The 71929-nt window shown below is 46.8% G+C and overlaps 1 protein-coding gene across 3 annotated transcripts; it reads right to left on the reverse strand.

Annotated features, from left to right (window-relative positions):
- Positions 1-22785: 22785 nt before the first annotated feature.
- TBXT (T-box transcription factor T) lies at positions 22786-31207 on the reverse strand. Of its 3 annotated transcripts, none has more exons than XM_008688550.2 (8): positions 31002-31207; positions 30403-30667; positions 29518-29652; positions 28703-28764; positions 28522-28583; positions 26744-26917; positions 24880-25009; positions 22786-23059 (listed from the first exon to the last, which is right to left on the reverse strand). In XM_008688550.2, exons 1-8 carry the CDS (start codon positions 31205-31207, stop codon positions 22786-22788), a joined length of 1308 nt encoding a protein of 435 aa, XP_008686772.2. The 3 variants fall into 3 exon arrangements, with proteins under 3 accessions (XP_008686772.2, XP_040483449.1, XP_040483450.1); XM_040627515.1 differs by having other exon boundaries at positions 26744-26920; XM_040627516.1 differs by lacking the exon at positions 26744-26917.
- Positions 31208-71929: the final 40722 nt, after the last annotated feature.

Consider the following 71929-nt stretch of genomic DNA (forward strand, 5'->3'; position numbering starts at 1 on the left):
GAATAACAGCAGCCATGGGGGCGGGGAACCTACCTGGAAAAGGCACTTGAATTCAAACTACTTTTAAAACATGCTGTGACCAAGCGCAATATTTCAGCAGGTCAGATACACAGGACAAAAGTGTCTGATCCTGATGTTTTTCTTAAAAAAAGAAAGTGTTTGCATAGAAGGTAAAGTAAGGGAGTAAGAGGCTGTCACTGCATTCAGAACGCTGAATGAGGCCCGGAGCAGAGGGGAGGACAGTGAGTGAACGGACAGCAGGCCGGGGCTCGCAGTGCTGGGCCGTACAGAGGGTGGTGACCAAAGCAGCTTTGAGTTCCAGTCATTGAAGTTCAGTGCGTATCCATCCTACTCTACTGTGAGCTTCATGTTAGTAATTCTCCATCTGCCTCTGTGCATCATGCTTCTAAGAGAGTCAGCCTAGAGTCACAGAAAATCACCAGCTTTGGAATCAGATGAGCACAGATTCAATCCCACCCAATTACCGTTACATGTTCGTAACCGTTATGCTATTTAGTTTCTTCCAAAGACACAAAGATGCATGAGATATTGAGGGCAACACATACATATCCCAATGTTTCTCTTTGGGACTTTATATTTATCATTGATGCTTGCCAGTACGACCAAATCAGGTGGGAGTGAAGGCCCCCTTCCCCAGCCGTGGGCGGCTGTCCTCTCTCCGGGCCCCATCGCTCAGCTCTCCCCCCACCTACATCTCCACCACCACTTCCCAGCAGCTCAGAACTGTAAGGGTTTCCTTCAACCTGGTAAAACACCCATGATGAGTGGCAGAACAAGAGAACCACTATTAAGTCGTGCACAGTTGCCTTTGCAAACCACTAAACCCACTGTTTGCCCTCGGAGCCCTGAGGTCAGACCTGTTTACCTTCATGAATAACCAAGCACTCAGGAAAACACATAGATTCTGTTTGCCTCATCTGGAGAGAATGTTCTCACAGTCAGGACTGCAATAAGTGCGAGTCATAGATCACCCTCCTCTTGACATTTCTGATCCATGGCCGCCTGACCCAGCCCCCAGAGAAAGATGCTGGACCGCCAGCCACATCTCATTTAAAGTTATGAGACCTAACAGTGCTTTGGAAACAAATGAAAAACCCACTTAGAGAACTCCAACCACATTTTCTTTCTAAAAATTCCATTGGCAACTTTCTACGAATTGTCCCCATGACATGGGACAAAATATCCACCCAGTGCCACTGGTCAGGTCTGATGGGAGAATTTCAAGCCCACCTGACTTTGAATTAGTTGGGCAGGAGGCAGCAAGGGAACATCATTACCAACAGAATGTGACTCAGCCACCAGCTCTGTGCTGTGAGGTTACCCCACTGCGCTGATCACCTTGGCTGAGAAGACATGGAAACCAGAGTTCAAAATCCCTGTAGCTTCACCTGTAGGATGTTGGAAAAGCATCTCTGTAAATAGAGTTTCATCACATCTCCGGAATATTTAAAATCTTTTCTGTGAAGTTCCGTGTTATCTGCTGGAAATTGTTTCCAATGGGTTATGTGTTTTGGCATTAATTTACCAAGATAAAGAATTAAGCAATGGTTTCTTTTCAGAATACTTTTAATTTAGATATGAGTGCAATTGTGAGCAACTGAGCCAGGTGCCATCCTGTTTGAAACATACGCTGTCATGCTTGAAAGAGTTAATGGTGTTTAAAAATAATCTAGAATGACTTTAAAATAATCCAGACTAACCCAACGATTTAATTTTAATTTAGTCATGCTGGCGGAGAGGGAGCACGTACATGTAACTCTCCTGGCCCTGTAAACATCCAGGGCATGACGTACTGGAAAGACCATGGACTTTAGAGACAGACACAGACCTTGGTTTTACTCTGAACATCCCGTTAATTATGTAAGCTTGGACACATGTCTGAAAACTCCAAACGATGGTATGATTATAAAAGTGAATTATTTGACACCTACCTCATCTAGGTTACCATGGAGACAAACAGCTACAAGAGAGCATTTCATTGGCATAAACCCAGCCTGTTGGTCTCCATTTTCCCTCGTCTGGTTTTTCCGACATTTACATCTGGAATTTTGGAACCTGCGGTATCCCACAGGCCCCACTGTGTCTGTTGTATGGAGTGCACATAGGAACAGCACCTGTCTCAATGGGTCAGTGTGCAGACAAAAGAAGAACACATTATTAGGCATAATTCCTGGCACAGAGTAAGTGGGTCTGTAGACGTTAGCTGTAATGACCATGTTTTTTCACGATTTTCTGCAGGATCAGTATATACAATAGAAACAGGAGTGACACCGTGAGACATGCCCCAAAAAAGCAGGAAATTAGAAGCTCACGAGGGAAGAACAGAAGGGAGAACTCTCCATATTATGGAAAGAAACTGCATTTGACCAAGGTAGAAGTTATGAGGGGCATACTTATTTAAAAAAGAAAATGCATAAGAGCACACAGCGTACTTACTTCTAATGGTGGGAATGTCGAAATGAAACAAAGTACTTGAAACTTTTCATAAAGATTCAGGCCATGATGCTGATATATTTCTGGAAAGACTTATACATAGTGGACACACTTCCAAAACCGAAAATTGGGCCATAGAATTAAGTAATACAACAAAGTATTTTGCTTCTAGTAAACTAAAAATTGCAACAAATAATTCAAATTTAATGACTGTTTATAATGTTTCTAATGCAAGATTTTTATTTTTTTATTTTTTATTTATTTTATTTTTATTTTTTTAGATTTTATTTATTTGACAGAGAGAGAGGGAACACAAGCAGGGGAAGGGGAGAGGAAGAAGCAGGCTCCCAGCATAGGCGCCTGATGTGGGGCTCGATCCCAGAACACCAGGATCACGCCCTGAGCCGAAGGCAGACGCTTAATGACTGAGCCACCCAGGCGCCCCGACTAATGCAAGATTTTTAAAATGCAATTCCTTCTTGCTTTAGAATGCTCCTAATACAGAAGGAGTCTTCTGGAAAAGACATAACCAGGTTGTTTCTAATTCCAAAGTAATTGAAGTGTGCTCTTTCTGTAATCTCACTGCAATAGACTGAAGAACAACATAAAACCATCTTAGAAACAGTCTCAGTTCACAAAATACTGTTCCTTGGCTGTGTTCTTGAGAATACGCAAGATCCCGGAAATGTCTGCGCTCACGCGAGAGTAACTGCGACAAACGAGTCACGTGAACAGCAGCTGTGCTTGTTGAAGAAACAGTGTATGAAGAAGTCAAATACAAATCATGGTTCAACCACAGTTAATTAGCCATGTCAAAAATAAATCATGTAGCGACTGTTCAGATGAGCCTCTTTCTTCAAAAACATGTGCCATTTAATTAGAACACACACTGCCTCCTGTTTTCAGTCCATCTTCCATCAGTCACTCAGCCCCAAGGAATTTTCCTCAATGCTGTCTCAACTATGTGTTTTTCCTGATGAGAAGATTCTCCTACATAGGTGAGGAATGGCATTCATTTCCCACACTTGGCCTCTAAGAACAGAGCACACAGACAGAGACGCGGACCGAGACGCTGCCAGCAGCCGACCGAGGCGCTGCACCCCCACCCCCACCCCCACCCCCACCCCAGCCTCCACCACCCGCCTCCATCACTCATCCCCACCTCCACCTCACCACCGCTCCCCGCCCTGTCCTCTGCTCCCCCACCGGCCCCCCCCCCGGAAAACTAGGTATAACTTTAAAGCAGTGAGAAGGGATGAGGATAGACCACAATACATGGTACACTGAGGAGCAGCATGGGTCCAAGGTTATACTGATGCTGGTGTTCTTCAATGAGGAGCCCAGAAACACACTCCCTTGCCTACCTACCCACTTTTCAACATTTTAGCATCCCTGAGATTGGAAGTTGCGTTACCTAGAGAAACTCCTGTCATCTGCGTGGCACATATGGGTAGCTTACCCAGCCCTCCTTCCCCTCGCCTGCTCCCACAGCAGAGGCTCTGGAAGCTGTTGGGGTGGCGTTCTCCCCCCACCCCAGCTGCAAGCAGCCACATGACATAGTTCTGGCCAACGGAATGGACCCTCCTGGTGGCTGCTGCCTTTCCTTTCTCTTTCTTCTGCTGGGAACACAGACTGGAAGCCTGAAAACAGAGGCTGTGTGACAAGAGGATACAAAAGGATTAACTCCAACATGGTCAAGACTGTGGAGCAAAGACCCCTGATAACAAGCCCAAGCCTCATCGTAAGTCCTGGACTGCCTCTCACCCTCTCTCACCGTGGAATGCAAAGAAAGTCCAATTTACCCAGGACCATTTGGAGTCCTGTGGCTTCTGCAAAACTCATACCTCTCCTGAGTATAAATAAAGATGATTCTGAGCAGAGCTCCAGATCCCATGTAGGTTAAGTTGGAGGCATTAAGTCAAATATAGATATAGATATTTCAGCAGTGTGTACTTCGAATCATGATGGGCTTCGTGGAAGTATCCAGAGGGAAGGTGCTCGGGCCGTGCTCCCTGTGCAGCCTGCGTTCCCAGGTTTCAGAGACCATGCTGCGGCAAGCACCGGATCGGTGCACTAACCGATGCCCACCTGACTTCGCACATACCTGGGCCCGTCAAAGCAGGTTTCTGTGAAGGCTGAATAGCCACGTGTGGTGGGTTTGACCTACGAACAAGGTGTTGATCGTCTTGTCTGTGTTGTGTGGCTGCTTCTCCCCACACCCACTTCTTCTCAATGTCTGTACCTTGGGGGAGAAAACAACTGTAAGGGTTTTTCAAATTAGAAAACAGCTATTTCAGTATCAACTCTACTAATCCCTGAGGAACAAACAAAAATACTTGGGAGCTCGTCTTGCAGGGTGAGAAGGCATGCTTTCCCCCAAAGATGCCAGTCCTCTTTCGTCCTTGGCGCAGTGGCGAGGGGCAGCGGGGCAGCTCTCGTGAAAGCCATTGGCATTCAGTCAGAGATGTGATGCTTGTCTAACGGCAGCTCCCCCAGAGTTCTGTGACCGAAAGCACAGGAATGCCCAGGCGAGGTAAGTGCTTCTCTCCTGGTGCAGGGGCTGCCTGCTCGAGTGTACCCAGCAGGGGAGCAGGTGGGGCTGAAACCCTGTTGTACCCTGTGTGCCCATCCAGCATGGCTGACCAGCCCAGAAAAGTTTCTCATTCTGATAGGACAGAGATTCCGTGTGGGCTAAAGCCAGCCCTGGAAATGCCTTCCAGGGGAGAAAGAGCGCTGTCCTGACCACTCACAAAATTAGGACAGAGACATTGGGAGGGATCTGGAGCCCTGCCTCGGTGTCTGGGAATGAGAGTCTATGGTATCTGGGTTCTTACTCGGATGAGGCCCCAGAAACTCAGACCATATGGTCAACATAGCAGATGGAAGGAAGACAGTCATACAAACCACTGTGCATTTAATTACAGGTTAAATTCTTTATTTCAGAAAGAAGAGCTAGAGAAACTCAGAATTAAATTATGATCATTAGGACTTTAAAAATCAAGTTCCGTTGGAAATGAGCACATGCACAGACAGGCTACACTGGGGAACAGTTGTGTCATAGAGACAGGAGAGTGTCACGTCATGAGCAGCTCGACACGTGCCTGCCTGGTTGGAAATGCACGCACACACGCACGCACACATGGGAAACACGGGGGATTGCTGCTTATGTAAAGCATGGCCTTATCTCTTCTTTCAACAGCTGGCCAGGAAGAAGTCATGAAAACAGAACCAGCCCAGTATCTAGACATTTAAACTACAAGGAAAGAAAAGAACCAGTGAAAGAAAACAGAAAACGTTTGGTAGATGAATAACACATCAGGGAGTCTTCGCTTCCGGTTTCTGTAAAAACAAATTCCTGAGACCACTGATTTCAACTCAATATGAAAAAAGAAGGAGGTAAGCTGCAAAATAACAGCATTTGTTCCGATTTCTGAGGACACAAAGATACATAAATGGACTACACTCTAGAAAGTGACAAGCCATCGGTGGGAGGGAAGACACCCAAGAATGCCTGCATCCATATCAGAATGGCCAGAACAGGAGGAATCTGCGAGGGATGGAGGTAAGGAGAAACCAGGGGAACGTTCTGCATCTTATTGGCTGGAGCCCTGAGTAGCCTGAGCACAAACCAGTCCTATACCAACTTCCAGCCATCCTCCCCTGGCTTCCACTGCATGCCTCACTGGGTGCTGAGGGGAAAAGCTGGGATCGGGGGAGGAGGGCTGCAAGGTGAGGTGTGCAGGGTCTCACCCAAGCACAGGGAGCCACTCAGATGACAAGAGGTGAGCGAGACTTCAGAGATCAACCTGTCCTAGGCGTTCTAGGCCTTCAGAAATTGCAGCTTGGATAGGAAGCAGCTCAGACAGGCCCTGGAATCTTGCCAGTGTTCAAATCCCAGGCTCTGCTGATCCACCTCTCAAAGCAGGCAAGCCAGTCGAGCTGAACTTAAGCTACAGCAAAACCCAGACTACCCGCTACGACAGATTAGAGCAACCTATCCACCGGTCAGCCCAACAGAATAAGAGGCAACATTGTTCACTTCAACTGCTACTCTTCTTTTCTACAAAAAAAGCAGAAAATTGAAATTACAAGATATATGAAAAAGTGACCCATGGTTTAAAAAAAAAAAAAAGGAAATTGTCAGGGCACCTGGGTGGCTCAGTCAGTTGAATGTCCGACTCTTGATTTCTGCTCAGGTCATGAAATCAGGGTCCTGCAATCGAGCCCCATGTCAGGCTCCATGCTAAGCATGAAGAAGCCTTCTTGAGATTCTTTCTCTCCCTCTGCCTCTGCCTCTCCCCTCTTCCCCTCAAAAAAAAAGAAAAGAAAAGAAAAGGAAAGAAAGAAAGAAAGAAAGAAAGAAAGAAAGAAAGAAAGAAAGAAAGAAGAAAGAAAGAAAGAAAGCAAGCAAGCAACTGTCAAGACTCAGAAATTGTGAAGAATCAGAGACTTTACAAAGTCTATGCTGAAAATGCTGAGATACCCAGTGGGGAAAAACTAGACGCCATATGTAAAGAGATGGCAGAATTTAGCAGATACAGGAACACTAGAAATTAGAAGCACTATACATGCCAGAGATAAAAAAATATATCAGCAGTGAAGAATTCATTAGGTGGGTTTAGTAGCAGTTTGGATGCTACAAAGGAAAGAATCAGTGAATTGAATTCAGGTCAATCAAATGAATCTAAACTGAATAAAAAAGAAAAAACGGAGGAAAAACCATACTGGAAGAACCAGAATATATGGGACAACATCAAACAGTCTAACATGCAAGTAACTGGAGTCTGAGAGGAAGAGGAAAGATATAACACACCAGAGCAAACAAATTAAGGGGTAATGGCTAAGAACTTTCCGAAGTTGGTGAAAAACACTACCTACAGATACTCGGCAAATCCTAAGCAGGATAAATGTAAAGAAAAGTCATCTTTACAGCAGCGAAGTAAAATAGGTGAAAATCAAAAGATAAATAACAGATCTTTAAAACATGGGGGAGGGATGTATTGTATGTAGTACACGGTCATTTCCGGTGATGTGAGTGACACCTGGCCTCTCACTGTAAGCAATGGAAGCCAGAAGAGAAGGGAATGACCCACAAAACCCACAAACCAAAACAGAAATGACTAGAATTCTATACTCAGTGAAAATATAATTCAAAATTGAAAGTGAAATAAAGATAATCACTGACAAAAACAAAGAATTCATCTCTAGCAAACCCATCCTACTAAAAATGCTAAAAATAATTCCCAGTTTGAACCTCAGATCTGAAGGAAAAGATGAAGATTACCAGAAAGGGTTAATATTACATCATACATTGATTGTTTAAACCAAAAAATAATAACAATTTTGTAGAGTTATATATTTATATGTAAACATAAAATATGAGACAAAAAGACAGGAGCAGGTATAACGAGAGTAAACCGAATTATGCTGTTATTAGTTTCATAGGCTGTGAAGTAATATAATTTTACATGAAGTTAGACCAGAATGACCTAAAGATGAATATCATAATCGCAGAAAACCAATAGGTAATAGCACGAAAAGTTAAACTTTGCATAACAAAAAATATTTGATGTGTCCAGAAAAAAACAAAAAAGGACAGGAAAGGAAGGGAAGTGGGAAACTAAGACAAATACAAGTAGGTTAAATGAAATAAAATCCCCACATGGAAGACATCAGCCAAACTATGTCAATACCAACATGAAATGTAAATGAGCTCAACACTTCTATCAAAGGCAATTGTTGTCATATAAGATAGTAAGACCTGACTCTAAGCAACAGATAAGAAACATGTTTTAATTATAAAGACGTGGGTTGAAAGCAAAGGATGAAAAATGATATACACTCCAAATTCTGCATAAGGAAGCTGGTTATATTAATATCAAGGTAAAAACTCCAGGACAAAGAATATGACTAGAGATTTAGCAGCACAATTCATAATGTTAAAAGGATCAATTTACCAAGAAGACAAATATGCAAGGTGTATGCACCTAACAACTGAGCTTCAAAACACATAAGACAAAATAAGAACAAAACTAAAAAGAGAAATAGACAAACCATTTATTATAGTTATGGATTGCCATACTCCTCTTTCTGTAGTTGATTAAAGAGATACACATAAGATCAGTATGGCTATAGAACATTTATGCTTTCAACCAACGTAAAGAAATTAACATGTAAAACACCACTTACAATTGCTGCAAAGTAGACACCCTTTGAATGTGTACGCGAAATTTTCATGAAGATCAAGTACATGATAAGTCATAAGAAGAGTCTCTATACATATCGAATAATGGAAGTCAGACTATATTCTCTGATAACAACTGCAATAAATTTTAAAAGTGATAAAATAAACATAGAATATCCTCAAATACTTCAATCTAATTAACACTTCTGAATAGCTTGTGCGTTAAAAAAAGAAATCAGAGAAAAAACTTTAAATATTTTGTACTAAATGATAAAAACACACATAGCAAAATTTGGGGCATGCAGCTGAAACTGTGTTTAGGGGAAAATATACAGCATTCAATGTTTGCATTAGGAGAGAAGAGAGTTCGAAAGTCAATGACTTGAGCTTCCAACTTAATAATCTAGAAAAAGAACAACACATTAATTCCAGGTGACTAGGAGAAAGGAAGTGATAAAGAGAAAAGCAAAGAATCAATGAAATAGGAAAGGTAAAACGGAGCACACTAATGAAAACCAAGCCTCGTTCTTTAAAAAGATTCATTCAAATTGATGAATGTCTAACTGAACAGATCAAAAGAACCAAGAGAAAATAAGCAAATTCAAACACAGAGAATCAGAGGTAGCAGCACTGGAGTTCCCATCCAGTTAAAAAGAATATAGGATTTTATGAAAAGCTTTATTTGTAAATTCAAGAACAGATTAAATGGGAAGATCTTTAAAAGACACAAGTTTCCAAAAGTGACTACGGAAGAAACAAAAAATCCAAACAGGTTCATATCTATTTAGAAAACTAGATTATTTATCAAAACCTTTCCCACAAAGGAAGCTGTGGGACCACCATTCCTGGTGCACACAGGCGGGTACAACACTCAGTATTGACGGTCTCACCCCGAAACATCAGGAGGGAATCACTGCACCCAACGGCGTGATTAGGTAAGTAAACTAAATTTCAGGCAACCCTTTAAAAAATTACTCAGCCATCAAAAAGAATGAAATCTTGCCATTTGCAATGACATGGATGGAACTAGAGGGTATTATGCTGAATAATACTCTCTATTATATAATAATAATGATTAGTGAAACAACTCTAAAAATAAGTGAAATTAGAGAAAGAAAATTACCATATGATTTCACTCATACGTGGAATTTAAGAAACAAAACAGATGAACGTAGGGGAAGGGGGAAAAAAGACAGAGGGAAACAAACCGTAAGAGACTCTTAAGGATACAGAACAAACTGAGGAGGGGGGATGGATGGGGGATGGGCTAGATGGGGGATGGGCATTGTGGAGGGCACCTGCCGTGAAGAGGATTGGGAGTTGTATGTAAGTGATGAATCACTGAATTCTACTCCTGAAACCAGTGTTGCACTGTATGTAAAATTAACTAGAATTTAAATTTAAAAATTGAAAAGAAAAAAAAAACAAGATTTTTTCCCTTTCAGTGATTGGGAAGAGTCATTAACAGCTGACAAAGTCACAGATGGTATGCTTTGCCTCTTCTGCTTCTCCATGGAGGCACTACTGAACATCCCAGCTCCCCATTCAGAAGGCAGGATCCCCTTTCTCGACAGCCTGAGTTGTTCCATTCCCATGACACCTGCACCATCATGGGAGAGACTGCCACTCCTGCATCCTTGCGTTCTGTTCTCTGGTCATGCAGTACCTTTATTTATTATTAGTTGTTAACCAACAGATTCTGATATTCCTGGTGGAACATACTCCACAGCTCAGACACAATTTGGGAAAAAAATCATAAGCACAATTTTAAAATGGACTTTCATAGTGAGTGAAAAGAAACAAGAGTGAATCATCTGAAATCAGCTTTTTCGGGGCACCTGCTTGGTCGGTTAAGTGCCTGCCTTAGGCTCAGGTCATGATCCCAAGGTTCTGGGATCGAGCCCCACACTGCATCGGGCTCCCTGCTCAGTGGGGAGTCTGCTTCTCCCTCTCCCCCTTCCCCTACTTATGCTCTCTCTCTCTCAAATAAATAAAATCTTTAAAAAATTAGAAATTCTTTTAAAAAATAAATAAAATCAGCTTTTTCTTTGGATCTGGATAAGAATGTTTATTATAATCCAAATATCACATTATTTTAAAATATATTATTTAAAAATCATTCTTTCTAAGCACAAAACATTTTGCAACTTTTCATATGAATTTGCACTATAAACCACACACATTTCAACCCCAAATGAAAGACTCAAGTAAACTTTTCTGTCTAAACCTCATGAAAAGGTGGATGTGATCAGCGTCTCAGTTCTCTTGGCAAGATCTTTGGATCAATAGAACCCTTTTCTCCAGCTTTTAGGACAGTACCAAATTGCTAATTTAAATAAGTATGTTCAGTATTAACTATCTCTTTTCCAGAAAGATGGTCAATGCTTTTCACATCAGCGCTGGAAATATTATAAAGAGCCCTCACAAAATGTGAAACAAATACCTCATTGTTTGGCTTTCCCCTTCTGTGCTGATCACCAGGTACGCACGGAGTGGGATGGCTCCCCTTGTGAAACCCATCCTGAGCCAAGCCCTTCCCGACTGACACCGCTTCTTCTGTGAAAAATGCATTCAGTCTTACAGTTGGTAGACTAATGAAGTAAAATTTTAACTCTTTTTAAAGGCTTTAAAAAAAAAAGAAAAGAAAGAAAAGAAAAGAAAAGTTAAGAAAAGAAAAGAAAAAAAAAGAAGAGAAAGGGCAACTGGGTGGCTCAGTGCATTGAGCACCTACTCTTGAATTTGGCTCTGGGCATGATCTCAGGGTCATGGGATCAAGCCCCGTGTCTGGCTCTCCGCTGGGCCTGGAGCCTGCTTGAGATTCTCTCTCTCCCTCTTCCTCTGCTTCTCCCCCCTTAAAAAAAAAAAAATAGAATTACCATAAGTGTTCCAGGCCTCCCACTTCCAGGCGTATATCCAAAAGAATGGAGAGCAGGGTCCAAGATGATATTTGCTGTCCCGTATTCATAGCAGTATTATTCACAATGGCTAAATGGTAGAAGCAACCCCACTGTCCACTGACAGATGAATGGATAAACAAAATGCCATACAGGGACACCTGGGTGGCTCAGTTGGTCATCTGCACTCGGGCTCAGTGATGGTCTTGGGGTCATGGGATCGAGACCATGTGGGGCTGCCCACTCAGCAGAAAGTCCGCATGTCGCCCTCCCTCTGCTCCCCCTCTCGCTCATGTGCATGCTCTCTCTCTCTCTCTCAAATAAATAAATAAATAAATAAAATATTTTTTAAAATGTGATACAAACAATGCAACATCATTGAGCCGTAAAAGGAAGGAAATTTCCTTTTACAGGGGTGAGCCTTGAGGACGTTAGGCTCAGTGAAAGAAACCCGTCACAAAAAGACAAACCCTGTATGATGTCACTTCCGTGAGGCCCTGGAGTCATCGAATCCCCAGGGACAGAAAGGAGAAGGGTGGGTGCCAGGGGCTGGGGGAGGGGAGGGGCGGGAGTGTTCCAAGAGGACAGCGTTTCCATCCGGCGATGGACCGCGGGTCACGGCAACGAGAGCGTACCTGAAGCCACTGACCGTAACATGGAAATGGTGACGATGGTAAGTTGGTGATGTTGTGTGTATTTTACCACTATTGAAAACCATGCAAGTCTTGGCTGGTGCACGAGAGCCTGCCCGGTCCTGTCCTGCCCCCTCTCCCTCTTCCTCTTCCTCTGGCCCTTCTTGGCTCCCTATGCTCCATCCCTGTGGACCTTCCAGGTGCTGTCTCTGCTCTCAAAGTCTCTGGCTTGCAGCCGGGTCCCCGGGAAAGCGCTCCCCCTGACCTCCCCCTGCCTGGGGCTTTGTGACACAGACTGGGCTTCAGACACCTTGGAGAAGCCTTCATCGCAAACTTCCTTGAAGCAGTCCTGGGCCAGGTGGCCCTTTCTTCTAAAACTTAGCATAATTCAAATATGTCTTTCTTTAAAACTTTTCTCTTGTTTTAGATGGAGTGAGGGGGTTTCACCCGCCTGGCTTCCTCCCCACCCTAACACGCTGTTAGCACACACGTGTGTTCAGTACGTCCTTGCCAACAGAAGGGGGACAGGACAGCAGCATGGTGGAGGCGTGGGGTTCGCGCTCCACTCTCTTCCAACACCGGCTCACACCTCACGACACGGTCTTGCCATGCTTTGCCCTCCATCCTGTCCCTTCCTCCATCCAGTCCTGTGCCCAATATGCAGCTTTGGGCTTTGGTAAGGCCACGTTACGCCATCTCCCCCGTATAATGTCCTTTAATCTATCAGACGACTTCCCCCTTAGAACCACAGCAGCCGTGTCTGTGCGTCTGTCAACCCTCCGTGGTCCCACACATCAGATCCGGGAAGTGCGCCTGACTTAGTCCTGCCAAGCCAAGCACACTCGGCTCCCAGGCACACATCTTACTCCCCCAACTTTCCAGCTGTGTGACGCTGGACCACACAGTTCACCGCTCTCTACCTCTACTTCCTTTTCTGTACAAAGAGGATTGGTTTCTTAGGAGGGTGACTTGACACATGCAATGCACTCAGAATAGCGACAAACGCATCATAAGCACCCAAATGCCAGCTGTTACCAACTCCCAGGATTTAAGGCCCGGGAGTCAGGTCGACCAGCTTGCTTCTGTGGGTGGCGAGAACCAAAGCAGTGTGTGTCTGGGTGCTGGGAAGTGAGCACCTTCTACCGTGTGGATTCTCATGGGATTTATTGGGGGGAGTCTGGGACCTTTATGATGCCCTGGAATTGAACGATTGTCCTTTCGTTTGATGTCTGGAAGCTTTTACACCTGAGTCAATGAAGATCCTGGTGAGTCAGCAGTAAACCTTTCCTTTCAAGTGGAGGAAGGGCAATAGTGAGCAGAGTTGGGAAGGGGAACCTCCGCTTCCAGAACCTCCAGGAAAGAGTCTTGTGTGGAAGGGAGGATCATTCAAACTCTCAGCAGGGAAAGCCACTCTGCAGGGAAGGTGGGTGTGGACGCTGTGCCCGGGTCTCATACCATGCATCTGCCATTGTTCCAGCATTTACCTGGTGAGACAGCTCAGCTCACATACAAGAGTCTGGCTTGAAGTCTTATTTTGCTTTATTTGTGTTTTTTCTTCTCTAAGGCACTTTGCTATGTAAATGTCTTTGTAATTATAATGTTTTCTCCTTCCTGTTTGTAGAACCAAGTTTTATTTTAAGAAGAAGAAGGTTTATTAACACAGGTTCTCTGTAAATCAGAGGTATAAAGTAATTACAGGTGACAAATGAAGGAAAGGATAAAAGGGAGGGATAAGCTTTTCTTTTAAAAGGACTTTTTAAATAGTATATTTTAATGACATTCAAAATCATTTACCAAACACAGGAGGCCCATTAATTAGAACTGAAACACAAAATTTCTTAATTATACATGTGAAAAGTCATAAGAAGAAGCTATTACTTAAAAAGTGGTATTTATTTATGGTGGGGAAAAATTATTATTGTATTCACACTGAATTATTTGACTCAAAGTTGGATAGTTGATGACAAATTGTATTACTGTCTCCTGACTCTTCACTCTAGGCTCCCACTGAATGCTCTGGCTGGGGAGTTAGAGTTCCCCATCCCACTGATGTGGGGCTTAGCCATGTGACTTGATTTGGCGAATATGACATGGGCGAAAAGTTAAAGCTTGCCAGTTACCAGTAAAAGGTTTAGGAAACGTGGGAAGTTTGGGGGCTACTGGGGTAACTCAGTCAGTTACGCTTCTGACTCTTGGTTTCAGGTCAGGTCATGATCTCACGGTCGTGGGATCAAGCCTACGTGGGGCTCAGATTGCTGAGCGGGAAGTATGCATTTCTCCCTTTCCCTCTGGCCCTCCACAAGCTCGTGAGTGCTCTCTCTCTCTCAAATAAATAAATAAATCTTGGGGCACCTGGGTGGCTCAGTCAGTTGAGCATCCAACTCTTGATTCTGGTTCAGGTCATGATCTCAGGGTTGTGAGTTCAAGCCCCACGTTGGGCTCCACACTCAGTGGGGAATCTGCTTGAGATTCTCTCTCTCCCTCTGCCCCCTCCCACCCTGCTCTCCTGTCTCTCTCCAAAAATAAATAAATAAATCTTTAAATAAATAAATACATCTTTAAAGAAAAAAAAGAAACATTGGAAGTTTCTGCTAGGTCTCCTATCACTCCCAACCTCTACCATGATAACTATATACCAGACAGTGTCTCACTTAGGCCTGGTCCCTGAGGAAAAACCCATGGACAGTATCGAGACCACCCCCGCAGAGCCAAAGACCCCAGTCTGTAAACACTGACATGCGACGTGAGTGAGAAATGAGGATTTGGTTCTTCGAGGGCCTGAGATTTTGAGGTTGTTGTTGCACAGCATTATCCCATCAAAACCCGACTAACACAGCTTACGGATGAAGTTAAGTTCTACAGAATTGGGGAACTTAGTAATTAACGTAAAACTCACAAGGAACTTGGAAACACATGAAAGTCTCTAACCATGCAGTCATTGCAGACAGGTGCCTAGAGGCTTGATGAGAGGCAGAAGTTTGTACAGATGTCAAATATGACCCCGTAGGATCAGAGGTCGCTATCCCTTTGCTCACATGCAAGTGTAAGCCTTGTTCTTGAAACAGGGTAAGAGAGGGTATCCCTGAGAATGATTTTCTCATTCATTAGGATGGATTATATCTGTCCCTTCTGAGGAAGAGACAAGAAATGCAGAATAAAGTCTTTTGTGAAATAAGACCCTGAACAGATTGGTTTGATCTTTCGGGCCCCAAAGTTATCTACTATTAAGACATGAGGCCCTTCATAAGCCCAAACCTATGCAAATGGAGACTAAGAAGAGAAAAACCTCAACGCTACTGCCTGTTTAATGAGAAACAGCCTGGCTCAGTCGGTAGAGCATGCGACTCTTGATCTTGGGGTCATGAGTTGGAGCCCCATGTGTGATGTAGAGTTTACTTAAAATAAAATTTAAAAAAAATTTCTTTTTAAAAGGAAAGAGAACACTTGCTAACACACAGGTGTGGCCCAGGGAGCCTTTCGTTGGCCCCTCCCAACTCGGGAGCTGGCCCCGGGTCCAGAGGAGGCATCGCTGACGTCTCGAAGGGACACTTCCTGGTGCATCTCTTTGCTTAGGTGTAGAAGAAACACCCAACCTAGTGTGTGTCAGTGCAGGACAGGGTGCTCACCAGTCCACAGGACGCTCAGAAGAGGCCTGTTGGGTACCGTTCCTCAATAAAGCAGGAGCAGGGCCCAAAACAGAGACAGGATTTTCTGGATAATTCTAATGGCCATCTAGATCCAGGCAGGGGCCAGTCAGGGCAACCATGTCAGTCTTAGCTCTTGAGCTGTGGGTAGAAAAGAGTTGTTGGACTTTTCTCCAGTGGTTGGTTGGTTGGGTCCCAACCATGAGGGACAGAAGGCCTCTCCCTGGAACAATTGCATTATGAGGTCTTTCGGAAACTGGGTTTTCCGTCTCTGGTCACTGGCTAATTTCTTTAATTCTAATTTCTAACTTCTGGCTCAGGCAGGCAACAGGTTTCCGGCCTGCAGCTGCTCTTCCTTGAAGGGTGAACAGCAGGCCAGCAATCACAGTCTCTTTCTAAAATAAACACCTGATTTTAAAAAAATAATCTCTTTTAAGAGATTATTAATAAGCTCTTATTATTAATAAGCTCTTCATTGTTAATTGTCTATTTGCCTCCCACAGCTTCTGCTCTCCATCCTCCCACTCATGATCTTGCAGACGCGGCTGCCCCTGCAAAGCCGGGTCTCCCTGCTCACGGAACACCCTAAGAAATTAAACTTTCAGGTGGAGGCATTCCATTCCATTCCCAGGTGAGCTTTTACCATCGAACAGAGCAACATTCGCTTCGCTGTCCCCGAACGGAAACCTTGGTTACATATTCTCTTCCTTCTAACGCTCGCAGAGTTTTTCCCAGAAAATACTTGTCCGTGTTCCTTCTTCAATTTTCACTTTCTCGCTCCGGTGACCAGCCGGCTCTGTGTGCCTGGCACACTGCATGACTTGCTTGTTCCCATCACTGTGCTCCAGCCCTGAGAATCAAGGTGGAGAACCATCCGTGCTCATCCCCAGTCTAAGGAGAAGTGTCTTCTGAGTCCCCCGAGCTGTCTGGTACCGTCTGGTCTGTTCTCAGAGCTCTGACGGGAGCTTACTTAGCCTTCTGCTCTTGGCAGCTGCTGCTCCCTGCTCTCGGGTCTGATATGTAGTCTGATATACATTCTGTGCTCTTTGTAGTCTGACTTATTCTTCCAAGCCCAATGGAGTTCGTACTTGACCTTCTCCTGACTCAGTTAAGCTATTTTTACTTTTTCAGTTTTAAAGAATTCTTTGTAGACCCTTATAACATTTCTATAGATTTCTGACTTTTCAACCTCATGTCCTTTTTTAAAAGATTTTATTTATTAAGTTATTTGAGAGGGAGAGAGAGAGAGAGAACAAGTTGGGGGGAGGGGTGGAGGGAGAAGGAGAAGCAGACTCCCCACTGAGCAGGGAGCCCCATGTAGGGCTCGATCCCGGGACTCTGGGATCATGACCTGAGCCGAAGGCAGATGCTTCACCGACTGAGCCACCCAGGTGCCCCAACTTTTCAACCTCATGTCCTTTTTTACTAGCTGTTGACCCTTACCTTTAAAGGCGACCACATTTTTACTGACTACATGGGATTCTTTAAGCCCTCTGCTCTGTCTTTCCAGACTAAGTCAAATATTCCATCCGAGAGTCGTGTTCTGCTTCTAGTTTTCTCATAAAGATGCTGCTGTTTCCCCCACGTTTTCTTAATATTCTGACATTTACCATCAAGTCCTCTCGAACCCGATAGCTGTCCACATGGCTGGAGCGTAGCACGCCTGCCTACAACCTGAACCCTCTTCAAACATGCTCGGTCCCATCACCTCTGCCACTGCACTCCCTGGCGGCCTGTCTGCTTCCTCCGGCATGATGCCATCCTCTTTCCCCTTGTCCACTATTGATGGAAGCCCCTGGTGTCTTTTGGGTTGTGTGTCTTCTGTTCAATAAATTTCACAGCACTTTTCAGTTGGCCCAGCAAGTAGCCAACGGGACAAAGTGCTGCCAGAACAGCTTGTGTTCTGGGTAAAATAGATCCATTTTTTTAACACCGTCCTGCTCCTTATCTGGAATCTGGCACTCTCTCTGCTAAATCTTAGATGTGTGGCTCGAGGAGTGAAAAGGCTGGTCTGAGACTCAGGAACATTCACCTAGCTCTCTCTCTCTCTCTCTCTCTCTCTCTCTTAGTTAACTTCATTTTTTAATTCTGTGGTGGGCCCAATTGCTTTGGAGAAGACGCTGGGATTCAGGATACCTCGAGCACGGGTGAAGGGATGTTTCCCAGCTCCTTTCTCTGGGCACCTCCCTTCATACCCTGTCACCACAAGCTCAGCTTGAGGTGCACCTTGAGAATTGTGGAAACTCCCATTCCCATGGGATGACAGGTCACTGCTGTGCATGCCCACGTTTACAGCTAGATTAAGTCAACAGCCACGATGGGATGTGCAGGCTGCGTGGCTCTCGGGACAGTTCAGGGAGTTGTGAGATAAAGGCCGTACGATTTTAAGAGATGTTTTGCAGTTGAAAGATTTTCTAGAATCCCCCTGACACATTCAGAAGTGTTAACAAAGGTTCTTGCAGACCCTTGATTTGGTCTTCATCCCGCATCCTTGCCATATGGGCAGTACTCTCGATTTGGTCTTGACACCAAGCTGGACAGACTGGACATGAGAAATGGTTTCCTAGCAAGTCCTGGACCCTGTAAATTTCCTGTATGTTTATATTTAAAGTGCAAACCTATGCCTTTGATTGGTTTAGACCGTTTACATTGACTGTCATCATTGATATGGCTGAGTTTAAAATCAACCTCTTGCTATTTGTTTTCCAATTGTTCCATGTCTTTGAACTTTTTCTTCTTGTTTAGAAAAGAATATTTTCTATAATTCCATTGTATCTCTTTTGTTGACTTCTTAGCTGCAACACTGTCATTTTCGTGGTTGTTTTTGAGTTGATGGCAGTTACCAACCACTCATCACCACTGGCACTCCAGTGACAGGACCCTGCCCAGGGTAGTGTGGACACCTTACACCACCCTGACCCTAAAGCTCTTGGTCATGTATTTGTTTAAACATGTTAGAAACCCACACTGCATTGTTACTATGTTTGTATAAAATTTATTTGATAAAATATTAACTTTTTGCAAGTTAATGATATCATAGTTTTATAATACTATGTTTTAAAACTTAACAGTAGTACGTTTTCTTTATAATTCCTTATTTGGAATTATTCTTTTTAAAGATTTTTTTATTTATTTGGAAGGAGAGGGAGAGGCAGAGAGAGGGAGAGAAGCAGACTCCTTGCTGAGCGCAGAGCCCCCATGTGCCCCTCAATCCCACGGCCCCGAGATTATAACCTGAACCAAAATCAAGATTTGGACGCTTAACCGACTGAGCCACCCAGGCGCCCCAGGAATTTTTTTGTTAATTGGAAAAAGAAGACAGTCATTTAACCTCTTCCTTTTTTTTGTAAAAAAAAAAAAAACCCATTAGAATTATGAAAATATTTAGATATGAGAAAAATAAGCTTTTCTTCTCAAAACTATAGCTTTGGGAACTGAGGAGAAAGGATTTTAATCACAAACCGCTTGTAGGATCCTGGCTATATTGCCATAATCCAGATGCAGTGTTTTTATTACAGAGCTCTATAGTTTTCTAGTGTGGGATAATACATATTTTGAAATATATATGATATGATGCTAAAAATAGAACTGGGGGTTCGGACCCCTTTAACTCTGTGTGAGCTTCTAGTTTTCTGGTTGGTTGTGATTTTAACCTGGTTACAGATGTGCCTTCTTAATCTTCCACACATATCATGGATTCACTTGCCCATATTCCTGGTCAGGAATGTGTTCATTACACATTCTCCTTTTAAATACATATTTTTTTAAAGATTTTTTATTTATTTATGTGACAGAGAGACAGCCAGCGAGAGAGGGAACAGAAGCAGGGGGAGTGGGAGAAGAAGAAGCAGGCTCCTAGCGGAGGAGCCTGATGTGGGGCTCGATCCTGGAACGCCAGGATCACGCCCTGAGCCGAAGGCAGACGCTTAATGACTGCGCTACCCAGGCACCCCTAAACACATATTTTGAAAAGTATTTTTCTTTCTAGAAGGCATAATCCCTGTCTATCACCATGACCTTCCCCAAAAAAGAAAAAAAATAGAATAAAACAATCTGGCCACATACATTCAAAGTGGCAGGGAACAATTTTTAAAGATCACTTTCACCTTATATACATACAGGGGGCCAGGCCCTCTGTAACCCCAAAGACAAGCAGTTCAGATTGTATCATTCCTTTTTTAGAAATTGGGCTATATATTTATCGTTCATGAAAAATTTAGAAACTACCTTAATCCTCGTAGAGAAATAATTCCCAGGACCTTCCCATTGCATTCTGAATTAGGACAGGTCCCCGAGGATCTCGACGAGGTGTTTCTTATATGCAGCCGTACCTTATGCTGAGGGTTCTGTAAGGAGAGCCGGGCAACGATTTGTTTATTGGCTTGGAATCCTATCTACGATGCTGTAGCCACGTCACTCTTTCTACCCACTTTCCAAGACCTTTATCTCTTTCATTTCTTACAACAACCCTGAGAGATGAGCATTTTCTTTCTCTGTCTTTGCAGAAAAGGAACTTGAATTTTTGGAGTGGGTAACTCACACTCAAATCCACGTCTTTTGCACCAAATGGCAGGCTCTTTGTTTTTTGGTTTTTGTTTTTGTTTGTTTGGTTGGATTTTTTAAGATTTTATTTATTTGACAGAGAGAGAGACAGCCAGCAAGAGAGGGAACACAACCAGGAGGAGTGGGAGAGGAAGAAGCAGGCTCCCAATGGAGGAGCCCGATGCGGGGCTCGATCCCAGAACGCTGGGATCACGCCCTGAGCCGAAGGCAGACGCTTAACGACTGAGCCACCCAGGCGCTCCAAGGGCAGGCTCTTTGAGCTACGTGGCTGCCACTGCCTCCCTGCATAAGATGAAAAACACTGTTTGGTCTATTTAAATATTAATTTTTGAATTTGAACTCTGGGTCACCTTTAGAAATTCAAATGTGTCAAAATCCTGTCCATCTTCTACATGTAAAACCAGTCTCTCCAGCCAGAGACCAAGGCCCCTGCAGAAAGGGCCGTGTGACTCAGTCTCCCCACAGCCCCTGGCCATGCCCTCCAGAACTTTCCACCCAGGCTCCTTTTATCCCCTCAGGTCAGTCCTGCAGTCCTGACACTTGCTGGCCTGCCAAGGGCAGGCGCAGGGATGGACCCTGAAAGGACAAGACCCTGGTGCCCGCCTTCACAGAGCAGTCGGCTACAGAGGGCTGCTAGTTTCCGGGGAGGTGGGCTCCCAGGGGCCTGTCCACACCCTCAAAGCCCAGCCTTTCTCCAGCAGCCCCTGCTGGCACCTCAGCTGGCCAGGGGCCACAGTGCAGCCTGGGGCCAGTTTCATTTCCCAGTTCTATTCGGACAGTGGTCTATTCAAAAAATATTCTTCTAATACATTTGTCAATAAATCTTCTGACTCGGGATACATCTGCATGTGAGCAAGAATAAAATCTAGTAGTTATGACATTGAGGAAAACTTTTAAGGGGCAAAAGGTTGAGGAGAGCCATGTCCGACTTGGACAGCAGGCACAAGTACTCTAAACATTCAGCCCTCTGCACTGAGTCCTAGGGTCACACTCAGTAAGGCAAGTGGATTAGTGCATGTCCCACAGATCGCAGGTGGACCCCAAGGGAGCCTGAGCACTGGACTGAGTCCCTGCAATGCTAACTCATGAGTTCAATAAGGTAACTAATAAGTGAGCAAAGCTGACTTTTAGAAACACTTCTTCCGCTCCTTCAGGAAGTTTCAAAACCCCTCGGCCTTATTTCTCTTAACTTCTAACGTCCACGACACCACCAGAACGCCGCCTCACTGGCTGAGCTCTGATGGATCTGTAACTCTCAGCAAGCAGGGGTTCTGAATATCAAGTTCCAACAAGTAACACCAAAATAAGGATTCAGCCACTAGATGGAGAAATTGCCCCAGTCAAGCACAGAGCACCATTCTGGTTCTCTGCAGGGAATACAAGAAGGAATTTATAAATGCCATATCGTGCAAACATAGAAGCCGTGACTTTTTGTCAATTCATGTGATGTGCTTTTGTTTGAATTGCTCGAATCAGGTAGACATCTCACGTTGATCTTTAAAGCTCTGTGTCATCGTGATCCACGATTCAGTGCTGACTACCTAAATCTCTTGAAAATCGTCTCTGGCATCTCTGTGGTAGTTAGCATCAAGGAAATACATGCAGCTTTCACTTCCCACCCTGCAGCTCGCTGGTGAAAGTATCAGGGTTCACCACAGGTTAAAATGCCCTTTTGGGACAAGGTCTTTGCAGCATCTATCCCAAAATCTTGCCCCAAAAAGAGAAGTCTGAATGATAACTAGACCAACCAAATTTGGATATTGCCTTTATTTTGCAGGAAATGTTTCCTGCTGATTGTCTTTGGCTACTTAAAAAGAAAAATATAAACAATCATAGGTTTAACAATAGGAGAGATTAACTACCTATGCTCAAAATAAACACATTCTAGTGGGCAGAGCAGGCAAATCTGCTTTTCAACTACAATCTGCTGTCCTCCGCTAGGACAGGGTTCTGTCCTTCGCAGCGCAGCTCCCACCGTGGCAGGTGCCGCAAAGGGCCTGGAATCTACCCGCAAGCAACAAGGAAGAGAATTAAGTGTGCTTTTTATCTTCCCAAGCAGGACTGATGGAGCTTACAGATTCTGATGTGCCAACTCACCTATGTGCCCTACGAGAAACAAACAAAAAGTTTCTGGACCCTAGCAAATCACTTTTATTGTGAATCGTGGTAATTCAGGCCAACCGTAGGGCTCCCAGGCCGAATTCACGTGCGCTCACCAGCGGCCGGAGACGGAGGGCACCGCACTCCTGGGGAACAGCAGAACACGGATCCCTCCGCTTATTTTAAAGGGAGGGTGATAAAGCCTATTCCTTCCCTGGACCCATGAGCTGCCACTTCGTACCCGGGAGAGCGATCGAATCCACACTGGAGGCCCCACACAGAAGTCCTGCGTCTGTTACAACACAGGCCTTGCTTCACATGGAAGGTGGTGACACGGGCGTCCACGAGGCTATGAGGCGGGCTTGGGCCGAGGCATCGTACTGGCTGTCGGGAATGTCTGTGGCCGTGGGGGCCCCTTCGTACAGCGGGGATCCCGAGGAGGAGGCGGCCTGGACCGGGTGTGTGAGAGGCGCAGCGTGCGCCGAGGAGCCCCGGAAGAACTGCGCTCCCAGCCCGTTGGACATCGCCGCCGTCTGAGCCCCGGGCGTGATGGTGCCGTTGCTCACAGACCACAGGCTGGGGTACTGGCTGAAAGCGGAAAACCGAGACAGTCAGGCAATCAGAGCCGGGGACACGAACACCCAGACCTCCGCCTGATCACCGCCCTAGACGGCGTCCTCCACACAGGCCGTTCGCTCTATTGTTAAGCCACGCTCCGAGGTGCGCAGAAGCTACTGTCCTGTCAATCAGCAGGAGACAAAATTACGGGAACTGCCTGCAAAGGTTGTGTGCGGTACTTGGCTCCTGCCCCAGCGCCAGTCGCGCTTCCAGACTGGTGGTTTGGCGCTCTCGTGCCCATTCCCAAGTCCCCAGATACCCCGAATCAGAGGTTTCGGGTGTCTAGGTGTCTATTAATGAGCACGCCCCAGCCGCTGCCGGGTTCTTGCCAGGGAAACAGAACCCTCCTGGAACATGAATGTACGAAAGATGCTTGAACGCGGCACCGACCCCCAAGCTCTGTCCTGTGCGGTGACACGCATGTCAGCGGGGGCGGGGCAGGACCAGCAGCCCGGACCGAGACCTGGGCGCGGATCCAGGCCTCCCCTTCGCTGGCTGTCGGGTAGCCCGGCCTGCGACCGGTTTCGAGCCTATCTCCCCATCCATGGAGGAAGGAGCTGGAAAGGGGTACGAAGTCCTTCAGTCTAGCAGCACAGACTAAAACATCATGCAACCGTGCTCGGACTGCTTTGAGAAAATGTCTTTCTATAACCGAATGTCTTTCCCTTGCTCCATGCTGTGCTGTATCGCTCACCAGGCCCTGTCCGGTGTTTCAGATGTGCTTGACCTTGAAAACAAACCTGAGTTGAACAGAGTAGTTCACTGCCCCCATTTCACAGAGAGAAGAAACAGCTCTGAGATGCCCCATCAGCCTGGGACCGCAGTGGGACTGTGGCGTCCCCAGGCCAGTGGCTTGTAACCTGCGGGTTAGTCCATTTATGTGCAGGTTTCTGAGCGACCTTCCGGCCCTTGAATGGTCGGCTGCTTTGAGCATTGTTTTATTTTTTAAGAGTAGACAATTAGATTATTATAAAGGAATTGTTTCCTAAACAAAAGAATTAAGATCTTGGGAATATTTTGGTATCTTATATACAATAAATGGCACTGCTTTCGTAGTCAAGATAACTTGTCTACAGACTCACTGTGAGCTGACGTGTTAAATCATTTAATATCGCTGAGCCTGTTTCCTCAGAAAATGAAAGCTGACTTTCAGCTTTGCCTTAGTTTTTTATAATAACCCTATGAAAAACAGCAATACACTTACCAATCAGCTTAATTTTTAAGCCAATCTCCCTGCACATTATTTTCAAGCTAATAATAAAACATTCATTGTTCTTTACGTTACCAGCATATATAAGGACTTTGATCCTGTATCCACAGAAAAGCCAACACATTTTTCCCTCTCAATTTAATAGCTCTTGTCAAAAATGGTTCTGGAAACATTTCTTCAAATTTCACCTGCTGACCCCAACAACTCTGTAAAAGACAAGCTGAGGATGGGGTTATAGAGCATCTTTTTTTCTTGCAGAAACAAGGCTCAGAGAGTTTAAGAGACTTGTCCTTTATAGGAACTAGTAAGTGCCAGAGCCAGGATGGGGGCCCCGGATTCACTCTGTTACAGCCCAGCTCCGTGCAGGACACCCCGAGGAGGCCACTGGCCCTCCCAGAAGACAGACTGGGACAGTAACACCGTGGTCATGTAACCTGGGATGCCAGGTTAATGGTAGAACTGCCAATAACAGACCAGCTGCCCACAGGTGAGTGGCAGAATAAAAACCAATGGATGGAAATGGCATGATGTCACACTCACGGTCCCAGGACAGCGCACATCACGACCAGACATACGTTACCTAGAGCCGGTGGGTGGGCCGGTGCTGTGGCTCATGGGGAGCATGCTGGTATGGGCAGGTGTCCCAAGGCTGGGCCAACTGTCATGGGATTGGAGCATGGACAGACATGTAGACGGATTGTCAGAATAGCCTACGGGGTGTAAGAAAGCGTCATTAGTGGGGAGCCTTCCAAGAGCGACAGAATACAGTGAAATACTAGCAACAACTTGTGGTACCCAACACTGAGAACAAATGGGTCCAGATATGAAACAGAGACTATCCAGGGCACCCCGGGGGACTCAGTCAGCTAAGCGTCTGCCTTCAGCTCAGGTCATGATCCCGGGATCCTGGGATCAAGTCCTGCGTCACCTTGCTCTCAGCATACACAAATTCCTTAGAGACTTACCTTAGCCCTAACCCCCACTCACTAGAAACTGTATCACCAGTTACACCTCACAGTCCCAGTGCGGCTCTTTCTGCCCACAGGTCCTGTCCCCATGCTATGATAAAAGCACCTTTTTGCACCAGAAACATCTCAAGAATTCTTTCTTGACCATGTGCTTGGCAGCTCCACATTAGGTCTGCTTGTCTGTCTGTTTTTGTGTTTGTTCCTTCATTCGTATGTGTGTGTGTGTGTGTGTGTGTGTGTGTGTTTCTGTCTGTCTGTCTGTCTAGTGGGGCTTCATTTATTTTTTTAGAGCGATTTTGGGTTCGCCGCAAAACTGACTGGCGAATATGGATGGTACCCATATGCCACCTGCTCTGGTGGGGCTCCCTGCTCAGCGGGGAGCCTGCTTCTCCCTCTGCCTGCCCCCCCCCCCCGCTCATGTGCTCTCTCTCTCAAATGAATAAATTGAACAAATTTTTTTTAAAAAGAAGACTATCCATTGGCCTGTTTAATTGATCATCAAAAGCAAATATTTATGGCCAAACCTATATATTAGAAAATATATTCTAATAAATGCAAGCTTTTTCTTTATCTTCAGATCAATGGATACCCTATAGAAAAGGAATCCTACCATCACTTGATTGGGGATTAATTATCTTTAAAAATAAACATAAATATAACTTTAGCCTAACTTTTCCCAAAATATTACTTAAGAGATGAAAAGACCTCACAAACCATTACTCTGGGCAAAACTAAAATATGATCTTCTAGCCTCAAAGTCTAGCCGCTGTTTCAATAAGACCCCATGGCTATTTCTTTACCAAATAAGCTCCTTTCATTTCAAATCAGCTTTAATTGCTTAATTGTTTTATGGTGTTCACTAGCTATGTTCCTCCTTTTAGAGCCAGACGAAATTAAGTCTGGGCATACGTGGTGTTAGAGGAAGTTAGATAAAGGGGTCTTAATGGTCTAGCCCTGTGTCCGTAGTCCGTAAGCACACATCAGGACCCTGGAAGCCTTCTGCTTCAGGACACCTGGGCCACTTTCGAGGTGATGCTGCTGCTGCTGGTCCAGGCACCATGCTTGGAGAAACAGACTTAGTGCCTCAGTGGGAGAATCACGGAAAATCGTGTGTGGGTCTAGTTAAGCCAGTAATTCTTATGCCTGGCTGGCCCAACATCATCACTTTACAGAGGCTCATAAACTATCCAAACCTGGGCCCCTAGACACAGACCCACAGTTCTGGGGTGAAAAAGCTCCAGCAGGAACTGAGTACATTCGGCACCATAAGCCCCCTAGTCTGGAGGTCCTGGTGGCTGAGCCAGCATCAATGGCACAGACATGAAATAAGGGTCCCTGTTGAGCCACTAAAGGACTGTCCTGGGTGTGTGCTCCAAGAGGTTCTCCTGATCTCGGGAGTCCATCCTACAGATGGCTTTCCTGCAGTGGTCTTCCATCCACCCCCAAACGCCAGGCCGACTTCGACTTAGGACTTACTTGGAGAATTGTTCCGATGTGCATAAGGGCTGGGGTAGGGGGATGGCCGGTGGTTCCTCAGGGCAGGGTACCTTTCACAGCCGTGCGTGGAGGGAAGTGAGAGGGGCCCTCCGAACTGAGGGTGGGGGGTGGCGGGTGGGCACAGGCTGCTGGTTCCAGGGATGAGCCACCCCCCTGCTGTGAGAAAAAAATGCTGAGTAACTGGCATTTGCATTACCTCCATTATTTAAAGGACAGGAGAGCTGAGACCAGGAATCTGAGGGTCTCTTCCCGAGGGGTCCCCGATGAAGTGAGGACTCATAGTGTCTCGCACTGAGTCTCCAGTCCAAGTCTTAAGGCATCTGGACTTCAACTCCACACGAGAGACCACAGGTTGACCAGGGTTTCCAAGCCCATGGGGCACCTGAGAAGAGCTGGGGGACCCCAGCCTCGGCCAACGCCCCCTGCTTCCTCAACCACTCTTATTCAAACCCACCAGAATCTTCCCAGGCCCGTCAGCTTCCAAGCCGTAACTGCTGAGCATGAAAAACCATAGAAACACGACATTCAGAGCCAGAGGGATCCAGACACATGGGGCGAGTCACACATGTGGTTCCCCCCACTCTCCGTTCGCCAGCTCCTAACACCTCACCACGACGGGGAGCTGTGTCCTTGTGGGACGTGTGGCCTTTTCTGCCACTTTTCTTCTGCTTTAGGCTCACCTTCTCCCCACTACGCATGTCCATCAGAAAATCACTCTGATGCTACGCTGCCCGCCCCTCACACTCCAATCTCTTCTCTATTCACTGCTTTTAAGTCTGTTGTTGTTGCTTTTAATTCAGAAAAGCAACCTCTAAGAGGGCAACTACTCTGGCTGTAATTTCCAAACAACAAACAATTCTTCAGACAACATTTAAACGAGGGCAAGGTCCGGACCTGCCCACAAAGCCTGCCCCTATCACCGGCTCGAGCGATGGCAGCCCGCGAACTACTTTAGGAGAGCCGTTTGTTAAATTAGCCCAGAAGTCGCTTAATGAAGAAATAGAGAACAGAAAACGAGTGCCCGGGAAATGTGCCGTGCTGGTCCCCGCAGCCTCTGAGAGTGGCAGCGAGCACTAACTTTCCTTTCCCCGTAATGTCGGTTATTTAAATTCCAAGCCCCCTCCGTGCACAGAGAGGAGAGCCACACGAAACTTCGAAACTTCGTCTCCTAACAGACGCTGCTCCAGCTTTGCTCTGGCTCGCAGAGCTCGGAAAGGAAGCCGGACTTGCAGCACTTTCCCCATCCTACAAGCCCCTGTTCCCACCACCAAAACCAGCCCGGGTTGCTGGGCCACTCCTGGAACCAAAATGGGCTACAGGAAAAACCACATCTGCTCCTAAGCTTCGTTCCAAAGGTGGTGCTTCAGCCTGCCATCATTAACAAAGAGAGAAACCATCTCACAGTGGCTGTAACTTTGAGCTGGCTTCTCCACTAGCCTAACAGAGCAGAGTCTAACCCCCCACCAAGATCTCAACCATCCGACCCAGCCATGGTTGGAGCTGCCTCGGGGCCAAACAACAGAGCCCGGGTAAATTCTCCCCTGACTTCTCGGTCAAGAGTCCCAGGTGCCAAATGAGCATCCAGAGCGGAGGCCGAAGACCAGTAATAGCATAGCCCCAACACCACGGGCCCATCTAAGGCCGTCTGCTCCCCAGCCACGCTCAGAAACGGGCTGTTGGCTGAGTCCCCAGCTCTGGCTCTCAGCAGCCTAGTCCCTGAAGCAAGGGACGTGGGGACAGAATGCAACAAACCGTACATTGGGAGTACCCAGACTGCTGGCTGTCTCCGGGTTCTTCCATCATATCTTTGTGGTCACTTCTGTCAAAAAAGTGTATTGAGTTGTCAAAAAGGAGGACATTCAGAAAATAGTATTTGCAGCAATATTTTCTCTTTCTGCATATTTCTTTGCCCAAAGGGTATAGTTAGAATTCTCTCACCTTTCCTTTGCATCAAGGAAAGCTTTTGCAAATGGATTGTATTTAATTTTAAGAGCCGTGATCTGAAAAACAAGAAATCACATTGACTGGTACATTATCCAACAGCCAGAGGATTTAATTTGGTCCCGAGAAATTGGGAAACATCTGTACCTCCCTTTACATATTCAAACATAATCAGACTCCCTTCCAGGTCTATTTTTCTATTTGGGTCTGAAGTGGCTGAGGAATTGTAATATTTCACAAAGAATACTACATTAATGGAAGTTTTTAAATGCTGCTTTTCTGAGTGCAATCCACAGTGAGTTTAACCTACTGCTGAGAGATTCAGTGTGCCTCAGTCAAACAAACATGGCTCAAAAAAACATCACTGGATCTTAGGAAACAGCGATTTGCTCATTCTAGTCGGCACTCAGCACCAACAACTTACCCAGCTAATCACAAAATGTCTGTTCTTTGGGGTCAGGCTTAGAGATTTACGGTATTTGTATCTAGCTGACCCTTCACACTGCCCAGGTTTAGAGGTTGCCCCTACCCTTTCAGGAAGATCTCCAAAGATTTTCTCACTCATCTTGTTCTCAAGAAATTCTCATAGAATTTAACCTAAATATTTTGTTCTTTTCACTCGGAGCTTTACAGAGAATTAAAGGAAAAATGCTTGAACAAGCACACATTTTAAACTTTTCTCCCCTGTCCCAATTTTATGGTCATAGTAGATTACTTGAAAAGGCATAACTTTTCAGTCTAAAGCACACCAACACACAGGACGTCCGCATCCTTTGCGACCTCCCAGGTCACATTCCCGCCCTGCCGCTCACCTCCTCGTTCTGATAAGCGGTCACTGCGATGAACTGGGTCTCTGGGAAGCAGTGGCTGGTAATCATGCGCTGGGCGCCCCCAACCCTCACTATGTGGACCCGAGGCTCATACTTGTGCAAGGAGTTCAACATGATCTGAGGGAAGCACATACAAGACCTTCAGATAACGAAACATCCATTTGCCCGGCTGTGGAGGAGAAAAACACATCCATGGCGCAAAAAACACTGTAGCTCACAAGAAAGTGTCTTTACTGTTGAAGTTACTGGCTTTCCCCTCAGGTGCTGCTCCCGATGACTGGTTTAAGAAAAGGAATGTGAGAAGCTGCACACCATTAAAGGCAATGAACGCCCATCGTGAAATCCTTTGACCTGGTGCAATAACGTTCTAAAGCTTCCAGGATGGCTACAGACATCTTTAAAAGCCTGAGCTTGCTTGCACCTTGCTTGAACATGGGGTCTCCCAGTAAAAATGCCCAAATAAGAACATTCTTAGAAGAGGACAAATTTACAAGTCTGTTCAGACCACGCAGCAAACACGATGGCACATATTTAGCTCAGAAGTGATCCTTTACCATCAAGGCTCATCCGTTCTCTATCTCTAGGAAACTTGAAGGGTTGAATGCAGAAGTTCCCCAAAGCCTGAGACCTGTTGAGTCTTCAAAGGTGACGCTCTGCACCCCCCCCCCACTCCCCGCCTTGGTGTTACTGTCATCAGCTTACTATAAACAACACTGAAGGCTTAATTGAGGAAGGCTGTGGCAGTTTCTCCAGGACAGATGTCACCTCCCGCGCAAGCACCGTCCCTTCTACCACAAGGAAGGGGCAGACCTGGCCGCCTGGCGCTGTCCCTGCACCCCACCACCCCGCGGGCTCTAGCACACCTACCTGACCCCCTCCGTTGAGCTTGTTGGTGAGCTTGACTTTGCTGAAGGAGACGGGGGCCTTCATCCAGTGGGCCCCGAAGTTGGGCGAGTCGGGGTGGATGTAGACACAGCTGGGCGCCTGAGGCTCGGGCTTGCCCCCCGGGACCCACTCTCCGTTCACGTATTTCCAGCGGTGGTTGTCGGCAGCCACGAAGTCCAGCAAGAAGGAGTACATGGCATTGGGGTCCAGGCCAGACACGTTCACCTTCAGCACCGGGAACATCCTCCTGCAAAGGAAGGAGTGCAGCCAGAGGACCCCGGATCTGAGACTTCAGACCTTTGGACCTAAGGCACAAAGCTTGGGACAGAGACATCTCTCATTTGGGGGCATAGAGAAGCCCCCAACCCCCCATTCCCAGAGCCCCTTAAGTCCCCAGAGTCCTCCACACTATCCCACGGCCCCCGGAGGAAGTGCGACGATTAGGGGACACAAGACTCTGTTCCCGGAGCCCACCGGAAAGGAGCAAGAAGAACCCCACTGGGAGAAAACTGTCGGACAGCGGGAAACTCTCCCCCAGGCCTCCCGACGCTTGGCGCACGCCGAGCTCCGGGCGCCCCTACCTGCCGTTCTTGGTCACGATCATCTCGTTGGTGAGCTCCTTGAAGCGCAGCCACAGCTCACTCTCCTCGAGGCCCACGCGCAGCTCGCGCTCCGTGGGGTCGCCCTTCTCGCTGCCCGCCTGCAGCTCGCTCTCCACGGCGCTCAGCAGGTGGTCCACTCGGTACTGCAGGCTCTTCCCCGCGCTCTCGGCGCCGGGGGAGCTCATCCTCCCGCCCGCCCCCTCCCCACCGCCCCCCGAAGCCCCTACTGGCTACGCGAGAGCCACCTTCAACCCCGTCGGCGGCCGCTGTCCCGAGACGGCGCGGGGCTCCCAGCACTGGCCCCGAGGAGGGCGCGGACCGAGATCTGGGGGGGAGGGGGCGGGGGAGAGGGGTGGGGGGGAAGGTTATTCCACTTGAACTCCCGCGAGGCAAGGCTAGAGTAAGTCTCCGGGGAGAGAAACCGCGTCCCCTCCCATAAATAGAGCGGCGGCTGCGGCGGAGGGGGCCGGCGGATTGGGCCGCGCGCCCTTTGAAGTGCGGGGGCCGCTGCCCATTGGCCGCGCGCGGCCATTTCAGACCCGGCCGGCGGGCTGGGGCGCCCGGGGGCCCACAATGCGTTCCCGCGCCTGTTTCATGTAAATCCCGGGCCGGGCCCTGCGCGCCCCGGCCCAGCCCCGACACCTCCGCCCTCCCCCAAATGTTTGCACCTCCATCAAAGCGGCGGGGCGGGCCGCGGGCGCGGTGGGGGTGGAGGAGCCGGGCGCCCGAGCTCGCCCCGGCCCGCACGTCCCCGAGGGGCTGCCGGGCCGCCGGCGACGCGCCCCAGCTCTCGCACCCGGGCCAGCCTGGACCGCACAGCGGGGTCTGCTGCGCCCGGCCGGAGGCCCTCGGCGCCCCGCCGGCGCCCGGCGAGCCCAGCCCCGCTGAAGGGCGCGCCCTGTCGGCTTCGCCCGGGTCCCGCTGGTCTCGCTTTGAAGGCTCAGCGCTCTGCCGAGCGGAGTCCCGTCCTGACACGTCCCTCGCCCCGCGGCGCTGCAGGTGGCCCGGCTAACACCTAGGCCGGTGGACCAGCCCACCCCGGGGCCCCTGTTCCCGCGCCTTCGCGGGTGTGGAAGGGGGAGCCTCGCGCCCGGCGCCTCGGGCTCCGCGCCACAGAGGGAAATACTCAAAATCACCCCAACGAGCCCTTTCAGGGAGTTTTCCCGCTTCCTGTGTAAAACAGGACTTCGATGACGAGGTTGCGCGTGCACTCGGTGTGACCTGGAGTCTGCGCGGCTTCTGTGGGCTGAGCTTTGTTTGTGTGGAAGGCGGGAGTGGAAGGGGCCGGGCAAGGTGCTCTCCCGGGAGCGGGGCTTGGGGCGCGCCTCCCCGCCAGGCCCCGGCCGGCCGCCGCGCCCCGCGGTGTGGGGAGCCGGTGGTTTATTACCTTTCGGTGAGAACCTCCGCGAGGAGAGCGAAGGAAAGGTGACAATGAGCAGGAAATAGTTCAATAAGGTCTCTTTAAACAATAACATTCCTCCTAAAACGGGAGCCCAGGAAGAGAGAAGGAAGCAGAAGCTCCGAGCGCTGGCTGCGCGCCTCGGAACCCTTCGCCCACCACTCTAACCTGAGCGCGTGCTTCCAGGCTGTTTCCAGGTCTTCTTGGCGCGCACCCCACCCTCACGCCCTGTGGGAACAGCCAGTGCATCGCGTGGGGCGCCCGACTCAGAGCAGCCCTGCGCCCTAGTTAGGGGTCTCTCTCGGAAGGACTTGGAATGTGCGCCCCGGCGACCCCTTTCCTGCCGGTGCCTGGCCCGGCGCAAGCCGCAGGGGGGATCCGGGCCCGGGGCGGAGGACCGCCCGGCCTCTCCCTTCCAAGAGCCAGCCCAGGGATTAACGCGGGTGCCTGCTGCCCCCCGGGTGGGGCGAGGATGCTTCCAGGGCTGTTTTTCCGCCCCTCTCCAAATGGGTACTGAAGAGTCGGGAAGCCCAGCTCGCCTCGGTACTGTCGGCGTTTCTCAGTTTCTTTTGTTGTCTCAGATGCTTGGGATACCCAAGGGGATGACCCGAGGGGGGAATTCTTCTTCTGGAAAGAGGCACCAAAAGGACCTCATTTGCCCCTGACACCCGGACCCTCCTGAGTCGCCCTCCATCCGGCTCTTCGAGCCATGGGCTTTGTAGGGCTTGTGAGTGAGCCTTTCCTAAGAGAATACAAGTTTCTCAAAGGTCATTTCTGCGGCCCAAGACCGCCTGAGCTTCGGCACTTGGAATAAAGGGGAAAAGCTGGGTGTGAGGTGGAGGAAGAAGGGTGGGTCCCTGGTGGCGACTGAATGTCTCTCAAACCTGGGTCGGAAGCTGGGCGTCCAATGCTTCCTGCCCTAGGGCTCAAGCTCTCTCCCGCTGACCATTTTGGGGTCGTTTTCTCAAAGTCCAATGCCGGAGGGCTTTCAGATGGTTCCAGAACTGTGGTTCTGATTTCAGTTGGCTCCCCTAACGCAAGTGGGCGGGACCAAAAAAAAAAAAAAACCCATCGGAAAAGAATGTTAAATTTCAAACGTTTGCCATGACATTGTTACACTCCACGAATGAAGTCGGAAGTGTTCAAGAACGCCACCCAGAAAGTTAGCCCCGCTTGCTGGGGGAGCTAGAGGCTGGGAATTACTGACTGTGTGTCCCTCTGGGGCTCTCCCCGCCTTCACTACCTAGTCTTTCCCCCCACCTTTCTGGGCCTCATTTTCTGGATCTTTGTTCCTTGGTTCTCAGGGCAAGCGTCTCCACTCTCCAGCCTTTTCAGTGAAGGCTGCCGTGCATGACAGTTTACAGCCAAAAACTTCCTTGGGCCCAGCTATAAAGAACTCCCAGTTAATGACAATGTGCCTCCTTGGGAGGGAGGGGTCACTTCCAGCTGTTTCTCTCCCAAGGTCTATCTCTGCTTGGGAAGCCCAGCCATTCAAGTAAAATACCCAAAAGGTCTTATGGCTGGACCTCAGGATGCAAATGGTCACCCCCAAAATAACTTAGCAAGCACTTTACAAGAAATCTCTCTCTCTCTCTCTCTCTCTCTCTCTCACACACACACACACACACACACACACACACACACACACACACACACACACACACACACCTCAGTTCCCACAGAGACAGTTTTCCCCAGGCCCAACCCTCCCCAGGCAACAAAACCATCTGTCTTTTAGGAGCAGGTATGGATGGTGTCCTACCAGGCTCAAGGCCAGTAGGGGCAGGGGACAGAAGGGGACCCTTCTTTTCTGGGAGAAAAGCTACATTTATTTTCTGATCATATACTTTGTGCTCAGTGCAGACTATAATATGTATTACGCACACACGTAATGTGTGTGTGAACCTGAAACCTCAGGCACTAGTCACGGTTCACATTTTGGTGGGTTTTCCTCACCTTCGTCCACCGTGTCCTTCTGCTGAGCTCAGTCTGCCACGTCGGTGAAGCAAGGCTGCCGAAAACGCTGTCAAGTGCTCAATGTAAGACAGCAGAGGAAGGGTGCTTCCTAGCAAATCATTTCTGTCACCAGTTGGTGTGTTTGTCCCTCCCACGGAAAGAAACCCAGTTCATTCTCGTGTGGTTTTTTAAAGTCACCTCCTGTAATTCTTTGGACTCCTCCCCATTGAAAATGTTTTCAAGGCTGTTGGGTTGTTTGGGGCACCTCTGGCTTGTGGAAAAGAACCAAGTACTGTTTTTCCTGCCTACCGTGGCTCTGTCCATGGCGGAGCCGTCATCCTGCAGCCACAGGCAGCCGGCCGTCGGGGCCTGAGCTCCGGCCTGCTCTCTGGGCCGCGGGGATGGCAGGGCCTCCTCAGCCGTGGGCACGGGGGACTGTCAGCTGAAGAGGCACTTCAAAACCAAATCCTTCCCCACTAGACATTCTGTGTGCTTTGAGGCACAAGACAGCATACGGTTTCCTGACAGGAGTTCACACATTAAAAACAAACACACAAGCGGGGCGAGAGGCTCATGCCTGGGCCGGTCCCAGGTCTCCTTCAAACCCCAGAGCAGGCGCTCCTGTCCCTTTGGATTCAAGGCTGCAGAGGAGAGCTGGGGGGTAGCCGGGCCGCAGTCCCCCTGGGGCGGGGAGCTGGAGTGTTTCCAGTGTGGACACTTAATTGTGTCCTTCTCTGTGGCGCACGGGTTTCTTCATGATGTGTAAGTAGGGTCTCCAATTCTGATTTCCCTTGAATGCAGGGGGAGCCCTTCCACGGTCTGTCCGGCTGTGGCCCGGATTGCAGGGACTGGTCCCAGTTGTCCAATCTTCCTCGGGGGCTCCCGGCATCCAGATCTGGCCTCTGCTCTGTTTGCCCTGCTTGCTCCACGGCTGCGGCCCCCAGGCCTTCCTGCATGTCGTGAGTGGCTTGTGACATGTCCATCGGCCTCAGTCCCTTTGATTCTACCACCTCTTACTGAGAGCTCACTTCTGCAGCAGCCCTCATCCCATGCAGGTCCCCGGTCATGGCCTCACTGGCCTCTGGTAGCCTCTTGCTCCTCGAGCCTCTGTTTCTGTTTCCCAGAGGCCACGGCTTTCTGGGCCTCACTGAGAAGGCCCAGCAGTTTTCTGGATTTATCATCTGGTTCCTGTAGTTTATTATTTCCTGAGGCTGCTTTTCCTCTGATCCTTCTAGATAATCCCATTGTCCTTATCCCTTGACACTTGGCTTCACGTGATTTTCTTACCCTACTCACTCCTCCTAAACAGGGCGGCCGGTGGCTGGCTCTCCGTGGACCGGGTGTGGCGGACGCCCTCCCACGGCTGCAGTGGCAGGCCCGGACTCACTCACTGTGAAACCAGCCCTTGGCCCGCGGTGGGTCTCGACAGGTCCCCATGAGGGACGAGCTTGGCAAACTTGAAATGCAGCCCGGAGTGTGTCCCTAGGAGGAGAGAGAGCCACTGTTCCCCAAACCCACCTGGACACACACTCGGGAGCATTTTAACAACACACGTTAACCCTTAATGCTTGCTTAAATGCCGAACCACAGACCTAGACACACTCGTGGATAAACCATCTGTTGTCCCAGGACAGTAAGGAGGGATTTCTCGTGAAAACTGTGCATAAAATGCGGCCAAAGAATGAGCAGAAATTAACTCGTCCAAAGGAAGCAGTGAGTGTGAAGCAGTCTTCAAATTACTCAGGAAATCCTGACGGGAGACTCCACTGGATTATCTAAGTAATGATTTTACGCATAACACCCTGGGACCTTCTCTCTCCTTTCCTTGCACCTTCTCTATACCTACACCCGTGTTTTGGAAAATGCCGTTTTCGTACTAAATGAAGTACGAGGTCTCAAACCTATTCTTTCGTAGAAAAGAACGCTGGGAATGAATGCAGGTGGAAGGACCCACAGCTGCCCAGCTTACCTAGCAGGGAGGGGGGACGTTAGGTCCGGAATCCTGACGGGTTGTGACCATCGCTCCCACAAGGGCTGGTGCAGCCGCTGGGGCTCAGAGCTCACAAACCTGACGCGTGTCCGAGGGAGCAGAGGCAGCTTGGGGGTGAGGGCCCAGCAGGATGGCCGACGGCGCTTTCTGTGGAAGAGGCGATCGAGAAACAGCAAGGCTGCACGTGGGATTTGAGGACACACAGAGACACGGAGACCCAGGAAGGCAGGGAGCATCGGGGATGTTCTGTGCTGATTCTGGAGCCAAGATGAGAACCACAGCTAAGAGAGAATCGACTTTTCGTGAAGGCAGAGATTCAAAGACACAGTCCCCGATCTAGGAAGGCCAAGCCGGCAGGACATTCTGTGTTGAGACTGACGTGCTATGTGTGTGATATGGGAAGAGAATGGGGGCAGCGGGCAGGGAGGTATGGGGGTGAGGCTCTGAGCAGACTGTTTGAAGGGGGTGGGCTTTCAGCATCTTCAAGGAGAGTTGGGAAGATCCTGAGAAGGTCTGCAGGGTAGCCTGGCAATGAGCAGAGGGCTCTCAGGCGGCCCTGTAGAAATTCCCATAAATACCGCAGATGAAGACAAGAAATGCATAAAGAAGACTAAGGCAGCGATCCAGTTATAAGAATGGTTTGGGGGTCGCTAATCCAAGGACGGGAGAGAGAAGACAAGGGCAGAGCCAGACCTCGGGGCCCGCTGGGGAGGACAGAGGACCGAAGTCCCAGAGGGGAGCGGGCCTGGCTCCCACGTGTCTGCTTGGAGGGATGGGGAGGAAGGAGCTAAGACAGGGCCTCCCAACATATCAGCTACCAGACTGAAAGTAAAAACGGGGCCACAGGAGGGCTTAGCAGGACTGTGAGGAGAGATCCTCGATCAGTGGTCCATTTAGAAATGAGAATTGGCACATTCTACGTACAATGGAACTCAAACAGCTGGCGGGCTGCTACCCTCCCAGCCCCAGGTTACCCGCGGAGGAATTAGCCTTTGCTGAGGGCTCTTGCAGGCAAGGAATGGTCCACAGCATCCTCTGGACAGCAGCAGCCCTGCTGGGGGGGCGGGGTAAGAGCCTCACTTGTCTGTTCAGGCGGCAAAGGCCCACAGACAGAGGAAACATGGAGCAGCAGCTGGGTTTCTGACTTCTCTTATTGCAAACCCACCTTGCTCCCACTAGACCAGCTTCTGTACATGCAAGTGGGGACAAAGGCACCTTTCCCCCTCTCACCCACCACATGCATACAGCCAGGTCTAGAGGGGACCTGGTGTGTGTGTGTGTGTGTGTGTGTGTGTGTGTGTGTGTGTGTTTGGGGACGGGTTGACTTAAGTACTTTTGAAATCTGAAACGAACTTTAGTCATATAAAGGATGACAATATGCTAGGAGGTGAAGAAGGAAAATCTCATCCCTCAAACAACATGCCATCCAGAAAGGCTGGAAACTAGAGGGAGGAGCAAAAGCCCACAAGAGCTTACGGCTGAATACCTTCTCCTTGTCACCTTTCCACAGAACCCTGTGGAAGTCTGTGCTATTCCCCTTCCCCTCTGAAACTTTCCATAGTAAAGTAAATGTAGATCCGAGAGTTAGAGAAGTTCCCCAGGGCCACACGGCAAGAACTCCAAGTTATGCTAGTGGACTACAGTGATTCCAAAACAGGAGTCGGAAAACTCAAGTCGTGTTCCTTGGTCTTTTACTAACTCAGTCTATGCTTGTCCACTTGCCGCCTAGCTTCCCACCATCATCATTAACCCCCGAGGAAGGCTTTTGCAGACCCCATGCTACTGTGAGGTCTTCTTCACTGGGTCGTGGGAGAGGTTCGTGAGATCGAAGGCCATGAAGGAAGCTCGTACAGAGCTGTCTGCCAGGCTTGAGTGCAGGCGATACGCTGTCACGGATTTCTCACGTTCGGGGCAAAACAAAATTGTGTTAAAATGTGAAAACTTAATTAAAACTTAACTATGTGGGAATTTTATTATTTTTTGCAACAGGCAATAATGTGAGTCATCAGTTGGCTGGTTGGCCAGAGAATGGGATTAAAGATCAGGTCAGTTATGGCCTTCAAATGAGAAAATCATTTGACACCTGTAGCCCAAGTTTCTGTCACCGTTTGTAACATAGATATGCTGGTTCGCCGGAAGGGTCTGGGGAGGCTAATGAGATGCTGTCTGAATCAGCGCAGTTTTCAGTTGTGCACCGAGGTGGCAAAGTCCTCCTAAAATCGATGGGCTTGGTGCCCAACACAAGGCCATAACTTGTTTCTTGAGTCTTTGGAACAAGCACCCCAATTAACAGACTTGCAGAAGATTGACGTCTATAGGATTGCAGCGTGCAGTGCAGTATCATTATAAAAATTGTGCTCTCAGAAACACCTTCCATTACAAAAATATAACAAGCATATTGAACCATGAATCAACTATTTGCCATAATCCTTGGCTTAAAATACTAGACCCAATCTAGCAAATTCTTTACATGCATTTGGCTTCCCTATCCATTTGCCCATACACGAGCATCTTGCCCCTGTAGTCCGTTCTCAACACAACAGTCAAAATAAACTCCTCTTCCACGTCCCCGCACCCCAGCCACTTGTGGACAGCAGGGCTCTGGTGCCGGCATACTGGGAAATGACTCTGATACAGAGGTAGCCTTCAAGTTCACGACCAGGAGGACTGTTGCAGAAATCACAGAACAGAAGGATTCACAGACCAAAAGAAGAGGCTCAAATCACAAGGTTCAACGAGTCAACAGTGAGAAGCAGAGTAAAGGATATGGGACAGGTCAGCTCATTTGGGTGGAAAACCCTCCCTACCTGGATCCAGGTATCTGGCTCTCTTGGCTCCATCATGTTCCCGATGAGGGTGTGGTGATGAGGACCAGCCTTGAGGCTGAGCAAACCAGCTCAGTGGGTGCCTGGACAGTAAATCCCACAGTGAACCTTCATGGATTCATGACCAGCATCAATAAGACACGCTTGTGGGCAGTCTTGCTTCATCTGAACTGTCAGCCCATCTCCTCCACCTCCTTCCCTGAGGGGAATCCCAGATGTCAGATCCTCATCCATGAAAGAACTATTGCAGTATGTATCCCTTAAAGATAGGGTTCTTTTGGGTTAAAACTAACCAAAATAACATTGTCAAATCTAAAAAAGAATTCCTTAATATCATCAAAAATCTAGTCAGTGTTTGGGGCGCCTGGGCAATACAGTGAATTAAGCATCCGATTTTTGGTTTTAGCTTAGGTCATGATCTCGGGGTCCTGGGATCAAGCCCCGTGTTAGGCTCTGCCCTCAGCACAGAGTCTGCTTGAGATTCTCTGTCTCCCCCTCTCCCTCTCCTACTTGTGCTCTTTCACTCTCTAAAATAAATAAATAAATCTTTTTAAAAAATCTACTCAGTGTTCGAATTTCCCTGCTGGTCTCATGAGTCCATGAGAAAGTTCTTATACATATCTTTTAATGCCCTGGTGCAAGAATTTCCACAGCTGTGTTTTAAGTCTAAAAGGGGAATTTCTGGGTAATGTCTTCCTTCAGTATTTGTAGACTACCTGAATTATTTTCCAAAGAGGTTAACACCAAAATGCCACCTACAATGAGAGAGTTTCCACTCGCTTTGCAGCTTGCCTAACAGTGGATATCATCAGATTTTATCATTTTTCCCATCTGTTAAATATAAAAAGAATGTTATGGTTTCAAATTGCATTTTCCTGATTACTAAGGATTTTGAATATCCTGTTGAATCTTCTTTTTTGAATTAAATTGCAGGAGTTCTTTTTAAATGTCGGTAGCAATCATTTGTCGATTTTATGAACAGCAAACATTCTCGCTCTCTGTGACTAGACTATTCCTGTCTTCGATGGTGTCTTTTTGTGAAAAGAAAATCTCCATGTCAACACAGTCAAATTTATCACACTGTTCTTTCCATTTGACCGTCTTTGTGCCTTTGTTTAAAAGAGCCATTGCTATCCCCAAGATCGTCTCCTATATTCTTAAAGTTTCATAGGTCTGTCTTTCTACGTTTAGGACGTTAACCCACACAGAATTGACTTCTGTGCATGAGGTGAGACAGAGAGCCAGTCTTAACGGAGAAAACCAATCGTCCAACCACCTTTTGGTAAATCACCCACTGTCTCACCGAAGATCAACAACAAATCTGCCACGCATAGTTCCCTTCTGCATCTGAGCTTGGAGTCTGATTTTTTATGCTAGGCTCCTTATTCTCATTCACGGATGCTTTTATCCACCCTTGAACCAATAAAGTGCCATTTAAATTGCTATAGAACTTTACATCAGGGCCTGAGATCTTGTACAACAAGCCCCAACTTACTATCTTCTGTTTCCAGTGTGTCCTACCTGTTCCAGCTGGTAGCTCCTCCGCATACATTTAGAATTAGCTTGTCAAGTTCCACGAAAAATTACTGAAATTGCATTAAATCTAACGATCAGATTGAGGAGAACTACATATTATTTAAATATGTGGTATTTCTATTCAACAGTATAATGCCTCCTTTTATTTAGGTCTTTTTTCATGTCTTTCAGTGTTTTATGACTTTTTTTCAAAAAGGGCTTACATACATTTGATCCAAATTAACTCCTAGGTAATTAATTTTTATTGCTAGCAAAGATGTAATCTTTAAAAATTATTTTATAAAATTATAAAATTTTTATAATTTTTATGTAGACACTTCATCTCATTATAAAATTTCATATAAATCTCATACAGAATCTCATTCTAAATCAAACACTTAGTAACCACCACCCAGGTCAAGAAATAGCTCATTTCCAGCATCCAAGTTCCCTTCCCCATCAAGAGCCCTTCTCTTACTTTTAAAGTTAACCATTTTCCAGAAACGTATGGTATCTTCTTGCTTTTCTATGTTCTTTGGGATTTTTCTATTACAAAAAATGGTTTTATATCTTTTGTAAATGTTGTAGCTTCTCTTTTTTTTTTTCTTGCTTATAATACCGGCTAAACTTCCAGAACAATCTTGAATAGAAATGAGAAGAACAGGCATCCTATTGTTCCCAACTTCAGAAAGAAAGGTTTCAATATTTCACCATTAAGTACATTTTTTTACAAATATATTTTAAGTACACTAACAAATTGAGTAATTTCCTTTTTTATGCATAAATTGTGATAATTTTTATTAGAGCAGAAGTTATTGAAATGAACTTTTATTACTGGGGTTAATTTGTTAATACTTTGCTTAGGACTTTAACAGCTACATTCTTGAATGAAATCAGACTTCTAGGTTATGTTGGGTTCACAAAAGGAGTCGGGAGATGTGCCTTCCTTTCCCATTTTCTGGAGAGCGCACATTAGAATGATGACAGTATTCCTTATTTAAGTATTGGGAGAATTCACTAGTAAAATTATATAGGCCTAGAGTTTTCTCATTTTCTTTGTTAGAAGGTTTTGAAATTATATATTCAATTTATTCAATAACTAGGACTGTTTAAATTTTCTATCTCTTCTCACTAAAATAATTTATAAGAATTTATCCAAAGTTACCATTGAGATGTCATCTGTTTTTGTAATTGTTATTCCCTTGTAATGACCTGTCTTTTCCAAGAACTTCGTTTTACATTAGCTGTTCTTTTTATTCATTGTTCCTGTGATTCCTTGGGATCCCTAAATCTGAGGATTGGTTTCTTTCATCAATTCTGGAATTTTAAATTTTTTTCATTGGTAGAATGCTTCTTCCCCATTCTCTCAATTATTTCTACTGGAGCTATAATTAAACATATGTTGGGTTTTCTTACTAGAGCCTCCATTTCCTTTAACTTCTCTGTTATATATTCTATCACTTTGTTTCTCTGTGCTGTATTTTTATATTTCTATATAGTTCACTAATTCTATCCTCAGGCATGTCTAATCTATTCTTTAACCCCCCCTTGTTATTTATTTATTTATTAATTTTCCACTCTAAAAGCTCTATTTCATTCTTTCTCAAACATCTTTGATTCATTATAAGAGTCTCCTAATGCTTACTCATAATTTTAAAATTCTTTCTAAAATTTAACCATATAAATCATACTTATGTATTTTCTCCATCTGTTAATGTCCGTTATCTCGACTCTCTGTGAGTCATATTCTGCTGACTCTTTTTTCTGTTTGTTCTCATTCATGGTTCTGGATTTCTTTATGAACAATGTCGTATTTATAACGAATATATGATTTAGTTGACAATGCTACTGTTGCCTATAATAACTTTGAATTAAAGAAACAGAAATCTGCCATTTAATCATTTCTTTGAGAGTTTTAACACTTCTTCATCCTTCCCATCAAAGTAGGATGATAGTCTCATTCCTGGTCCACGTAGTTGGTCCAATATCGTCTTGCTGTCCTGGCCTCCTAGAATGAAGGTAAAGGAAAACTATATATAAGCTCCAAAAGCCAAGTGCACCCACTGCCTCTTAGAACCCTAATTCTTGGCCATTTTTCTTATTCACCAAGGAGTTTAGAAACAGTTTACCACAACCACCCCCACTCCTACTATCATCCTGGGGCTCTCCTCTCTTCACTGCTGACCCGTCTAATTCTCAGCCCGGAAATCTCCATGACCTTTGCCCCTACTCCACCGAGGGCAGGTGTTCACTCTCTTGCCTCTGGGCATTGCCCAGAGCTGCTCAGACTCAGAAATCCTGCTTAGCATCCTGCTCTGACCACAACCTCCCATCCTCCAACATCTCCTGTCTTCCTTCCCACTCTAACTTTCCTTTGCTTGCCTGGGGCACTATGTCATCTAACCCCCTGGGCCGAGAAAAGATAGGAGCCAACCACAACGTGATGAGTCTGAGTTGCTTGTTCCAGGGTCAGAGGTACTGCGGTCATCCTGGGAGGAGCAGGCTCACCCCTTTTGTGTTCTGGAAGTTTAATCCTAAAGGAAAAGAGAAAGAGACAGAGAGACTTAAAGACTATTTAAATTATTTTTGTCTACACGCAAATCTTAAAATGGTATTAATACCAATGTATGTTATTTTCTGCAAATATAAGATTTTTTTCCACTTCACTGAACTTCATAACATCAAGTATTTTTGGATCAAAGACCTCCTTTAAAGCCTAATTTTTAAAAAAATCCTCTGAATCCTTTCTCCAAGAAAAATCATATGAACATAATCATATACAATATATTTTAAGCATTTTAACCTCCCCAAGTTTATGAATCTTACATTAAACACCACAATCTACTATACATTTGCCATTAGATTTCCCCATTCAGTGTCTCTGAAGACTGTCTCACTTTTATTGCGTATATGTTCACACTTGTCAATATCTATACCTCTTTTTCTGATTATATGAATCCATAAGGCTATTATATCTCAGATTGCAAATTTTGATCACTGGGGAAATCATGGAAACATTCTTCAAAATTTTGGAAATAAAGCATATACATTTTTTATTAGCATTTTTTACTCAACAATTCTGCTTTGGAAAATGTTTTGAAAGCCACAGATATTGGTTAAAAAAACCAATATCTGCTTCCAGCAAGACACACTAATCTTCACCAAAACAAATTACCAGAGAATGAAAAACAGATCACTATTAGCAAAGGCGTGGGTGCATGCACGTGCATGTGTGTGCGTGCAGGAAAAGAAATCTCTTGCATGAAAATCCAAACAAATGACTCAGGAGCGTACGCCTGTTATATGTGTTGGCCTGAAGCTAACATCCATGAAGCATCTATAGTTTAGTAGAATTTGAGGGCTACCCAGGAAACAGAGATCAGAGGACAACTGATGTGAGATGATCCTGTCCTGTCTTCAGTTATGGGTCTATTCCTGCGTGCCCAGAAGAATGCCATCTGCGACATTTTTTGGAGGGCAGAGTCAACTGGAATGAAGAGGAACTCCCAACTCCTTACCAGCCATCGACCAGCAATGAGTGTGCACCAGATTTCTCAGGCTCTCTAAAAATCACCAGCCTCTGGGCTAAGCTTCATCTTTATGGTGAGAGAGTATGATGGTTACACTTCAAAGTGCAAGATGCATTAATTAAAATATTAACTCTGTTCATTTCACTGAAGCTGAAAAGGACTCCGAAAAGAAAAGTGGATGTTGACAAGATACCAAGGTAGTAGGAGACTGCCCCCAGGTGCCTCGTCCTGAAGGCTTTCCCATGCCACATCGGAATGATACCACTGAAAACGCCTGTCCCATAAACACACCTGAACCCAATCAGAGGCCAGGCTGCAACTGTGTTTCTGCCTGGTAGGAGGCAGGCTCACCGAGGCTGCTTCTGCTGGGAGACCTGGTCGCTGGGAAGGGAGGTAAGGTGACAGGCCAAGGAGCATGTGCCCCATCACACACTAGATGCTCTCCACCACTGCTCCCTGCATTACCTGCGGACACGGAGCTCGGCTTGGACAAAGAGCTCAGCGTCAGAGAGCTGGTAGCACATGCTAGGTGTGCGTAACGCACCTTATCAACATTACTCAACTGAGTCCTCACAACAAGCCTACGGTAGGCATCTCTGTAACCACTGTTCAAAATGAGGAAAGTAAGGTCAGGCCTGACAAAGGTAGAGGGGGCAGACAGGAGTCAAATCAGGGATGTCCCGTAATGCCTATGATGCCGTCCTGCCTCGGAGTGCGAAGGGCAGTGGGCACTATATAGACATAGATGAAAACGGAACCAGAAGGGGCTCATTTATTCAAGAAAAATTAACTGAGCTCTTTGCCAGTGACAGAACCTGGAGGGGGCACTGTGGCGAGCAATATACCTGGTGCCCCCAACCCTTCCCTCACTGGGTTTCCCACTAAGGGGGGGAAGGAGTAGATAAAAGAAGCGAAGAAACTATCTGTGGCCAGAGGCAAGGACATTGCTCAGTGGGAGGGACAGCTCGGCACCCACCCTCGGACCCGGGCGGGGGGGGGGGGGGGGGGGGGCGCTCTGGAAGCCTTCCCTGGGAAAGTGGGCTCAGATTGACATCTAGCGTGCGAGTCTGCCACACTCCATCCGGCACTCTCAGCTCTCAATCCCATTTACCCTGTCACTATCCAATTCTCAATAACTGCAGTTTGGGATTTATTGCAATATTTCTCCTTTCTGGCACTTCTCTAGACCACTCACATGCCACACTGGGCTGCTTGGTGTCTTCTGGTTTTCGGACTGGGATCTTCTGTTTTACCATCTGGGCCGTCGCTTTTCAGGAATTGGAGGGTGGGCAGTGCTGTGGGAGGCTGTCCAGGTGGCCCTGCGTCCTCTGTCCTCCTGCCCCTCGGCCCTGGCTGCACTCCACACAGCCCATGTCCACTTGGGAGCACGTAATCCAGCTTTGGGAAGCAAACATGACCTTCAGTTTCTGTTGTTGCCATCATCATTACAGTCAGAAAATGAACAATAGGGGGGCGCCTGGGTGGCTCAGTCGTTAAGCATCTACCTTCAGCTCAGAGTGTGATCCCAGAGTCCTGGGATCGAGCCCCACATCAGGCTCCTGTCCTGGGACCCTGCTTCTTCCTATCCCACTCCCCCTGCCTGTGTTCCCTCTCTCTCTTTGGCTGTCTCTCTCTCTGTCAAATAAATAAATAAAATCTTTAAAAAAGAGAGAGAGAGAAAAGAAAATGAATAATAACTTTTAAAACAGAACTTGGTAAAGTTGGACTAGAAGAATCATTAAAAGGTGGGTATATTTATTCATATTTAAAACCTTTTTCATTGCATACCATTTGCTATTTTAGGAGATAGTTTAACATTGCCAAGGAATAGCATTACGTCCCCTATAATACTTCGGGAGCTCATCTTGTCTGATCGCCCACCTGAGTAGCGGCCTCGCTGGGCAGAGCCCTGGGGGTGGAGGGGAGGAGAACAGCAACAAGAGAGGAAAGGCCGTGCTGCTTTGACTGTGTTTTGTTTTTAAGTCAGGCTCGAGATAAAATTTTTATCTCTGTAAAACTGATACTGACCTCTCTGCTCTCTGGCCACCACATCGAGATACAGAATGGAAATGCAGTTGGGTCCAAATGGCTACTTCGTCCCGCATTCTAGATGGTGGCCGCTGCTTACAGGCAGCCCTCCAGCATGCATCAGCGCTTCCACTGGAGAGTCTGCTGACACGCAGCAGGGAAGCTTCCCAGTGCAGGCCCCTGACCTGAGACAGAGCCTCACTGTGCGGCGTCAGCCCAAGGCAACACTGACCAGATCTCCGGCTCTGCCCTCTGGGTCCACATCTGCAAACCAGCCATTGGTCTCCAGCAGTCTGCTCAGGGTAGCACCAAGCAGAGAAAAGCAAACACAGAAGCGAGCTGTCAAGCTCAGCACTCCTGAACACACAGTGCTGCTGTGAGAATGCCCTCAATATTTTTTCCTGCCGCGAGCCTTTGGCTCATGTCTGTCTTGAATGAAGCAATGGTAAACGGCGGGTGAAGCAGGCATTCCGGACCCCAGGCAGTACGCATTCATGTACGGATGAATTACACAGATTATATGGATTTTTGGTATGAAATCCACCCATTATTATAGCCCATGAAATGGCATTTTCCTTTTACTCCTACAGAGAATTAAAAAGAAAGTCTGGTGATAAAATGGGCCTCCACCAGGGAAGTTTGGTGGCCAAGGAAGGGACAATGGCTAAAGGGATGGGTCCCGGAGCGGGGGCTTGTGCCCGCTAGTCCGTTTGCCGTTGTGGACATGACAGCCTCATGGCCCCTGAGCCTGTTTTCTGACCTGTGACAAGAATTTGGGGTCAGCCGGAGGAACGTCAGGGGCTGAAGTGACACTGGCCGTCAGGGAATGGGACCTACAACAGCGTCAGCTCTCACTTGTTTCCACTTCACTCTCAGGGCTAATAAGAGATGAATGCGTGTCCCCGTGCTATCCCCCACCCTCCCTCGCCTGCATCCCCGCTGCCCAGCCGACTCTGGGGACAGAGGTGGGGAAGCTGTCTCGTGGGGAAGTCCTTTCAGGCCTCCCTCAGTTCTGGAGGCTGAGGACCTGTGGGGTCCCCTGGGCTCTGTCCCAGGTCAAATGACAGACCCCACAGTGACCGCTGCAAGGATGTCTCCCTCCCCATAAGGCCGATGTCACAGCTGCAGACCCCCCTGGTTCTCAGGACAGCTGGGTGAGAACACAGAGCAATGACAGTCATGGCTGCATTGTGTTTGGGGACCCAGAGTCTGGAGCCAACAAAAGAACTGCTCGGTGTCACCGGCTACTAAGGGTGGCCTTGGGCCAGGCCCCGGGGGGACTTCTTCTTTCCTTCCCCATTGCTTCTCCTGGTGGGTGAGGCCAGATGAAGCCGGGTCCAGGGTGAGCCTCCCTGGGCCAGCCCCCAGCAAGGCCCCTGGGCTCTGAGCAGGGCAGGGAGTGGGGGGCAGCAGGCCGAGGGGAGGCAAGAGCCGCTGCCCCCACATGGGCGCCCTTTCACGCTGGGATGAAGCAGGTGCCTGAAAGCCCGGCCTGCCATTTGTCTCTGTACACAGCACACGACAAACACCAAGGTAGAAACAAACACGGCCTTTTATCGGCTCCGGGGGAGCAGCTGCTTGACAAATTGCTTTTCTTGGAAAAGAACTCAGGCCTACAGGAGGATACGCAATAATTAGAAGATGCCGTGTCCACCTTTGAGGCACCAGGAGCTCAAACAGCTAAGGAATGTAACTCGCCGGTGGACAAGTTCAGCCCCAGCTGAGGCACGTGCTAGTGAAAGTAGATGAATCCCAGAATGCCTCCTGGAGGAGGTGATGGGTCAGCTACCAAGAGGGAAGGTTATGGGAGTGGGTGGAACCCAGTCTCAGAGGAGGAACTTCGCTTGTCATCCTTACAGGAGTGGAGTGGGGAAAGGAAGCTAGCAAATAGCGGCGAAACGTGGTCTGGTGTGCGGACGCCCTCCGAAGGCAGTTAGTGCGGAGACGAGCTGCTGAATCTTCCTGGCGGTGCTTCCAAAGGTCCTGGGCAGGCAGGGGTCCTGGTGCACCCCCTGATTGGGGCTTCGGGGCGCACACCCCCTCCGGGGCGTTTACTGATGCCTTTGGTCGATGCTCAGGGAGGATATTTGGCCCACCGTGTTGCCCTCCGTGTGGCAGGGGAGCTGACGCCCTGAAGCACTGAGATGCACCCGCACGTTGCACGTTCGCGGCCGCTGCCCGAGCAGCAGTGCAAAACCAACACACCGTGTGAAACTTTGCTCCCAGGCTGGCAGCAAACGTGTCAACTTTGGGAAGACATTCTTTTTTTACAAGTGTGTTTTCCCGAGTCTTCCCCGAGGCTACACATACAGGAGATAAGCAAATGCAATGCAGACTAAATGCAGAAAAGCAAAGCAAACAGGATTTTGGAAAACTCCGTCTTCCATCTATTTAAACTTAAAATTTTGCAGTGTTCTTAGCTACAGAAGTGAATCGGCTGTCTCCTGAGCCAGTAAAGTACATATTTTAAAGTGCCCCCAGGGAACTCGGGGACCTCAGCGTCACTCATGTCGTGGACGTGACCCTTGGCTTGGCCACATCCAGGGGCAGGAAGCAGGGGTCAGCCCATGGAAAAGGAGCTGACCCCCGGTCTGTGCGTTTCTGTGATTACTTGCATCAGTTTACTCCAAACAAAGAGAATATTTTGAAGATATTCAGTCCATTTTTGATGGGAAGGACAGCCGGCCCAGGGAGGTCACCAGAGCTCACAGAGCTGCTACAGGCAGGATAGGAAACTGACGCGGGGAATCTTCGGGACAGCAGCCACATTTGCATTTCCCAGGCTAGACCACACTTCTCCTATGTATTGCCATTTCCCCGACTGTTTGAACTGATTAAAGGAGCACAGAAAATTACTTACGCCCCTCAATTGCAACAACAAAGGCTGGGTTTCTCTCTTCAATCAAAACAGCATGGCTGGCTGATTCAAATGCTAATAGCTGGGTCTGAATTGGCCCCTAAAAGGGAGACACTCTTCCCTGCAAATGACCAGAAAGTCACTCCTTCCCTGCAAGAATCTGCAGGATTCTCCCAGTTGGACATTCTGTGAAATCGCTCCATGGGAAGCATCGCTGTGGGGTCTGGGGTGCAGCGTGCTCCCGGCTGCGTTCTGCAGGAGAGAGGAGATCCTTCAGTGCAAAAGATGGGCTCTCCCCCATGACCCCTCTCCCGGGTTCCAAATCCCAGAAGACATCCACAGGCACCTGGCAAAGCCCCACGTTTGAGAGTTGGTTGCCACCATCTTAATTCCTCCTAATTCCAAAGTAGCCTTGCTTCCTTGGGCTCTAGAGAGAGGAAGCAGCCTCTCCTTCTCCGCTCCCTGCCGCCACATTCTTCCATCTTCCCACCAGGCTCTGCTTGCTCTGGGAGCTGGAGACAGCCAGACAGACTTTGCGCCAGAAGATCCAAGTTCACATCCTCCCTCTCAGGGCGTGACCTTGGGGCCAGGCTCTGTGGGTCTGCATACAGTGTGTACCTGTTCAGTCTTGGGGGATAGGGAGGCGGAGGCCTACCTCCTCCCACGGATGAGGAAAAACACCGACGATGCTCCCCATGGGACGTAGGGTGAGCAGATCGCAGGCCATGGTACCTCCACCACTAAGCGGACCCTGACTGGGCAGGCTCGGAGCCTGAGCCCCGGTCTCTGTGACAGCACCCACCTTGTTACAGTGGACGAGAGGCTGAGGGCAAGGCGTCCACCCCGTGCCTGGGAAGGCCCTCAGCGCTGGAACACAGAGCCCGGGGAGGTGCCAGAACGGGGCAGATGGTGTAGAGGTTTTAAAGACTTCTCTACTCGGTCTCTCTTTTGCCATTCTTACGGTATTTTTAATATTTGGTTTCGTGTTTGCCTTATCCACCAATCGTGCGACTGCTCGCATTTTGACTTCGCACCTATCCGGCGCCCAGCGTGGAGCACGCTGCCCACCCAGCCTCGAGCACTCGTGTTCCTTTGGTGCGTGCGTGAGGTTAGCTCCTTTCTGCCGAAGGACGCGTGCTGGGCAGGAGCAAAACGGATTTTAAGCTTGTGTGAATAAGATGTTTTAACAAGCTCCAGTCCCGAGGGAATTATTACATAATCCTCAAAGATAATGATCCCTTTCCTCCATGGCTACTTCCGACAGTCCCTGCCAATCTCGAAGGACAGGAGTTACTTTGGTTTACTGTGTAGATCTGCACAGCGCCAGTTTCCTTCCTACTGATTAGCCTTCATGACACTTCTTGTACTGGGAAACCGTCTGCAACACATTGTAGAGAGACGGTTCCTCCGTGGACCTGTGATTAGCCTTCATGACTCTTCTTGTACCGGGAAACTGTCTGCAACACATTGTAGAGAGACGGTTCCTCCGTGGACCTGTGATTAGCCTTCATGACTCTTCTTGTACTGGGAAATTGTCTGCAACACATTGTAGAGAGACGGTTCCTCCGTGGACCTGTGATTAGCCTTCATGACTCTTCTTGTACTGGGAAATTGTCTGCAACACATTGTAGAGAGACGGTTCCTCCGTGGACCTGTGAAAAGGCTATGAACATGTGGAAGTGTGGAAAGACATATTTAAAATAGGCATCCCCAGGGTCCCCTGGGTGGCTCAGTGGGTTAAGCATCTGCCTCAGCTTAGGTCATGATCCTGGGGTCCCAGCTTTGAGCCCTGCGTCTGGCTCCCTGCTTATTGGGGAGTCTGCTTCTCCCTCTGCTCCTCCCCCAACTCATGCTCAATCTCTCATAAATAAATAAATAAAATCTTTTTAAAAATCGGCATCCCCATACGTTTTAGAAAGGAGCTCACCTCCTGGAGAAGTCCATGTTAGCAAGAGAAGCAGAATACATCTTATGTAAGCGGCGAAGGTATACTTTACTTCGGGGTTCCTTTTCGTCTGGTTTGCAAGTAATCTTGCTCTGAAAGAAATGTTTTTTGTTTTTTTTTTTTTCTTGTACATTTTTATTTATTGTAAGTTAAAACCCATTGGAAGCTGGATGTTGGTAAATAACATGGTAAAAACATGGGTCAGGTCCTCAGATCATTTATAAGCTAGTCAGGATAGCATAAACTAAGAAGCAGCCAAGATAGTAAACACATACAAATTACAAATAGTTCAAGTTTTAAAAATAAAGTCAGCATCATAAAATAATAACATACTGAAAAGCAAGAAAAAGAATAATCACTGACAATGAAATGCCTTTCTTTCCTTACTGAAATGATTCGTTCTGGTTTGGACTTCATAGTTAGAATTTTCTTTTCTTTTTTTTTTTTTTTTAAATGATTTTTTATTATATTATGTTAGTCACCATACAGTACATCCCCGGTTTCCGATGTAAGGCTCGATGATTCATTAGTTGTGTATAACACCCAGTGCACCATGCAATACGTGCCCTCCTTACTACCCATCACCGGTCTATCCCATTCCCCCACCCCCCTCCCCTCTGAAGTCCTCAGTTTGTGAAAGAAATGTTTTACTTGTATTTTATGTTCACGTCCTCCTCCAGAGCTAGAACGTAAGACTGTCAAGGATTTAGTCAAGGCTTGGACGTCAAGTTTTTACCAAGTGTCCCAGGACACTGCTGTGATCCGGCACATTTGGGGATCACTCCTACAGCCGAGTACAGCTCAGGAAGAGAAACTGGTAGTCAAGAGGCTGTCTTCTTGGACAGCCCCAAACATATGCAAACAGCTTACCACTGGATTCTCCGCTTAAAGAGTCAGATTTACAGCTAGACTATATTAGTAACAGGACAAGATTTGTTTTATAGCCAGGCTTTGTGAGTATCCTCACGATAAAGAAAGCATTTGTCCGAATCCTTATTTGAGAAAGAGAGAGAGAAAGAGCACAAGCGGGGTGAGGGGCAGAGGGAGAAGGACAAGCAGACTCCCCACTGAGCAGGGAGCCCGATGCAGGACTCGATCCCAGGACCCTGAGATCATGACCTGAGCCGGAGGCAGATGCTTAACTGTCGGAGCCACCCAGGTGCCCCTACTGAAAGAATCCTTTCATTTTTTTCTATTCCACTATTGATTCTTCTAGATTTCACTGTGAATCCCCACACCTGGGGCTTCTTTCAGGTAAGACAGCCCAACTCAACCTGGGAGGCAGGCAGAGAGAGGTGGAGAGGCAGGGAGAGGGGTCAGGGAGGTGCAGGCAGCTCACCTTGTCCTGGCCTCGGGCTCCCCTCTCCGTGGCGTCTTGCTGCCCCCACATTCCCCTCCATTCTGTGAGCCGAGGAAGAAGGCCCTGAGAGGAAAATATGACTTGGGCTTTTGCAAACACCCCTCAGTGCTGCAATTTATTGATACCGTCAGCTGTGTGGTGTCCCTCCACCTCCACCATAACTTACGAAGTGGGAAACCTGCCTCATCGTTTGCATCAGACAGGGGCAGTGTCCCCACTGTAATCTCAGGCTAAGATCCCAAACGCAGCACGGTGTTACCCACACCCAAATTTCATCCCTGACGTTAGGATGCGTACATGTCGTACCCTGCTATTTAGGATCTCTGGTTTGAAGGTGGCCACGGCTGTGTTTGCATCGGGATGCGCTGTGCCTTACACACGATGCCAGCTGATGTGTGTGTGCTCTCAGTTAAGTATAAAGGGAATGTATCAGATACCCAACAACACTGAGCATTTCCTCTGTGCTTGCTTCTGTTCCTCTCCTTGCTGGATTCAGATTTGTCTATATATTTTTCCTCTTGAATCATCTCCAGAGGAAAACCAGGCAAAATCTGTGCAGGGGCGTCCACTTCTCCCACTGACTTCTGCGGGGTCTTGCAGGTGACTGCACAGGGGGGTGGAGGTGTGTGGATCTCAAGCTCAGTCTTTCTGGGCTGACATTCAGCTCTGGCCCTCTGTCCTCTCACTCTGGGTGATAACCTAACTCAGCGCCCCATTTTTCTCATGGACCTGGTAAAGGCCCTGGCTCTTAACCAAACTGCAAGAAATATAGAACCCTGGCACATAGTGACATTTAATCACAGTGGCTAATAAGGATAATCAGCCATTTTTGGCTTTCAGCTCCCATGGGACCCTTTTCCGGAAAGCTGACAGTCTGATTTGGCCCCTTCTTGCCTCCAGGACCCCTCCTCCAGCTTCCCACAACCACATATTACCCCGGCCCTATTTCTGTCTCTGCACACACCAGGCTTGGCCCATGCAGGGTCTCTGCTGCTCCCTGGCTTGGCACTCTTCCATCTGATGCTGCCATGCTGGCTTCTCTGGGTCACTCACTCTTCACCTTAGTGTCTTTTCTGAAGATCTGAGCCACCAAGTGAGAGTGGGTAAGAAAAATGGGGTGGAAACCTGGCCACAGAATGTTGTACAGCTATGAGAAGCATGAGATTAGATACAGACATTGTTCAAACAAAATGGCTCAAAATGGAGTCACTTAGGCTAAGCACCACATCATCAAACTGAGACTTAAGTACTGTTTGGGCTTTCCCGGAAATGGGAATGGAGGACGGTGCAGGGGAGGAGATTTTTCTTCCTCAGCTCTTCACGGTGCTCTGCGGGATGTCCACCACTTCAAACTGAAGCCTCCAGTCCCTGGTGAGCTGGTGTGCAAAGGCCTCTGGTCAGCTTTGGAATTATGCTGAAGATTTTCCATATTTTCATATTCTACATGCTTCACTAGGGTTTTAAATAAAGTTTGAAATAATGCTTTATAAGTCATAAAGCTGAGTGTGTGATTCAAATGATTCAAGTCAGCTAAGGAATCACTATTTCCACCATTTCCTAGTCTCGTCTAAGAGGGTCACACCTGCAGAAAAGTCTTCAAATATTTTATTTCCTCATTATATTCTAGAAGTATTTGTTTCTCAGAGTTGGTTAACTTGCTCAAATACTTCTAGTCTAGATCTTTGATCACCTATGATCTTTTCTTTTATTTCATGTTTTCATTTTCTCAACCCGTTTGGGAATTTTGGCTGCACTGAAGTGCATGCCAATTCAATCACCTCCACTCCCAAATGCTAGACATTGTTTTTAAGTGTTTTATGCGACTACCCACTGTAATCAGAGTACCATCCAATTGGCGCAACCTGTTCCAGAGTCTCGTTGATTTCCTGCCGATCTTCAGGTGCAGAAAGCTTATTTGCCTCCAGTTTCTGTTTCAAATTACCTATTTGTAATTCATAACAAGCTCACTGATGGCTTATGATGAGCACACATTTCCCACAGCTTCTGCCATCTTAAACAATATCACTAGCTCTTCCAGGGGAATCAATAAAAAAACCAAATTCTGTGAAACTGCTTTCTGTCCTTTGAAACACATCGTGAGCATTGCTTAGTTGGAGTCAACACTGTAATTTTGTTTTCAATCTGTCTTTACTGGTAACACTATATACTGAAGAAAAAATAGAACTCGTCCTATTTTTATCATCTTGGAATATATAATACCCCCAGGTTAGGTTGTGGGGGCATTGTTGTCTTTCTTTAAAAAGCTCTAAATTTTTTTAACTTTATTTTGGAAAAATTTCAAACTTATACATAAGTTGCAGGGATAGTATAATGAGCTCCTGTATGCCTTCAGCTAGACATATCAGTTGTAAACATGTTTTTTCATACTGTGTGTCGCCTAAAATGCAGGTTTTAGGTCTCCCTTTCTCTCTCTTTCCAGACATGTTTTCATATGTACATATGTACATACATACAATTATAATATTATTATTAACACTTCACCATCTGAGAAAAAGTTACAGACACAATGACCTTTTACCCCTAAATATTTCATCATATATTTCCCAATAAAAAGTTTATGCTCTAATATAATCTTAGTAAAATGACCAAATTTAGGAATTGAATTTTGCTATAATGCTATTCTTTAATTTACAAACTAAATTCAGATTTTTACAATAGCTCCAATACACCGGTGAAGATAATATTTTAAGGTTGTATTTGATATCCAGTCAACTAAGATACAGGGATGTTAACTCTGAGAATGAATCTATATCATAAAGATTTTTAAAATGCCAGTTTCCAGGATGAGAAACAGACTCAATGAAGAGGAATTATTTAAGTATTCAAAGGGCTATTGGGGTGATGACTTCAGCTACAGATGGCAAAAACAAAACAATGCAGAGATTCACTAGTGCAAGGATGACACGTGAATTTTCAAGGTGTTCGATACTGTTTTCAGAAAGGGAAGAAATGGTTGGGAGTGTTCTGAACCAAATTGTGATTCCCCCCAAATTCACATATTGAAGTCCTAATTTTCTATGTGACATATTTAGAGCTAGAATCTTTTAAAAAGTAATTAAGGCTAATTGAGGCCACAAGGGTGGGGCCCTAATCCAATAGGACTTGTGTCCTTATAAGGAGAGGAAGGGACACCAAGTGTGCACTTGCACAGAGGACAGGCCATGTGAGGACACGTGGAGAAGGCGACCGTCTGCAGGCCAGGAAGGTCTCACTGGGAACCTGCCAGGCCAGGACCTTGATGTTGGACTTGCAGCCTCCAAGACTGTGAGAAATATGTTGCTGTGGTTTAATCCCCCAGTCTGTGGTGTGGGGTGAAATAATGGAGTACCATTCTCATGAGTTTTTAAATCAGATTGCATTATTACACCAAACATTATAACACCCACCTGATGCAGTGCTCAGGGTATGCAGAGGAAATGCAGTTTCTTTAAGGAGTAAGAAAGTAGTAAAGGGAGCTAAATGGAAGTAAACATTCAAAGCTTCACTCAAAGCGGTAAGACTTTGATACGAGGAGTCTGCAGTAAGTTACTTCTATGTTGTAATATCTAGAACAACCATGCAGAAAACAATACAAACGGAGATGATCGAGAAACACTGTAAGTACATTTAAATGGAATTCTAAAAATGCCAAGGTAATCTGCAGAAAGGCCAAAAAAAATTTCTAGATATGCAGAGCTGTTTCAATATTCAAAAATCAGTCAGTGTAAACTTACTAATAGGCTAAGAAATCAAATGATGCAGAAAAAGCATTTGACCGAATCCTATAGCCATTCATATAAAATCTAGCAGCAAACTAGGAATAGAGAGGAATTTCCTCAAGACTTAGCAGATATGCCCAACTGACTTTTGATAAAGATGCAAAAGCAATTCAGGGGAGGAGGGATAGCCTATTCTGCAAATAATGCTAGAGCAAATTAACTGTACGGGGAGAAAATCTTTCCCAAGAAAATATACACTCATGACCAGGTGGGGTGGATCCCAGGTATGCAAGGCTGGTTCAACATTCACAAATCAATTAATGTAATCTATCAGATGAATAATGAAATAGATGCAAAAAATCATTTGACAAAATCCAACACAGATTCATGATAAAAAATCTCAGTAACCTAGGAATAGAAGGGAACTTCCTCGAGGTGTCTGGCTGGCTCAGTCCATAGAAATGCGACTCTTGACCTCGGGGTTGTGAGTTCAAGCTCCATGTGTGGTGTAGGGGTTACTTTTTTAAAAAGGGAATTTCCTTATTGATAAAGAACATCCACAATTAACTTGATACTTAATGGTGAGAAACTAGATGCTTTCCCCCAAGAACGGGAACAAAGTAAGTATGTTCCCTCTCACCACTCATGGCCAACATAGCATTGGAAATTCTAGCTAATGCAGTAAGGGAAGAAAAGGTATACAGATTGGGAAGGAACACAGACAGATATTTTATTCATGATTGCCTATGTAGAAAATCCCAGGCATTAACCCCCAAAATGCCTGGAACTAGGTGATTATACCAAGGTTATAGGATACAAAGTTAATTTACAAAAAGCAATCAATTTCCTATACACTACAGTGAACAATTGGAATTTGGAGTTTAAAACACAATACCATTAATATTACTACCTTAAAAAGTACTCAGGAATAAATGTAACAAAATATGTATGAGATTTATATGAAAACTACAAAACTCTGATGAAAGAAACCAAAGATCTAAATAAATGGAGAGATACTTCACATTCAGGGACGGGAAGATTCAGTACTGTTGGATTCTTCCCAACTTGATCCATAGATTCAGTACAATCCAGCAAGATCCTCACCCAGTTCTGTGAATGTCAACAAATTGACTCTGAAGTTTATGTGAAAAGTCAAAAGACTCAGAATAGCCACCGCGATGGTGAAGAACAAAGTCAGAGGACGGGCGCTACCCAGCTTCACGATTTACTGTAAGGCTGCAAAAATGATGACCATGTGTAAAACAGACGAATACATCAACCGGACAGAATAAACAGCCAAGACACAGACCTTCACAAACACAACCACTGATCTTTGACAAAGTCTTTTCAAGAAGCGAACAACTGAACACTGATGTGAAAGCAAAGAGAACCTAGATACGGAGCTCGAACCCAAACTCAGACTGGATCACAGACCCGCGTGTAGAATGCAAGCCTCTAAGCCTCCAGAAGATCCCACAGGAGAAACCGAAGTGACCCTAGTTGGAGATACGTTTTTAACGTACTACGCTGAAGCCAACACAGTTCACAAAAGAAGAAGTCGGTAAATTGGATTTCATTAAAATTAAAACACCTGCTCTGTGAGACACTAATAGACTGAAGAGACAAACACAGACAGGGAGGAAAACTTGGCAGAAATATATCAGAGGACTTGCATTGAAAACACACAAAGTGGGGTGCCCGGGGGAGGGGTGCAGTAGGCTAGACGTCCGACTCTTGTTTCAGCTCAGGTCGTGACCTCAGGGTTGTGGGATCGAGCCCTGCATTGGGCTCCACATTCTGCATGAAGTCTGCTTGGAATTCTGTCTCCCTTTGCCCCTCCCCTACTCGTGCTCGCTTACTCTCTCTCTCTCTGTCTTCCTCTCTCAAATAAATAAATATTTTTTTAAAAAAAGATTTTATTCATTTATTTGACAGAGAGAGAGAAGCAGGCAGGCAGGCAGAGGGAGAGGGAGAAGCAGACTTCCCACCGAGCAGGGAGCCCGATGTGGGGCTCAATCCCAGGACTGAAGGCAAACGCTTAATAGCTGAGCCACCCAGGCGCCCCTGGGCTAAAGGTATCTTAACAGATACCTCACCAAAGAAGATGAACATTGGCAAATAATCATGTGAAAAAATGCTGCACATCCTGTCACCAGGGAAATACAAATCAATTCCTACTACACGCCCAACAGAATGGCCAAAATCTGGAACTCCAACACCAGCGGGCGGGCTGTGCCGCCGCAGGAGCTCATTGCTGGCGGGAACGCAAATAGTGCAGCCACTTGGAAGACCGTGTGGCAGGTTCTTACACAACTACACATGCTTTTCACCATTTAGCCACTGTGCCCCTTGGTATTGACCCAAAGGAGCAGAAACTCACGTCCGTGCAAAAACCTGCAGACAGATCTTGTAACAGCTTTATTTATAATCGCCAGAACTTTGGAAGCAACCAAGATGCTCTTCAGTAAGTGGATAAATGAACTATCGAGCCATGAAAAGACATGAAGGAACCTTAAATAATGTTACTAAGCGAAAGGGCCAGTCTGAAAAGTCTATCTACTGTATGATTCCCGTGATACGACAACTGGAAGAGGCACAACTATGGAGACAGTAAAATGATCGAGCGTGCCAGGGGCTGAGGCTGGGAGGGACAAGAAGGCAGAGCATAGAGGACGTTGAGGACAATGAAAATGACTGGATGATATTAAAATTGTGGACACAGGACATTACACATTTGCCAAAACCCATAGAATGAACACCAAGAGTGAACCCTCACGTCAACTGTGGACTCCAGTGAATAATAACAAATGTCATCATTTTCTCTTTACCTTGAAGAATCTGGACAGGCTTTTCTTTTTAACTCTCTGCGAGGTGGCAGCCCGCTAGCCATTTCTCGCCACAGAAAACGTCTGCAAATTGAGGTCACTTTCTCTGCCTCGAATAAAAGCGTGTAATTCATCTAACATTGAAATCTTCCAAGTGCTCCCATTAGAAGCAGCCAGTAACCTCCGTGTGCACGCGATGCTGTGGCCACAGCCCATGTCGTGACACAGGCCGTTATAGCAAGTCTGACAGATTTTACAGTTTATTTTTACTAAATCAACCCCATTAAAGATATTCTTCGTCACTTTGCCCACTTCCGGGTTCCACGGATGTCACCTGCGTTTGCCCAGGAACGATGCAGCGAATTAGTTTCGCACAAGATGCTGTGTGTCTATCTCTGCCCCAGAATCATCCTCTGCTTCTTCCCGCCGAAGCCATCATTACATCAGCAGGTGCCTTTGCACTGACTTACCGTAATTTTTTTAATTAAAGAAGTTATTTAATCTTGAGAATATGTCTTCATTGTATGCAGCCATGGGGTGATTTTGAGTGTTTCAGCTGGTCAGCACGGGCACCTCACTAGGCAGACAGAAGCTGGCCGCCCCGGAGTGGGCTGCTGGACGGCGGAGTGGCCTGGGCGGTGGACGTAGGGCTGGCTCCCTCGGGGCCGGGGCTGCTCATGCACCTGCGTTGAAATATTTCAATGCTTCGGCAACTCGGACAGCTGTACCCACACGTTCACACCGACGGCCGCCCAGAGGTAAGCATAGGTTTCATCACAGAAACCGGTGTTGGACACACGAACTGAAGCCCCTGTAGAGGGCTCGCTTCTCGCGAAACCGGAAACGAATCTCTCAGGATGGAAATTCGCTGTGATGCTCGTTTCCTCAGATCTTCAGCAGGTTTCCCACATGTCTTCCAACAGCACGTGCTCCGGCATGTGTTCTCGTGGGCCACCCTCTGTGCTCTGTGTATTATCTCCGCTATTCTTATCTCAAAGGACAAAGTTTTCACGAATTATACAAGACTTTTTCGTCCTTAGAGAAGCCTCAAGAAGAGGCTTCTCAGTGATCCTCACCAAGTTTCAGGAAAACTCTGTGAAGTATCCTATGTAAGACTGAGGATTTCAAACGTCGTGAGGAACTAGAGCAAAGTAGAAAGTTCCCAATGCTTCCTTTTAAATGTCTTGCTAAGTCTCGGAAGCCCAACTGGGGTCATTAGCCAGTCTCCCCAAAAGCACAGTGCACGCTGAGGGGATGCGTGGGAGAGTGCCATATGAATGTACATTTTCAGCGGGGTTTCTGTCATTTTTTCCCTTAGCCTCTGATTAGATTGTCATGTTAAGCCCTCCTCGTCTTCATAAAGCTGACCAAGAGCTCATCCCAGGACCCAAAGGCTGTCCGTTATGCCATTTTCTGTGGCTTCTTGCTGCATTGGGACCACCACCAATGTGTGGAGAAGCATAATCTGTAAGCCCACTTAAGCAAACATGGAAAGGGGGGGGGTGTCCCAGGGACGGGGGCAGGGTCTGTCCCACCAGGTGGCCTCAGGATCATGCTCGTACAATAGGAGATTTTTTGTTAAAGAATCCCCCAAATAGCACTTTTGTTCTGGAAGGTGTATAAGCTTCAGGGCCCACAAAACGTGGCCTTGCCTTGGCACCCTGTGAGTGAAGACCGGGCAGAGAGGCGCCAGGGTCTGCCCGTGTATTAAATATTAGTGACACTTGACACCTTTCCTGTTTTTAGAAAAAAACAATGTGAATGGAAGTTCTCTTCCTTCAACGTCGAGCACCCTACTTTGAGAACACTGACTCACACGCTTGAAGTTCAGGATTTTGTCTCCTTTCGAGGGGAGGGAGCTCTCGAGGAAGCTGCTAGCACGGTGGCAGGGCACCCAGGCACACGGAGCCGCCCGCAAACTCCCAAGAGTGAAGTGCCACCGAGCGGTGATGTTTTCCACTCAATACCTCAGTAAGTGTTTCCAGGAAACTGCGCTGGGTTTTGAGGAGGCAGAAAAGGAATTCAAGTCTCCCGCCCATAGGGGTTTGCGAGCCCCTGAGGAGAGAAAAGGAAGGTGAGTCAGAGCACAGGCAGCGTGAATGTCCGCAGGGAGCTGGGGCTGCAGGCTTCAGGGAAGGCGGGGAGCAGTGCGGGGTGAGGGGGGCTTTGGGACAGGGGACCCTCAAATAATCATATTAGGAAGACTCATCCGCCCTCATGTGGGAGGCGTGTGGGAGGAAAGGGGACGAGGGGGGTGGTTCTCGCAGCTCCTACAATGGGAGCGCCCCCCCCAGTCGCTCCCATAAAGAAGAGTGAACTCCAGCCCCACCCCCACCTGGGGCCTTTTACAGAGAAAGTGTGCAGACCCCCGGGAAATACAAATAATAAGCCCCAAACCTTCTACTAACCACTGATTCTTACTAACCTGGGAATCCCTTACTTTTTTTTCCATAAAGGACTTTTTTCCCTTCTAATGGGTACAAATGATGTGAGTATGACCGAGTGCCTGGGCCTTTCAAGTTGGTTTCCTTAATCAGGCCGGGCAGATAAATGGTGTGGGGGCCCAGGCAGGCGGGGCGGGTGGCAATCCGCCGGCTTCCTGTTGTTCCAGCATTAACATACCTGCTCCCCGGATCAAAGAGAGCCTCGCCTTCCCTGCGTGCTCTCAACAGGGGAGAAGAAAGTCTAATATAATTAAAAATAAGCTGCAATTTGGTATGATCTGAAACTGACAGTTTGTTACCAAGGATTAAGGTTTATGGAGAGCAGCTGACTGAGGACCAAGTCAGAATACTCCTGAGACGGAAGCTTTTCTGGGGAGAATTCACTCTCTTTGCATCTGCTAAGACATTTCCCCAGATCCCCTCACTCCATGTATATAAATCATTTCCAAGGCGGACGCCACTGCATTTTCCTCCCCTCAGTGCAGTCGGCCCAGAGCCGAAATATTTCACTTAATAACAACACAATCCCACTGAATAAAGTGATAGGAAAAAAGAAATAAATTCGTAAAAGTGCATTTTATGCATCAGACTATTGGATGGCTTTATTACATTTATTCTTTCACTCAGTCACTCCATAAACGATTAATTGACTTGGTCGGACCCTGTGGTCACCATGGTGGGCCTGATGGAGCAGCAATGGCAGGAACCCAGGGTTCACCAGGGAAGACAGAACCACACCTGCAGTTCTGAGTGGACAAGTGCCCCTGAGTTTGGGGACCCCAGCCCTGAGAACCTCATGTAGGAGAAGGACATGCCCCCCCACCGGGGAGTGAGGCCAGGCCAGCCCGGGAAGGAGGAGGGGGGCAGGAGGGGAAGTGCCTGTACTCCCTGGGAAGAAGGGCTCCGCGCACTGCAGGGACCCAAAGGCCAGGGAGATGGGAGATGGGGACAGAGCCACGTGGATCACATCAGAGTTTCCATCTTTATCTTAAGAGCACAGGGAGACACTGAGATGTTTTGAAGAGGAGGCTGACATCCCAAGATGTGTTTCAAAATCACTATCTAATTGAAAATCCACATAAGGAGGGTGAGAGTGGACATAGGGAGGCCACTGGTCCAGGCGGCAGGTCATGGTGGCCTGGCCCAGCATGGGGACCTGAGACATGTTGGGAGTTTGGGATACAAGAACAAGTTTGGGGGTACATGAGATGTTGTGAGAAGAAAGGGTGAGGGAAGGGTAACTCCCAGGCTGCCGGGGGCGCGCACAGTAGTCCCTCTACACTGCCACACTGAATCATCACTGCGACGTGTAGTGTTACCCTTGCCGGGCGCAGGAGGCAAGTGGCAGAGACAGAAGTAACTTTCCCAGAGCCTCATAGCGGGGCGGGTGCTAGTTCCCACATGGCCATGCTGCCTCCCCTGCATGGGCACCCCAGAATCTCCCTGGAACCCCACTGAACCCACCGACCCGGTGAGCCCAGCATCCTCTTTGAAATATACGGGCGGGTCCCGGGTCAGGCTGAGTCAGGGGCAGGCCGTCGGTGGGCGGCCGTGTGGCTCCATCCGCCATCAGCCCTCTGTGCTTCTCCCCACTGACGTCTAGTGGAGTCACCATCTGGGTTTTATAATTCAGTGAACCCTTCACATCATCTCATAGAATATGACTGTTAAAGGGAGTTACTTCTGAAAAAACAAAACCACCATGCCGACCACTTTGGAGAAAAAGTGACAGAGGCGAGTCACCGAAGAAACTGTGGGCAAATTGGTACAGGTGAGAGGAACATGGGCTTGCCGGCTTCTGCACTTGGGTTGGCCGCCGGGGCGCTGGAATCATCGGGCACCGGGAAGTCGAGGTTGCAAACGACGCATCTAGGTGTGGAGGACGCAAGCAAAACCACACCAAACCATCGGCAGGACCAACCTGGAGCCTTGCCCCCACCAAAAAGCCACAGGATGAATATATGATTGGGTATTTCCTTTCAATATATTCACAGTAAGTAATTCAAGAACAAACCAACTTTAATATGAACTGCCACCCAATCCAGATGGCTCTATAAGTTGTTATTACCTGGGCCATGAATCTCTAGGTTCCCTCTACTTAAACAACCACACTATGATTGCTATCGAAAATGTGCGTCCCACATGTAGAAGAGCAACAAGGGAGGACTCATCCTGCGTGATACTGCAAAGTGTTGTCACAGGGATCAGTTGGACGGAATTGAAACACGGAGAAAGACCCAGCTGTCTTCGAAAAGGTAGCACGTGATAGAGAGTGAATCTCTAACAAATGGCTTTAAGAGATGGCTAAATGTTTTGGAAACATAATGTCCAGATCCTGACCTCATCATCAAATAAATGTGGAAAATGAAATTATGAAAGGAGTGCACAACATAAAGGGGAGGTTTCCAAGCTCAGTGGTGGGTGGAGTTCCCTGGGCAGCTGCGGGGGGGTGGGGGGTGTCCCAGGCACCCTCCCACGCCCGGCTCCTCCGATGTGCAACCAAAGTAAAGAACCACAATACAGATCGATATTTATATAAACAGCATGAAGGAAAGATTGAAACATTTCAATGACCTCAGAATTAAAACTACTGGCTGATTCCATAAACTAAAAAATAGCATAAGGAACTAAAAAATAAATGACAAACTTGTAACTTTTTGCAACTCTATGACAGGCACAAGGTTAATATTCCAACGATGAGATAGTAGAAATCCAAAGAAAGCAAACTCTTAGAATGTGCACACTCACGCACACATGTGCACACTCACACACACGTGTGCACACTCATGCACACACACCCAGACATGGCTGCTCATGAAAGTGACCTGTGAGATACATAGCAATGAAGTAGTGAAGTGTATTCTAGCTCACTAGTAATAAAGGGTGCAAACGAACCACTTTTATTTATAATATTGGTAGAAAAGGATTTCAGCTCAGGTCAAGGTCTCAGGGTGGTGAGATCGAGCCCCACGTCGAGCTCTATGCTGGGTGTGGAGCCTGCTTAAGATTCTCTCTCTTCCTCTCCCTCTTCCCCTCCTCTCCCTCTCTCTCTAAAAAAAAAAAAAAAAAAAAAAAAAAAAGAACCAAAAAATCCCCATAATAATGACTCAATAAACTTTCAACAGTAAGTAAGGTGTGCTTGGAGCACAGAAGCCTGGATATCCGGTGTTCTTTTTCTCTAGCTGCAAAGTATAACATTTCAGTTGCGTTACAGAACTTGCTGCCATGCTGTGCTGGGGACCTGTCCTCTCCTATCTGTCCAATGCACTAGTCCCGCGCACCAACTTAGCACCTGATGGGGCACCTGGGTGGTCCTGTCTGCTGAGTGTCTGCCTTCCGCTCAGGTCATGATAGCGGGGTTCTGGGATCCAGCCCCACGTCAGGTTCCCTGCTCAGCCGGAAGCCTGCTTCTCCTTCTCCCTCTGCCTGACGCTCCCCTTCTTTGTGCTTGCTCTCTCTCTCTCTCTGTCAAATAAATAAATAAACTCTAAGAAAGAAAGAAGGAAAGAAAGAAAGAAAGAAAGAAAGAAAGAAAGAAAGAAAGAAAGAAAGAAGAAAGAAACTGAGCACTTGAAATATGGCTGGTGCAACTGGGGAACTGGATTTTAATGTTACTTAACTGTATTAAACGTCAACAATTGCACAGGACTGTGGCTACAGCATTGGACAGAAGAGATCTCGACCGATTTCCTTGTTCTTCTTAATGGGGAACTGAATCGAGGAAGTGAATGAGTGATTTGAAGTCTTACAACTAAGTAGGGAGAGACCGTGCACATCAACAATGGTACCATACAGACCTATGGACTCGTTTCCAGGTTAATTCTACCCCACAGGAATGGTGCAATGATTCACGTTCCTTTGAATACTTTTGAAAAAAAAGTGAGAGAAATTGCGAGATTCTTTGGTCTCTCCAAATTTTCTGCTGGTCTCCAAACAGCTTTTTGTGGTGATCTTAATTCTTATTTTAGAATATAACATCGAAGAGTCTACATCTGATCCATTTTGCCCACATTTCATTAAACAAAGACCAGGGTTAAAATGACGAACGTCCCATCTGAAAATCAGAAAGCTGTCAAACATGAAGTGTGTTGTGTAATTTGAAAAGATTTTCGGGACGCCTGGGTGGCACAGTCAGTTAAGCATCCAACTCTTGGTTTCGGCTCAGGTCATGATCTCACGGTCATGACATCGAGCCCCGCACCGGGCTGCTCGCTCAGTGCAGAGTCTGCTTCAGATTCTCTCTCTCTCCCTCTGCCCCTCTCCTCTCTCTCCCTCTCAAATAAATAAAATCTTAAAAAAAAAAAAAAGCCTTTCACGCTTCTCTCACACACATCTTCAAACCGGAGACTCAGACTGCACAACCTTGCAGATCCCCCGAAGACCGTCACTATTGAATCCACACTTGTGTAAGCACACGCGTGCACACGTGAGCGCACAAAGCACACACGCGAACACACCCCTCCAGGGCATTTCATGCTAAGCTGTATAAAACTGACAGAACAAATAATCCTGGAGTTATTTTTTTAAACAAAAAGGAAAATACTGAAAATGAAGTGGAAAGGAAAAGCATTAATTGGAGATTAAAATTGAGATGAAAATCAAGGGAAAACGTAAGGGCGCAGCTTCACATCACTTCCTCTCAGGACAAAAGCACGAAGGCCCAAAGCGGAGTAGACCCACGGGAAAGGTGAGCGGGGAGGGCTCACACCTTTAACCTTCAACTTGAATCCAGAAGCTCTCTGTATCCATGTGAGTGTGTTTCCAGATACATGTCGTGTCATCTTTGCACTCAGTCCTTTGGCTAAAACACTGCTTCTCATCTGCTCGGAGCAGATGCGCCCCCCCCCCCGCCCCGCCCCACGAAGGAGGCCACCGAGCACCACCGCTTTTCAAATGCTGGGAATCACGCAGCCCTTAAGTGTCGGGAGGAAGTGGGTCTTTCCTTGTAAAGTTAGCTGATGGTTCCTCTCAACATACCTGGGACACCAATTTAAAAAGGAAAAAGGAAGTGGTCAAAGTCATGCTTTTTTGTAAACTTCAAAGGTTATCTCTCCCTCCCCCCGCTTTACATTTTACTGTCTGGGGAGCGGACTCAGTCTGCAGCTGTGGGCAGAGACTGTGCTCCGTGGCGTCAAACCTGCCTCCTCACGGCCCATAAAATTACAGCAGGGAGCCAGGACCCGCAGGTGTGGGAGGGAGAGGCCAGGATGCCCCCTTAATGATCTCTCTGACACCCCATGCTGAGCTGCAGGAGGAAGAGGGGCTGGAGGGAGATGGGCGCTTTTGCTGTTCTGGAGGCCGTGCCAGGTCGGCTCTCCCTTCCAGGGCCAGGGAGTGGCTTTCAGCCCCTACAACTATTCCCAAAATTACTGTTGCTACATGCGCTGGGGCTTGGGTGAAGCCCCACAGAGACTTGTGTCCCCTGCACAAATCCACCCAAAACTCAGACCACTGAAGGAGGGAAGCAGAGAGAAGCCAAATCAAGTCCAACATTTGATAACCCAAGTTAAAAAGAGATCAAACCACACCAAGTACTATAGCAAAGTGCTTTCAAATCTGCAAGACCAGGTTCTGTTTCCTCCTCAAACTGGGAGACATAAAGAAACATCATACATGTTTTCAAAGATGTCAGATTTCTGTGGGTACTTAATAGCAAGAATGGAATACATTTTGCCCTTTTCCCTTTCAGTGATAGAAGAAATTAATAATTATAGACAATCTGTTAGTCAATTCTGATAAAATTTTGCAAACTACTAGCTCATTATGCCTTATGGCTTTGATCCCATATTTTTGTGGGTTTTGGGTTTGTTTGTTTTTTAAGATTTTATTTTTAAGCAATGTCTACACCCAACATGGGGCTTGAACTCACAACCCTAAGAGCAAGAGTCACGTGCTCTCCTAACTGAGGTAGCTGGGCACCCCATATTTTGAAACAGAAGGGGTGAAAAACCAGAAAATTTATTTAAAGAAATCTTAAATTGCTTATATTGTTTTTGTTTGGCAGACTGAAAAATGCACGCGTCTTTAAAGAAATGGAAAATGGATATGGCATTTTGCAAAAGAAAAGAAAACAGAAAGGGGAAGATCCATCTTAGAGATGGTTTGCAAAGCAAATGCAGTGGCTGACCTATTTATTAAGCCCCACCGTGTGTTCAGTAGTGACCACTTCACCACTGTGGTGGGGGCAGGGGTAGGTAAGAATGAGGGGGAAAGAAGCATGAAAGAAAAATTAAAAGCTCTGATTTTGCCCTCAAGGACATTTTTTTTAATTGAAGTATAGCTGACACACAATGTTATAAGACATTATAATTGGGGCAATAAACACAAATAAATGACAAATAAACACAAACTGGATTTAAATACATTTTAAAAATCGCCAGCCAGGAATGTATGTTACACCCTTAAGCCATTTTTACTCTTTAATATTGTGTTTGCATTATACGTAATACGACTCATCGAGGTAGCAGTTTTGATAAACTGCATCTGCTGGGCTCCACGCTAACTTCTAGAGAGAAGGGTGGGGGAGGGGTGGCCCCGGCAACATCACTATTAAGGTGGATGGTAAAATAACCATCATTTGGAGATGAAGCCACCCGTTCAATCCTGTAGAATTAGATGAGAAAGAAGAATGGTAGTATATGGCAAACATTTTCTGAGAACCTACCGTACATCAGGCATTGGGCTGGGGTCTTGGCCCATAAGGATTAAACACATTAAGGCATACGGTGTAAATAGAAGGAGGCAAGAGCATAAAGTTAATGACCAAGTTAATATCTAAGATCAGAGGTCTGCAAACTCTAGTTTGTGGGCCCAGGATGTGGTTTTTACATTTTTAAATGGTTATTAATAAGAAAGAAAGAAAGAAAGAAAGAAAGAAAGAAAGAAAGAAAGAAAGAGAAAAGGAAGGAAAAGAAAGAAGGGGTATGTCACAGCGACCAAATCAAATGTGACCTGCAAAATGACTGGCATCTAGTCCTTTCCAGAAAACGTTTGCTTACTTCTAGGAACAGCTGGAAAAAAGCTGTACTTGCTCCAGCACGTCAGTCCCTTCCTGTTCTTGGAGTTTTCAGGGTTTCAAATGTTCGAGGAGGGCTCTCTATATAACTTAGATTAAGTTTAAAGTTCTCTGAATTCCTGCTTTACATTGATTGTGCAACATTTTTCTTAATGAAGAAATCAGAACATTAAACATTTTAACAGTATTCAAACGTCGTTGATTTCTGAAAGGTCTTTTGGGCCACTCCATCCTGCTACCTCTTCCAACCCAGACATTTTATGTGGTTAAAATATGTGCGTGTATGTGTGTGCGTAAGAATCTGCAAGTTTACGAACCACGGTTTCTATTTGCAATTAAACCACAAAGATTGTTTCATCTGGGGACAAAACTACTTTTCAAGCGTAACTGAAGACAAGACTATTTAATCACTCAGTTACGCCTGTGCTACCTAGTCTATGGTTTAAGAAGAACAAGGAAGCCAGTCCCATTCCTACTGGTAAGCCTACGTGCTGCCCTGCTCATGTGGGTATGGCAAGCTACTCGTATGCTGAGTTGGAATTGTTAGAATTTTTACAGTATGATTTTATATTCATTTTAAGCATATTTGGTAGTAAAAGGAAATGTATACATTTTGAACAATGAAGGCAAAACAAACCAGCCTGGATTTATCTATACATATGGAGAGTATCCAAAACGAAAGCAAATCAAGTAAGAAGGAAATGTATTTTGGACTGTCTTCATTTTATTGATTGTATGGTTGCTTAATATAAACGTCACAAAACATGTTTTTCTGGAACCGGGCAAAATAAAAGTCTGATCCTTGATCTAAGTGGAGGATATGGTCAGTTCCTAAAACCAATGACTCCATTTGGCGTATGCCCATTTGAGGTAATTAATGCCATTTGTACTCGCCAGAGCTGCAGTCACACTTCCCAGCCAGCTGGACCCAATGCGGCCAGGCACCGGCGTCCATCCTACAACTTACCGGCAGGACCAGCGGGGTCTGATCACGTGCCTGCTGCTGGCCGCAATTACGCAACGGCGTGTGCAATGCCCAGCCCACCCTCTGAACTAAGGACATCAAGAAGTTGTCTCTAAATCTGCATAATGGCTAGACCTTCAATTGACTGCAGCTAAATATCGTCCCAAAGTCTAGGTTTCAATTGCTTCGCATAGAACATAATAAGACACATCTTTGTGGCCCAGTGGATTCTGCCAAGCTGCAAAGTTTTGGGAAGATATGTTACAAAATAGACACAATTATTTAGGAAAGATTATTCCACTACCCCTGAGGACAAAAGAGGCAGACAGACTACAAAGTTCCAAGAACTCTGGAGAAAAGACATATTGCTGGTAAGCATGAATGTAACTTTCCTTTTTAAACAAAGCCACTTTCCTGAGAATGACTCGGTCTGCATCTGACCGCCAAGCAGCCGACTCCTCTCCGGCGGAGCGCCCAGCCAGTGCAGTGTTGACCACACACCCCTCCTGGGGAGGAGCACCCCACCAGTGCAACGGGGGCCACACATCGCTCACGGGGAGGACAGCCTGGCACAGAAAAGCATGGAAACATTGCAATCCTGTTTCACATGTGACTTGAAAGCCTCTGTCTACCGGCCAGGACCAAACCTTCCCATCCCTACCCGTATAAAAGAATAAACCTGTTCATTGGATTGATCTGATATGAAACTATTTCTTAAATTTATTTTTTAAAAAGATTCACTTATTTATTTTAGAGAGAGAGTCTAAGCGAGAGCACACGTGGAGGGAGGGGCAGAGGGAGAGAATCTTCAGGCAGACTCCTTGCTGGGTGCAGAGCCCTAGGTGGGACTGGATCCCACCACCCATGAGATCGCGACCTCAGAGGAAACCCAGAGTCCAATGCTCAACCCACTGAGCCACTGAGGTGCCCCCTCAATTTATAAAACAATTAGACAGACTAGCTTGGCATTACCGGAATTATGGAATTTATTCTAAATAAGGACAAAATTATAAGCAGAGATGCAATACAGTGTGAGTGTTTTTTCTATTATTTCCATTTATTTACTTCATATTTCTTTTTTTTTAAGATTTTATTTATTTATTTGACAGAGAGACAGCCAGCGAAAGAGGGAACACAAGCAGGGGGAGTGGGAGAGGAAGAAGCAGGCTCCCAGCAGAGGAGCCCGATGCGGGGCTCGATCCCAGGACCCTGGGATCATGCCCTGAGCCGAAGGCAGACGCTTAACGACTGAGCCACCCAGGCACCCCAATTTACTTCATATTTCTATCAAAAATTTTAATTTACATGGTTGTTATTATTTAAATTGAACTCACCTGGAAAAATAAAAGAAAGAAGAAAGCACATTTAATGAGTGGTAAGTTTGTGGGAGGAACTTTATGTCACTTGTTTCATTAAATTCTTCAGTAACCCTATCAGGTTAGAATTACTGCTCCCATTTCAAAGGTAAGAAAGCTGACACATGCACCTCATGCCTGTCAGAATGACTGAAATCAACAACACAGGAAGCAACAGGTGTCGGTGAGGATGTGGAGAAAGGAGAGCCCTCTTACTCCGTTGGTGGGAATACAAGCTCTGGAAAACAGTATGGAGGGGGCGCTTGGGTGGCTAAGTCATTGGGTGTCTGCCTTTGGCTCAGGTCATGATCCTTGGGTCCTAGGATTGAGCCCCATGTCGAGCTCCCTGCACAGCGGGGAACCTGCTTCTCCCTCTCCCTCTGCCTGCAGCTCCCCCTGCTTGTGTTCTCTCTCTCTCTATCAAATAAATGGGTAGAATCTTAAAAAAAAAAAAAAGAAGAAGAAGACAGTATGAAGGTTATTCAACAAGTTAAAAATAGAACTACCCTACAACCCAGCAGTTACACTCCTGATTCAAAGGAATACATGCACCCCGACATTTACTGTGGCGTTATCTACAAGAGCCAAATTATGGAAACAGTCCAAGTGTCCATCAACTCATGGGTGGATAAAGATGTGGGTGTGTGTGTGTGTATTACATATATGTGTGTGTGTGTATAATGGATTATTACTCAGCCATCAAAAAGAATGAAATCTTGCCATTTGCAAGGACATGGATAGGGCTGAAGAGTATAATGCTAAGCAGAATAAGTCAGAGGAGGACAAATACCATATGCTTTCACTCCTATGTGGAACTTAAGAAACAAAACAAATGGAAAGACAAGGGAGAGAGGAAAGAAACAAACCAAGAAGCAGACTCTTGACTCTAGAGAACACATGCTGGTTACAGAGGGGAGGTGGGTAGGGGGATGGGGGAAATAGGTGACGGGGACGAAGGAGGGCACTTGTTGTGATGAGCACCGGGTGATGCATGGAAGTGAGGAATCACTATCTTGTACACCTCACATTAATATAACACCGTATGTTAATTGGAATTAAAATAAAAACTTAAGAAAAATGAAAGCTGACATGTGATAAACATAAAGGACTTAAGCAAGGTCAGCAACAGACAACTAGAAACACCGGGATTGAAGCCCAGGTCTGGGTGACTCAGAATAAC

The sequence above is a fragment of the Ursus maritimus genome, unplaced genomic scaffold, assembly GCF_017311325.1.
Source record: "Ursus maritimus isolate PB19 unplaced genomic scaffold, ASM1731132v1 scaffold_13, whole genome shotgun sequence".
NCBI classification, from domain to species: Eukaryota; Metazoa; Chordata; class Mammalia; order Carnivora; family Ursidae; genus Ursus; species Ursus maritimus.

Coding starts and splice junctions, on each gene's coding strand:
- TBXT (XM_040627515.1), bottom strand. CDS start 31,207: ATGAGCTCCCCCGGCGCCGAGAGCGCGGGGAAGAGCCTGCAGTACCGA. Junction 29,653..30,402: donor AGCTCAACGGAGGGGGTCAG/GTAGGTGTGCTA, acceptor TGCTTCCCTCAG/ATCATGTTGAACTCCTTGCA. Junction 25,010..26,743: donor ACATCGGAACAATTCTCCAA/GTAAGTCCTAAG, acceptor TACACCCCGTAG/GCTATTCTGACAATCCGTCT.